This window comes from Coregonus clupeaformis, chromosome 35, assembly GCF_020615455.1.
Source record: "Coregonus clupeaformis isolate EN_2021a chromosome 35, ASM2061545v1, whole genome shotgun sequence".
NCBI lineage: Eukaryota > Metazoa > Chordata > Actinopteri > Salmoniformes > Salmonidae > Coregonus > Coregonus clupeaformis.
This window is the reverse complement of record NC_059226.1, coordinates 6,479,426-6,551,514: the sequence shown is the minus strand read 5'-3', so window position 1 is coordinate 6,551,514 and position 72,089 is coordinate 6,479,426. Positions and strand designations below refer to the sequence as shown.

Sequence of the window (72,089 nt, the reverse complement as noted above, 5' to 3'; positions counted from 1 at the left end):
TACATACACTCAATTAGTGTTTGGTAGCATTGCATTTAAATTGTTTAACTTGGGTCAAACGTTTCGGGTAGCCTTCCACAAACAATAAGTTGGGTGAATTTTGGCCCATTCCTCCTGACAGAGCTGGTGTAACTGAGTCAGGTTTGTAGGCCTCCTTGCTTGCACACGCTTTTTCAGTTCTGCCCACACATTTTCTATAGGATTGAGGTCAGGGCTTTGTGATGACCACTCCAATACCTTTACTTTGTTGTCCTTAAGCCATTTTGCCACAACTTTGGAAGTATGCTTGGGGTCATTGTCCATTTGGAAGACCTTTGCGACCAAGCTTTAACTTCCTGACGTCTTGAGATGTTGCTTCAATATATCCACATTATTTTCCTTCCTCATGATGCCATCTATTTTGTGAAGTGCACCAGTCCTTCCTGCAGCAAAGCACCCCCACAGCATGATGCTGCCACCCCCGTGCTTCATGGTTGGGATGGTGTTCTTCGGCTTGCAAGCTGCCCCCTTTTTCCTCCAAACATAACAATGGTCATTATGGCTAAACAGTTCTGTTTTTGTTTCATCAGACCAGCGGACATTTCTGAGGTATTGGCTGATTTTTATTTTTTTTCCCATGATGTCAAGCAAAGAGGCACTGAGTTTGAAGGTAGGCCTTGAAATGCATCCACAGGTACACCTCCAATTGACTCAAACTCAATTAGCCTATCAGAAGCTTCTAAAGCCATGACATCATTTTCTGGAATTTTCCAAGCTGTTTAAAGGCACAGTCAACTTAGTGTATGTAAACTTATGACCCACTGAAATTGTGATACAGTGAATTATAAGTGAAATAATCTGTCTGTAAACAATTGTTGGAAAAATTACTTGTGTCATGCACAAAGTAGATGTCCTTACCGACTTGCCAAAACTATAGTTTGTTAACAAGAAATGTGTGGAGTGGTAGAAAAACGAGTTTTAATGACTACAACCTAAGTGTATGTATGGGGCCCCGTGTAGCTCAGTTGGTAGAGCATGGCGCTTGCAACGGCAGGGTTGTGGGTTCGATTCCCACAGGGTCCAGTATGAAAAAATAAAATAATGTATGCACTCACTAACTGTAAGTCGCTCTGGATAAGAGTGTCTGCTAAATGACTAAAATGTAAATGTAATGTAAACTTCCGACTTCAACTGTATCATTAGGAACTTGTGGATTATATTGATAACTTTGGAAGTACGGTAAATGGCGACTGGATAATTTGGAGTATTATTGATTACATTGCAGGTCCGGTTTAGGTGAGTTTATGTAGAGGATTGTCATATCCTTCAGTGTTGCACCCGGTGGTCCGTAGTATTTATTCCATTAGATTCCCTGATATAATATAATGATAATAATAACAAACACGTAGCCTACTCAATGGATAAGGTGCAAGCTAGAGACCTTTTTAAGTTGAGGGAATCTCGTATTCGTGAGTTGGTTCAAAAGCTGATCAAGAAAGATAAGTGTGAAATTATTGATTACTGGCAAACAATTGGCATGCAGAAAAAGGAGGCGAAGAAAAAACAAATTCTAGAGGTTAGTGTGAATTTGCTTAGCAAACACCAAAACAGGGAATTGAAGGGAAATATACGCATTTTGGAATTATTTTCTGACGAGATGCGTTTTAAAAAAGATTATTGGGAAAAGAAACATGAGCAAAATGTTGAAAATGTTGCCTCCTTAGAGTGAGAAGTGACGCTTTTGAAGCAGCAATGTAAAGTGCTAGAAAAAGATTGTCAAAACACTGGAGCACCGGGCCCACAGCTCTGCTTTGAGGCTGACCATTCAGGTACTGGTGACGTTTCAGACACTGATAGTGGTGTTGGCTTTTCAGGCGACTGTGGAGAGCGTAGCCACACTCCAAAACGCACGTTCTGCTGCCCACATATTCGAACTCCCAGTCGCTGTCGCACTCCTCATAGACTGGCGAGTCCATTTAGAGCAGTAGCAGCTCATGTTTCAGTCATTAGGACATTGACAAACAATGAATGCAGGTGCAGAGTCTGTCATTTTGCGCAGGTTAACATGCAGTGAGGCCACCTCTCACTTAAATGATATTGGACCATTTCCAGTGAAATCTCCATTCACACCATGGTGGGAACGGGTGAAGACCCAGAACAATGTGTATAGTCTTGAAATGCGAGATGTATGGCAAGTACTTGCTCTCAATTCCAATTGAAATTGCCCACAGAGTCACGGATGACTTTAATGATGGCACAATTGTCAACCAGCTGTTTGACAATGAAACCAATGCAGACATCTTAGAGCAGCTCAAAGCAAACTTGGGTCATCTAGCATCGAAGTGTTGGAACCTTGGACTCGGGAATCCACCTTTCTTTATGCGTTTTAAACTAGACACAGAGCAAATGTTTCTGACTTGAATAGGACTCGTATGTAGCCTACCTGGTGGCAGCCGCATCCTTGCCTGTCTCCAGCAACCAGACAGGCCAAGCTACAGAACTCAGACATTTTTCCTATTCATTGAAACTCTAATTCGTGAAGCATTCCTTGTTTTTTAATATGAATACCAAATTTTAACTGACAACGCAATCATTGAACAGACCGCAGTGTTTTTGGAAGCGTAAGGGTTTATTATGCTGCGGTTGTCTTGGTTGCGCATAGGACAGGTTTCAACTTTAGCGATTACAAGGTATAGACATTCTCTCAATGGGTGGTGTGAGCGGGTATTTATAGAGCAAATTATCCTGCAAACCCTCTTTGATAAATATCCTGACTTATTTGAGAATATTTTAAATTCTAAATGCAGTTGCCTGGAGCTCGGACACTCTGACTATCTGTAGGCTAATTCTAACATAACCGGGTAGGCTGCGACAACGTTGTCTCAAACATATGTTTATAACGTTTAACCCTTTTAATCTTGTGTGGTAATCAGTTGTGTTCGATTTCTGATTGTGATTTATATTCCTATGTGTATTGTGCATATGGCTAAGTCCATCTGATATGTGAAGATATGTGTGAGTTATGAGTTTTGTCCCACCCCTCTGCTAGCCAGTGGTTAGCTAGGTGGCTGTTTATTGATAGGCTACACAGGATGGTCTAAGGTAATTGATAGGAGTTTCCTATGTTTACATTTATTTGATTGTTGTTATAATCATGATTGGCGCTTTTCCCTTACACAGCAAATATGACAGGTCTGACTGATTCGATTTCAGATGTTAACTTTTTATGATTCAACTTATGGATGTTGATAATCTTTCTAGCATGTTAGCTTATCACTGACACTATGGAAAGCTGATTCCTTGGATGAATTTCTTAGCTTCGGCTCGACGTCCCTTTTATGTGCACGATAAAAGGGAATCACGTTGGCCTGGCTGGTTTTCCATACCAAACTCAGCTCTCAATATGAAACAGTAGATTTTAATGCATTTTTAATGGGAGATTATGATTCTCCCACTTTTGAACTGACATTGATAGAAGTCCTTGGCCAAGGCAACTCCTTCACTTTGTCCCATATAGGCTTATGTTTGTCTACGTTATGTTCCATGTATGTTATATGTTCCAAGTCTTACTTGTTGAATGTTTCTGTCCTGTCTTGAGAATAACACAAGGTTTTGCTCCAGAATTATGCTTACAAGCTTACTAACACACAGCTAACATGTCTTATTTTAGGTTATGCTGAAACAATTCCAACCCTTGTGCGGTGACCACATTCAATTGAACTGTTCTCACTTTGTTGTCACACAATGCTAGACAAAATGGCTTATGTGTTTGTGCAAGGGATCAGATTAATGTTGATGTGGCATATATGGTTAAATCTTCCTGTTGACTACACCCAACTCTATGGATGTGTGTGTGTTCAAGGGGGGCAGAGACAGAACAGTGACTTAGTCACACAGTTTAAACCATGTTTAAAGATGCAGTTAAGTCTCTACTTCCTGATTGGGTCTAAAACATTTCAACACATTTACTTTGCAGACCCTCAGCTGGTTTAGAAACCAATTCGAAATTGCAATTGCTTTTATGACCTGTCAGCGGAGAACATGGAGATAATTTAGCAACCAAATACATTCGTCTTTTCAATTCTAATATTGATTGATGCTAATTTTTACTACACATAGACATATGTCTCACTACCTTTAATGTTGTTGTTGAACTGTTTTACAGAACATTGCTTTTTTATTTTAACGTGCTATTATTATGTTCTGTTTCTATTAATCTAAATTCAATCATTTATCTTGGGGTGATTTGTTTTCATGAATATGTTTTTCATATTTTCAAGGCAAACTTCTTCCCAGAGAGGAGAGGCTTTTTCAATTGAACTTTCTGTCTTTCACAAAGAAAAGTACAATTTGACACTTATGATAGTGTAACTTTAATTATGCATTGAATGGCATTTCATTCCATTTTATATCCATCTGATTCATACTTGATAGACTTTGAGGATACCATTGACCTGACCAACCAATCTGACAAACATACAAAGCCAAACAGTGACTAGTAACTCTTGACTGTAATAATGTTTCATCAAATGTTGAGAACTGATTGAATTGATGTAATCTTTCTGTCCTCAACAAAGAATGGCATTTCATTTAGCTTGGTTGAAGGAATGTGTATCTAGGGACATTTACAGTACACGTCAAAAGCACATTGTCAACGATCCCCCGGAAGACACTCCTGATGTCATGGGCCCAAGGACTAGAAGTTGGGTCCCATAAGTTGTACTGAAGACTCAAGAAGGAACTCTCATGTGGTGCGGGCCGTTTCTTCCTATATTAGACACAGGCTGGCCATGTACAGCTTCTGTCCAGGGGGGATTTGTAGGCACGACCCTAATGTATGTGCTCTCTGACACCTGGAGCCAAAATGTATCTCTCTGTTACAGTATCCAGAGGACTGACTATTGTGACAGAATAATTATATAGCAACCATGTTTGATATCTATCTGAAACTTGTTCACTGAGGATAACTGTGATGCTATCTATATGGATGTATTATCTGTGTGGTTCCTTGTATCTGTACAGGGTGAACTCTGAATTACTCTATTATGCAAAGGAGTTTTATTGTCTTCTCAGGAATTCTGTCTTATTTACATTGGTCTCATCCCCCACACAAGCCTTTAAATGCTGTGACACCCTGTGGAGATTGGGCCTGGGAGTGTTTAGGTTACTGTAAACTTGGTATCGTTTGATTGGTCAATGGTGGTTGGTTTTGGGTTGAAAGGTTACACCTTCAGATTTTATAAATGGAATTAAATGCCTTTGTTCTCTAACTTATCCTGTTTCCAGTCCATGGAGGAAGGTTGTATGATCGATTCTCATTTCCTAGGCTTCTAGGCCTCTGGCCTAGTAGGCATCTCTTTGTTCATGCTTAGTCTTCTAAATTAACCTTAGGATCTATATGCCTAGAAGTATGTGTTGTAATGCTTGTTAATGCTTGTAACTTAAGGTTTATGCCTTGTATAATGTTATCATTCATTGTAAAATGTTAATTCAATATTGGCCTTTGATATAGACAATTCTCAGACCAATTATTGCTAGTCAACGTCAACTCATTGCCTAATGCTTGCTTGTATATTTTAATTATCTTTATGGAGTCAGATAAACATTTTAATAGGCTAATTGCTTAGTCTTATTATGAGTCGCATGTGATGTATATATAATATACTGTATATACACATGTCAAACATTACTGCCCACTACATAAATCACGGTATAGATTTCATTCTAAATATATTTAATTAATTGTGATTCTGCACTGAAAGCTAAGTTACAAAAACTATGACAATACTGTACTGTTCTCATTATATGTCACGCTCTGGCTCCGGGACTGTGTAGTTTGAGCCAGGGTGTATTCATTTGGTTGTGTTGGGTATAGGGTGTGTTCATTTGGTTGTGTTTGGTTTTGGTTGCAGTGTCTTGTCTCGTCATGTGACTCCCAATCGGAGGTAACGAGTGTCAGCTGTCGGCTCGTTATCTCTGATTGGGAGCCATATTTAAACTGTCAGTGTTCACCTTAGGGTTGTGGGTTTTTGTTCCATGTTTCAGTCTGTGTACTGAGGACTTCACTATCCGTCATTGTTTATTGTTTTCTCGTTCGTGCACTTTAACTTTAATAAAGTCATGTTCGCTACAAACGCTGCGCTTTGGTCCACTCCTTCCGTAGACGGCCGTGACAGAAAAACCCACCACAAAAGGACCAAGCAGCGTATACAGGAACACCCGCAGGAGAGAACGCTGGTGGATGTCCTCCTCGGCTGGGGACATATTACGCAGGAGGAGGCCGTCCGGTACCGGAGGGCGATGAAGGGGGAGAACCTGGCAGGAGAGGAGCAACGGCGTCAGCAGGGCCATCGTCGGATGGAAGAGAGGCAACCCCAAAAAAAAATTGGGGGGGGGCACATGGCTTGGGCGGCTGGGCAGCAGGCGGCTGCTACAGGACGTTTTGGAGAGGTGGTCACCGGGTGTTGGGAGGCAGAAGGCAGGTTGGCGAGGCCTGGAGGTAGAGCGGAACCAACTTCCCGTACTCAGGCATGGCAGCATGAGACGGGGCAGGTTCCGCGGTATGCGGAGCAGCGTACTGTGCCACGAGTGGTCCGGCACAGTCCTGTACGTCCTGTGCAAGCACCCGCACGTGTCGTGCGAAGGGGGATGCAGCCAGGACGGAGTGTGCCGGCTCTACGCTCGAGGTCTCCAGTGCCTCTCCGCGGTCCCGGATATCCTGCTCCCGTATCGCGTGCTGTCATGTCGGTACGGGTTCACAGCCCTGTACGTCCTGTGCGGATGCCTCACGCAGAGTGTGTGAAGGTAGGCATCCAGCCAGGACGGGTGGTGGCCGCTCTTCGCTCCAGGTCTCCTATCCGTCTCCACAGTCCGGTGAGGCCTGTCCCAGCTCCACGCACCAAACCTACGGTGTGCGTCGCCAGCCCAGCCCGGCCTGTTCCTGCTCCACGCACTAAACCTACGGTGTGCGTCGCCAGCCCAGCCCGGCCTGTTCCTGCTCCACGCACAAAGCCTACGGGGTGCGTCGCCAGCCCAGCCCGGCCTGTTCCTGCTCCACGCACAAAACCTACGGGGTGCGTCGCCAGCCCAGCCCGGCCTGTTCCTGCTCTACGCACAAAGCCTACGGGGTGCGTCGCCAGCCCAGCCCGGCCTGTTCCTGCTCCACGCACAAAACCTACGGTGTGCGTCGCCAGCCCAGCCCGGCCTGTTCCTGCTCTACGCACAAAGCCTACGGGGTGCGTCGCCAGCCCAGCCCGGCCTGTTCCTGCTCCACGCACAAAACCTACGGTGTGCGTCGTCAGCCCAGCCCGGCCTGTTCCTGCTCCACGCACAGAGCCTACGGTGTGCGTCGCCAGCCCAGCCCGGCCTGTTCCTGCTACTCGCACCAAGCCAAGGGTGCAAGTCGTCAGCCGGATCCAGCCTGTTCCTGCTACTCGCACCAAGCCAAGGGTGCGAGTCGTCAGCCTGGTCCAGCCCGTTCCTGCTACTCGCACCAAGCCAGGGGTACGAGTCGTCGGCCTGGTCCAGCCCGTTCCTGCTACTCGCACCAAGCCAAGGGTGCGAGTCGTCAGCCTGGTTCAGCTCGTCCCTGCTACTCGCACCAAGCCAAGGGTGCGAGCCGTCAGCCTGATCCAGCCCATTCCTGCTACTCGCACCAAGCCAGGGATGCGAGTCTTCATCCTGGTGAGGCCTGTTCCGGCTCCACGCACCAGGCAAAGGGTGCGTATCGTCTGCCAGTTCCGGTCCATTCCTACCTCACGCGCCAAGCCAGGGGTGCGCGTCGGAGGTCCTGATCCAGCAAGCTGGGTCAGATCGGACCGGGGGCACTACGGGGGGAGTGAAGTGGGGTGGTGGTCAAGCCCGGAGCCGGAGCCGCCTCCGAGGAGCAACACCCACCCAGCCCTCCCCTATTTTGGGGTGTAGGCGCGGTCGGAGTCCGCGCCTTTAGGGGGGGGTACTGTCACGCTCTGGCTCCGGGACTGTGTAGTTTGAGCCAGGGTGTATTCATTTGGTTGTGTTGGGTATAGGGTGTGTTCATTTGGTTGTGTTTGGTTTTGGTTGCAGTGTCTTGTCTCGTCATGTGACTCCCAATCGGAGGTAACGAGTGTCAGCTGTCGGCTCGTTATCTCTGATTGGGAGCCATATTTAAACTGTCAGTGTTCACCTTAGGGTTGTGGGTTTTTGTTCCATGTTTCAGTCTGTGTACTGAGGACTTCACTATCCGTCATTGTTTATTGTTTTCTCGTTCGTGCACTTTAACTTTAATAAAGTCATGTTCGCTACAAACGCTGCGCTTTGGTCCACTCCTTCCGTAGACGGCCGTGACATTATAAAAGCAGCTGATGGACTGATAACTCATTATTGAACTGATAAATGAAAGACATAGGCTATGTGTATTGCCTTATGGTGGATTTACATTAGTAAAATATGTCTAGTGAGAGCTATCTCTCTTCAACCTCAGATTTGCAACTTTTCTGTTTACACTAGCCTTGGATGTGGTGTGGCCAAAGCCACATTTCTGCTTCATGTGTGAGTGCAGCTATTAGCATACCGTAAATACCATAGTTTATGGACAAACAAAATAAGGATAGAAAATCAAACTATACAGGAGCTTCTCATCTAAACTATATTGCACATAATGTTACACACTTGATTAATGCAATTATTCACAAATGTGTGGATATTTGAAAAGCCTTTAATTTTCAATTTGGCTAACAGAGCAAAAATGCTGTCTTGCAGAGACATGTGGTGAGAGAGCCTCCGGAGGTAGTGTGGGAGACATCTCATAGCCCTGTCCTGCGGTCAATGACCAAAAGCGCCCTCTTTGGCCGCATTGGTGGAATGTTATTCACATTTTTCATAATTCCATCATTAATAAAGATTACTTCAAAAAACTTGATGAAAGTCGAAGTCGGAAGTTTACATACACTTAGGTTGGAGTCATTAAAACTTGTTTTTCAACCACTCCACAAATTTATTGTTAACAAACTATAGTTTTGGCCACTTTCATCTGTACAAACAATAGTACGCAAGTATAAACACCATGGGACCACGCTACCGCTCAGGAAGGAGACGCGTTCTGTCTCCTAGAGATGAACGTACTTTGGTGTGAAAAGTGCAAATCAATCCCAGACCAACAGCAAAGGACCTTGTGAAGATGCTGGAGGAAACAGGCACAAAAGTATCTATATCCACAGTAAAACAAGTCCTATATCGACATAACCTGAAAGGCCGCTCAGCAAGGAAGAAGCCACTGCTCCAAAACCGCCATAAAAAAGTCAGACTACGGTTTGTAACTGCACATGGGGACAAAGATCGTACTTTTTGCAGAAATGTCCTCTGGTCTGATTAAACAAAAATATAACTGTTTGCCCATAATGACCATCATTATGTTTGGAGGAAAAAGTGGGGAGGCTTGCAAGCCGAAGAACACCATCCCTAACCGTGAAGCACGGGGGTGGCAGCATCATGCTGTGGGGGTGCTTTGCTGCAGGAGGGACTGGTGCACTTCACAAAATAGATGGCATCATGAGGAAGGAAAATTATGTGGATATATTGAAGCAACATCTCAAGACATCAGTCAGGAAGTTAAAGCTTGGTCGCAAATGGGTCTTCCAAATGGACAATGACCCCAAGCATACTTCCAAAGTTGTGCCAAAATGGCTTAAGGACAACAAAGACAAGATATTGGAGTGGCCATCACAAAGCCCTGACCTCAATCCTATAGAACATTTGTGGGCAGAACTGAAAAAGTGTGTGCGAGCAAGGAGGCCTACAAACCTGAATCAGTTACACCAGCTCTGTCAGGAGGAATGGGCCAAAATTCACCCAACTTATTGTGGGAAGTTGTGGAAGGCTACCCGAAATGTTTGACCCAAGTTAAACCGTTTAAAGGCAATGCTACCAAATACTAATTGAGTGTATGTAAACTTCTGACCCACTGGGAATGTGATGAAAGAAATTAAAGCTGAAAGAAATAATTCTCTCTACTATTATTCTGACATTTCACATTCTTAAAATAAAGTGGTGATCCTAACTGACCTAAGACAGGGAATTTTTACTAGGATTAAATGTCAGGAATTGTGAAAAACTGAGTTCAAATGTATTTGGCTAAGGTGTATGTAAACTTCTGACTTCAACTGTATGTCAAACAGTTTTGTTATATTTCAGTCTTCTGTGATGTATATAAAGGGTCATATTTGGATGCAAACTCAAAATTGAATACATTTCAACTCTATGTCTGATATGGTGCAGGTGTATTCCTTTTTTTAAGCCCATAACCATGTGTTTGAGGTGTATACTTTTGTTTCAAAGTAGATTTGTTTATGTCTACCAAGAATCACTCTGTGTGACCCTGATTTAGCCCACTGCAGTAAAAGGTTAAAGAGAGATTTGAATCTAGATCTGTCTCTTCACACTAGGCAAGTATCTCTCCTGGACCTAGTTTGTGTCGTCAAAGTAGTACAGTGTAAAGAGGCCCTTAATGTGTATGGGTGGGGCATGGGTGGAGCGAGCCCATACCTCAGGTTGCAATTATAAGATTATGCAGGCCCCTTTCCTTCAATCCAGGAGAAATATAGACGAGTGAACGGAGAGTTGGAGACTAAAATTTTCTAACACTGTAGAAAAAGTATTATTATTAATTTATCCTGGTAGATTATTGACAACAGTGGCCAAGCGTGTGCCGTGATATACTGAATACAGTGTCAATGTCAATGTAGACAGTGGTTTAAGTTGCTTTGGAGAAAAGTGCCTGCTAAATGACAATATTTTCTATATAGTAGGCCACAGCTACAACAGACATATAAAGTCAGCAGAAAAAAATGTGTAGTTATTGTAGAAGGCAGAGAAAAAAGATAGGGCATACAGCTGTAAACACAGAGGTAATAAGACAAAACAACAGAGGGCATCTATGGGATAAAACAGCCGTGAACAATTATTCACATTGTTGATATGATTATACAGGGAGACAATTTCAGTTGTAAGTTGTGTTAGTTTGTTGCAGTCTAGTATTGATCATAACTAGAGCTATCGTATACTAATCATCATGATTAGTAAATTGGCCTTGGCTGCTCAATATTCCAGGAATATTTCAGAATAGTCAATGACAATCCCCATAAATATGTTGCTGCATTCAGCTTACTTAAAAAAAATACAAAGATCTTATAGGCCTAATTGTCAGATTGTTGTTATATCCTATGTATTGTTTAGACTCAAACCCCACTAAGCATACTACTACTAATAGCCCACAATTACCACATATCCACAACAACTTTTATCAGTCTTGCATCAATAATGACATCAATTTAGGAAAATAGTAGGCTACATGACAAATGCATAGCCTACTCAATGAAAGTCAACCTTCTCATGTGAAAGGTTTTGTGATACATGAGGGTAGACTTTTTAAGAGAACAATAGCCCATTGTAACCTATTTAGCCTACCTATTTTATCTTAATGTTTAACGTGCTATGGATAGGCCATTGGTATAGATTATAGACTATACATACTTGCAGGTTCCACATTGAACAACTGAATAACATGGTTAACTCTTTTAGCACTTTCTTTATTCTTAAAAATGCTTCAGAAATCGTAAACATTTGCATCATTTAGCAGACGCTCTTATCCAGAGCGACTTACAAATTGGTGCATTCAGCTTATGATAGCAAACGTGTAATGTTATAATAAACTAATGACAATTCATAAAATTATAGTTTCTATTTGACCTGTGCTTTCTTTGCAATTGTTTCACTAGAAGGTCTGCCATAAATGTAGCCTGCTCATCAGGGAGCGACCAAACTATCCGACCTGTCAACTGTCACTCACGGACCATCACTTCGGGGCATCATGCATGATCATTGAACATGCTCAATGCCTCCCCTTCCTATTATTGGCTAAAAACGTTTTCATTAAAAAAAGTATCATTGAGATAAAGCAGCTCAAACAGCGAAACTGGCACAAACCAATACATCAACTTTTATTTGTAAAAGTTTTGATAATAACGCTTCGACTTACAGTTTGGTCGTGAAACTCGTTGTCGGTGAAGGAAAAGAAGGTGCCACGCCGAGGGAAAAAATAGATAATGAGGATTTAGTTTTTTTTTTTGTCTCAATGAACTGCTGTTCAATGCGGCCAAACGGCATCTACTGCTATGATATTGGAGAATGGAGGCAAGTCATACACAACACACCACCGTGCGCACGAGAGAGAGAAAGAGAAAGAGAGAGCGAGAGAGGGCGAGAGAGAGAGAGAGAGAGAGAGAGAGAGAGAGAGAGAGAGAGAGAGAGAGAGAGAGAGAGCGCGCAAATATATATATATATATATATATATATATATATATATATATATATATATATATATATATATATATATTTTATCTCTGAATGATGCCATGTGACTACTTCACTATTCATATCAATTAGTAAAACCTATTTTGATTCAACAGGTGAAAGTGGAATTTGCTTTATTGACAGGTTAGTAGGGTGTGGATGGGAATGTGTAGGCTACAGTGAACCCCTTCAGAACCTTGAAGAATGCCAGCTCTTGTGCCTAGACCACCGATGTTCTTTGGTGGAGTGGGAGACAAAGATTGGTTTGTGCTTGACCAGTTTCTGGAAAGAGCTAATTGACTTTAATGATAACATAATTGTGTCAAATTGCCAACTCTCCAGGCTTAAGAGTTCCCCCACCAGTGTGAGGTCAAGCATCAGGTCCTGGTGAGAGAGGTCTCCTTCCCTATTAAAACAATAGTGTCCATTAGAGCAGAGATGTGGTAGAAGCGATAACCAACAGCAATAAGCAAGATATATTCAAAGGCCCAATGATAGGACATGACCACAAAATGATTTGTAATATTTCTGTTAATGACATTGACTTAAAACATTTTTTTCTATGTTAAAGCTGCAATATGTAACTTTTTGGGAGACCCGACTAAATTCACATAAAAATGTGTGTTATAGATCTGTCATTCTCAATGAAAGCAGGTCTAAGAAGCGGTAGATCTGTTCTATGTGCGCTATTTCTATGCTTCCCATTCTTAAGTTTAATTTTTTTATCTTTTACTTTCAGTTTTGTACAACAGCTTAAAAAAGCTGAAAATACAATATTTTTGGTTATTGAAAAGATATTTCACAGCGGTTTAGATGGTACAATGTTTCTCTACGCTATACTTGCCTGTTTTTGTCACATAAACTGAAATAAGGCAAACTATTAGATTTTTAGCAACCAGGAAATGACGGAGATATTTCTGCATAGTGCATCTTTAATGTTAAAAGTGTTAAAATATTAATGCATGTTTTTTGCATATTAACATGCACGTTTTTTGTCATTGAAATAACCACAATTATTGATACAAAGAATGATTTGTCAAACATTGAAGAACTTAGAAAAGGTCATGGTAATAATCACAAATCTTATATTACCCAAGAGCACATTTTAGTAATATCTACTTCAGCGCTCTGTTTTCAAGGTTTAAGGTTCCAAAAGGAAAATACTTTTTGTATTTTTATTTGCAAAACAATACCCTTCTGCAGAACAAACTGGCCTTTGGTGACAGTTTTAGACAGGGTGTAGCACATAGAAGTCTGCTTGTGACAGAGGGGTGTTTTCAATGAAAGCAAAGTTATTTTAGCTCCAGACATGTTTACATTTCTGACGTTTAGTCTCTAACTTTCCCTCTTTCCCTTTTCCCCCCTCCCTCTCTCATTTCAGAATCCTGCAAAGGCTCAATCCCCTCAGCACCCAGACATTCTTTCAGTGACAGAAAATGGAGAGGAGGATTTTTTAAAATAATATAAAGAAACACACACACATGGCCCCCAAGTTGGGTCAGGGGAGACGTAATGGGCACGAAGGGCCCCCTCCTCCCTCTCCTCCTCCCTCTCCACCGTTCTTCCCCTCGCCCCACCACTGTTTGAACACCCTCAATCATTCTGATCCCTACCTTCTCCAAAACACAGAGAGCAGTTATACTTATTGCTTGTGCCAAAAAACCTTTTGTAAAGTGTCCATATTTTTTTTGATGCTCTTTAATCATTTGCACCATTGTCAACATGGGAGACACCAGAGGAATCTAATGGTTAACTAAAGAGCACTTTCACTCCGAAAAGATCCACCCAACAGTAATGTACCGGTAGATGGATTGTTAAATTGTGAATTACATAGTATATTGTAATCTGATATTAGGGCATGACTGCACATTTGTTAAATACAGTACTTTCAATGACTTGTGATGCACTTGATTAAGCTTGACCGGAGTGCAAGGTAGTCAGAGGCGGAGTTTGCACGTTTGGGACTATTCTGTTGGTTCCATTGTGCTGGGCAAGCTAAATCAAGTGCACCTGACATATTAAAAAGTATTTTGCATGCATTTGTCCCAGGTGTGCTTGAAATACTGCTGTGACCTTCCTGCCAGTATCTCTTGTCCCAGTGAGTCAGTAAACAGAATCTTGGCAGACTGGGACACGATTTCCTTTCCTGTGACAGACAGACAGTCAAGCAGAGGACATTCCACTTTAGTCAAATCATGGAAACAAACATCAAACCATATGTACACAAAGAATGCAGACATAGAAGATCATTCTTCGCTCTGAACAAACAAAAGTTAAATATTGAAATCCTCCAGTAGGTAGCTTGAGGCACAGTGAGGCTGATGCAGAATTGACAACTACCAGATGGCATGAATGAACACTGACTCAAGCAATCTGAAGAAGTACCCAGATGGCTCAACAACACTGTCCTGTCTGAGATCATTTTGCTGTACCTGTGTAGAACAGTTAGTTCGCAGGCTAGCCTACCATAATGTATAACCTTGCCTGAGACTTGAAGAGAGAAGTTAGTCCCCCGAGCTAACATCTGCAATGACGACCTGTGTACAATGCCTTATTGCGTATACAAGCAGGACCCTTGAACTGACCTCTTTTGGGTTGAATGAAGACAAACAAATTATCTGTTGTCCTTCATCACCATATTTGCCTAGTCCCCACATTAAAATCTATGCTAAATGAAATATTCACAATGCATGAATGTTGCTGACATTGTTGCACTTTATGACATTTTTCAGTAGCTATGTCATCTGTAGTTACTTTGAGGTTGTAGAGCCTAATGGTCCAGTGGTTAGTGTTGAGTGATGGGGACCTTGGCTAGACTGTTCAGAGGGTTGAAGAGGGGGGTCTGTGTGACCCCACCATGGCCCCCAGGACAAGTCATTCTCGCCTCTCCTAGATGACACGTGTTGTGTGAGGGGAGCGAGAGAGCGCCAACACTTTCACATCTGGCCCTGCCACAATGTGTCTCACATCCCTCTCTCCCTCCAAATAGAGAGAGGGAGAGAGAGAGAAGAAGTGGTGGGGGGGGCAGAGAACCGAATCTCCCAGCTTCTTGACATTTTGTGTAAAGAGTCTGCTTTCGACCTGGAGATGGAAAGGAGGGATGAGGGAGGGAGGAGAAGAGGGGGAGGGGGTAGAGAAAAAGAGCAACGTCGAGTCTAGACAGAGGAGGTTAGGTTTGAAATCTGGAAGCCATTGACTCCAGCCCAGAGCTCGGGATTGCCTCTCTCTGCAGTGAGGGATCACATTTCACCGCCTAATTACAAATGAAAATGGTCACATCATTTCTTCACTTTGCTTTTTTATTCCCCTTCTCAACATACAAAACTGGGTGGGGGAGGCTGGCTGTCTGAATAAGATGTTGTTGTGCCCAGAGAATGTTTTGGAATATCTCAACTGAGCTGGAATATGCTGTATGAATGTATTGTGTACTCATATGGTTATCCCTGGATACATTTATTGTAAATGTTTAATGTACACTCTCAGCCCATTATCAGCCTGAAAACATCATCCTGGCACATTTTTGCAAAAAGGTAAAACGTCACAGTAGTTGATGTTTTTCTCAATACATTGCAATCAATGGGAAAAGATAAGCATCAACCAATCTAATCTTATGTCAATAAATTGCAGTCAATGGGAAAATATGAGTCACAGGGTTAATCTTTATCTCAGTACATTGGGTTCAATGGGAAAAGATGAGTGTCACAGGTTTGATGCTTATGTCAATACATAGCAGTCAATGCGAAAAATAAGCATAAGCAAATGTAATCTTATGTCAATAAATTACAGTCAATGGGAAAAGATTAGTGTCACAGTGTTGAAATGTATGTCAATAGGAAAAGATGAGTGTCACAGGGTTGATTTTTATCTCAATACATTGGGTTCAGTGGGAAAAGATGAGTGTCACAGGTTTGATGCTTATGTCAATACATAGCAGTCAATGCGAAAAATAAGCATAAACAAATGTAACCTTATGTTAATACTTTGCAATCAATGGGAAAAGATGAGTGTCACAGGGTTTATGCCTAAGTGAATACATTGCATTCAATGGGGGAAGATTAACATCACAATATGGACTCATAAAGGCATCACAGACATGACACCCTCCTCTCGCTCTCTCTCGCTCTCCCTCCTCTCACTCTATCTCTCTCTTTCCCCCCTCCCTCCTTTGCCCTCACAGACAGACAGGCAAGCAGGGAGTCAGGCAGACTGACAAACTCTAAACTCAAACCTAAACCTAACCCTAACCCTAGTTTCATGTTCACATCCCGGCTCAACCCCAACCCTAGCCATAACCCTAACACTCACTTCTTGTCCACATCCCGGCTCAACCCTAACTCCAAGAGCTGAGCCAAGATTTGCAGGGCTAGGGTTAGAGAGACAGACAGACAAGGGTTGAGCCAAGATGCGGGTTAGGGTAAGGTTTGAGGCTAGGTTTAGGGTTGAGCCGGGATGTGGACATGAAGCTAGAGTTAGGGTTAGGGTTAGGGTTGAGCTGGGAGTGGACATGAAGTTAGGGTTAGGGCCTCAACCCTAGACATAACCCTAACCTTAATCCAATTAACAATTAATACATTTGCCCCTCCCCCCATTACATGGCAGAAAGTTAAGCCTGACATCAGCGTTCAACAGACACACCCGATGAATGCAAGCCTACATCTGCCCATGTGAAATTAACTCTTCACAGTGAAAACTTGGTCCCACAGAGAATGAGGCTTTTCTTCCATAGAAAAGCATTACCTATAGCCCTTACATAACCATGACACCCCTGTTGACTGCATTTGAGTTAGCTAACCGTCCTTGCACACAACCAATCAAGACCTTATAGGGATGCCCTGTGTTGAGGTTCAGTTTCCTGTGGCAACAGTGTCTTAATTCATCCTCAACATAGTCCTTCATTCTCTCCCTGCAGTTACACAAAGACGCTGTCTTCCATCCTGTGTAGAATGGTAAATTCATAACGTAAAGACGTGAAACTCAGGGCATCATTAGGGGGTGTTCCCAGGAGGCCGTACATTGAATTCCAGCTTCCTGCGATTACAGGAAGTGACTTAATTGGGGGTCAAGGTTTAATCTTCCCAAATTGTACATATTTGTGACCCGGCAATCGACCTAAAAGTATTTCTGACCTCCATTGGACACAATGGTCTTGCAGTTCTAGAAACTAGGAGCCTTGTTATGAATTCTTGAAGGAAACCTGAAGAGGATATAGCTTTTTTTTTATTATTGACTTGAAACTCTGTCTTTCTCTCTGTCTACCTAACTGCCTGCCTGCCTGTCTGTGTCTGTCTGTCTGTCTGTGTCTGAGAGACAGACATGAGATAAACAAGAAAAATGTAAACACTGTGAAACTCATCTTTTCCAAATTGACTGCAATGTATTGAGAAAAACATTAGCTACTGTGACATTTGACCTTTTCTCAAAAACGTACCATGATGACCTTTTCCTATGACATCATGTTGAAAATTCTAGTGCACGTGTCAAACTCATTCTACGGAGGGCTGAGCGTCTGAGGATTTTCGCTTCACCCTTGTACTTGATTGATGAATTAAGGTCACTAATTAGTAAGGAACTCTCCTCTCCTGTCTAGGTCTTAAAAACCTGCAGACACTCGGCCCTCCGTGGAATGAGTTTGACACCACTGCTCTAGTGCCCTCATACTCAACTCTGGACCTCGAAGCCTGTTCCACTGCATTTTTTCATTGTTGCCCTCTAATCAGGGATTGATTTAGAGCTGGGACACCAGGTGGGTGCAATTAATTATCAGGGTGCACGTTTTGGTTTTTGCCCTAACACTACACAGCTGATTCAAATAATCAAAGCTTGATGATTAGTTGATTATTTGAATCAGCTGTGTAGTGCTAGGACAAAAACCAAAACGTGCACCCGTTGGGGTCCCGAGGACCGAGTTTGGGAAACCCTGTCGAAGGGTAAGAGTTGAATATCCCTGCCTAGTGTGTCAAATCATGTGAGCCCCTTTACAAGGACTCCTTAAACCATAATGTGGTATTTTTCAGATAGAAGACTTGTTCAGTAGTGTTATTTCAGCAAAATATTGAATAAATACGTGAGAATAAATATGTGAAACGGTGTGTACATTTCAACCGTAAAATGAAGCACAGTATTTGGACTGAACCCCTCAGCGCATTTGTCTATTTTCATTTGATTTCGCCAGCAGAGGGAAGTATACCCAAGCAAATCAACCCCAGCCAATCAAAACAAATGGCTGCATGTGATTTTCACAGAGCTCTCAACTGAGTGGAGATGTAGAAATCTATCACAGACCGATGATGTCAGTAATATCACAAGTTTAATATGGACAGATTTTAATGTTTTAAATGTATTTGGGACTCTACCTTTTACAATGCCCTTTGGGCTTACATTAGGTCCACAGATTGACCCATTATTTGGGCTCTGGTGAGGCTATGTGTTTCTGTGGACAAGTGAATCTTGAAGAGAACTAGGCTAGTGCTCATCAGGGGAGATATTCAGTAAGTAGAGGAACATCTGATTCCAACCTACTGTAGCTCATTTATGACCAGATGTGATACACAATGGTTTTAATGGTACACAGCGGCACCAATATTTCCAGGAGCCATTATGGTAACAGTGACTGCCTCTTAAGTGTAAAACGCCTCAGTAAAACTTCAAGAAAAGGGGAACCATTACTATACAATGAGTATCAGCTTCAACATCTGCCGTACTGCACGGAAAAGCCATCATGCATTCAGGACTGAAAAAGACACCAGGGAAAATACAAATATGCAAACTCCTTCTATTTCAGTACGCTGCACAGCCGTCTGCTGAGAGGCTCTCTGTCGAAGCAGCAGGTCGACTCTAGGAGATGATTTTACTGAGATTTTCTCACGTTGGGTTCTCTCCAGAAGGGCCTGACGATGGGCCAGGGGTCTGTCCGTCCAGGTGCCTGAGCACATTTCACTGCTGTGTGCGCACTGCACTCAGCTTTTATTTCTGTTGAACTTGGACGCTCCATCGTTCAGGCCTTTGCGAATACTTGATGAGTCATGCAAAAGCAAATGGTGAGGCCAGTTTTTTAAAAAGCAGTTAAAAAGACATAAACACTGAAAGAAACTAGCATCACTCTGGGTGTGATGTGTTAGTCATGTTATACCATGTCGGATTTGGTAGTATAAGCTTATCTGGGAAACACATAATTTCTTAGGAGGAGTAGTTTGAGAGGTCTTCAGTATAGGGCCATTCAATACATTTCCCTCTACTTAGACACTTTGTGTACCAATCAATGAAGATGAGTGAATGGTCGTGATGTTTGGTAGTGAGTCTGATAAACGTTTTACTTCCACTGTTTTCATAGTCTCTCCCAACATCCATAACCGAGCAGGTCAGAGGCCAGTGTTGACAATATAACTGTTTTCCACATGCTGCTCTTTCTTTCTTTTGATATAGCCACAATCAGTGGGAGGCTCCAGATCTGCAGTAGATTGGCAGCTAGGTATCAAGATCCTTTTTCAAAGCAGGTCTATGTCCTGTCAGCAGTCAGCACCCATCCCTGCTTCTCTCTCTCTCTCTCTCTCTCTCTCTCTCTCTCTCTCTCTCTCTCTCTCTCTCTCTCTCTCTCTCTCTCTCTCTCTCTCTCTCTCTCTCTCTCTCTCTCTCTCTCTCTCTCTCTCTCTCTCTCTCTCTCTCTCTCTCTCTCCCTCATCGCTTTCTCTCTCTCTCTCACCTCTCTCCCTCCCTCCCTTTTCACATTGAGCAATGAAACAGAAGGAAGGTTGTGAGTTGCTTAGCAACAGAGGATGCGATGAGTGCGATGAAAATACAAATCACATTTTGCAGACCCTGGCAACATGCCCTGCCACCCAACAATGGTTTCAATTGGCCAGATTTATATTTTCCTCGGTTGAACAATGTTACATTACAATGTGTGTTTTACATAAGTTCTCATCATCATCTGACCTCTCATGAACGTTTCAATACAGGGCTGCTCTCCATGGAAATGAAGCAATAGTCATTGAGAACGTCATCCTCATACAGTATGTATGAATCAACAAGTTGATTTCAATAGCAGAATAGGGGGAAATGGAGCATGGCATCCTTGAGTGAGGGTTTATGTAAAATTGGGGCTTTGTCTACAATATCATGGTAAAAATTATAATGGTTAGTACTGTGCTCCACATCTTTTTTGGATCAGCACTTAATTCCAAGGCTATGTGCCAGCAGTTTGAAAATGTATCATTTTATTCTGACCTTTCCTGGTGTTTTATGTAAGTGTGATTTTTAAAGGAGGTCACTGCAGGCTTACAGATCTCATCATAGGAAGAAATACCTCATACTCACTAAGACACAAGTGCCAGCACTTTATTTCAGCCCTCTGTTATAAGTCCATTGAACGATTCACCATTCAGGCTATCCAAGTCTGGCCCTCTACTATTCTACACTAAAACTAAAACTAAACTAAATAGTACCAGAGGGGTTCTTTGGCTTGTAACCATAGCGTAACCCTTTTTGGTGCTATATAGAACCCTTTTTTGAAGGTTCAATAAAGAACCATTCTCATACGGTTCTAAACGGATCCTGTAGGGTGCTACAAAGAACCCTTTCCTAAGGTTCTATAAAGAACAATTAAACAAGGTTCTATATAGCACCAAAAAAGGGTTCCGCTATGGTTACAACCCTTTCTGGGGCTACATAGAACCCTTATGGAGAATGGTTCTACAAATAACCTTTCTCAATATGAAAGGTTCTTTGCAGATCCTTTTGAAAAACCATACAGGTATTTTTATTCTAGTCAGCCATATTATATTGTAACAATTCCATAGGTGTTATTGTTGTGTTAATTGACAAGATGAATCAAGTTACACTACATGACCAAAAGTATGTGAACACCTGCTCGTCGAAAATCTCATTCCAAAATCATGAGCATTAATATGGAGTCGGTCCCCCCTTTGATGCTATAACAGCCTCCACTCTTCTGGGAAGGATTTCCACTAGATGTTGGAACATTACTGCGGGGACTTGCTTCCATTCAGCCACAAGAGCATTAGTGAGGTCGGGCACTGATGTTGGGCGATTAGGCCTGGCTCGCAGTCGGCGTTCCAATTCATTCCAAAGGTGTTCGATGGGGTTGAGGGCAGGGCTTTGTGCAGGCCAATCAAGTTATTTCACACCGATCTCGACAAACCATTTCTGTATGGACCTCACTTTGTGTACAGGGGCATTGTCATGCTGAAACAGGAAAGGGCCTTCCTCAAACTGTTGCCACAAAATTGGAAGCACAGAATCGTCTAGAATGTCATTGTATGCTGTAGCGTTAAGATTTCCCTTCACTGGAAGTAAGGGGCCTAGTGCAAACCATGAAAAACAGCCCCAGACCATTATTCCTCCTCCACTAAACTTTACAGTTGGCACTATGCATTGGGGCGGGTAGCGTTCTCCTGGCATCCGCCAAACCCAGATTCGTCCGTCGGACTGCCAGAAGTGTGGTTCATCACTCCAGAGAATGCGTTTCCACAGCTCCTGAGTCCAATGGTGGCAAGCTTTGCACCACTCCAGCTGACGCTTTGCATTTCGCATGGTGATCTTAGGCTGCTCAGCCATGGAAACCCATTTCATGAAGCTCCCGACGAACAGTTCTTGTGCTGATGTTGCTTCCAGAGGCAGTTTGGAACTCGGTAGTGAGTGTTGCAACCGAGGACAGACGATTTTTACAAGCTTCAGCACTCGGCGGTCCCATTCTGTGAGCTTGTGTGGCCTACCACTTCGCGGTTGAGCCGTTGTTGCTCCTAGATGTTTCCACTTCACAATAACAGCACTTACACTTGAGCGAGGCAGCTCTAGCAGGGTAGAAATTTGACGAACTGACTTGTTGGAAAGGTGGCATCCTATGACAGTGCCACATTGAAAGTCACTGAGCTCTTCAGTAAGGCCATTCTACTGCCAAAGTTTGTCTATGGAGATTGCATGGCTGTGTGCTCAATTTTATACACCTGTCAGCAACGGGTGTGGCTGAAATAGCCAAATCCACTAATTTGAAGGGGTGTCCACATACTTTAGTATATAATAGTGTACCTCTGGAACAGCTGGGGGTGCCTGAGGAGAGAATTGAGAAACACTGACTTTTTGTAAATCGTTCTCAATTGACACAAGGCTGTACGTGAGTCGTGACACTGTCACTGGCCATAGTCATGTATAATATGTAATGGCATAACACAACTTATTAGATCAACTGGAATGACACTCTCACTCACGGTTGCACAAAAAGAGCTGTGAGCAAACCATGACCCAAAATATTCTAATGAGCCACCTTTCCTACATTTTAATTATCACTTGAAGAGCTCAAAAGGTTATTTGAGTCATTATGGTTCCACATAGAACCATCACCTTTGAGGAACCCGTCTTTTTTTTAAATACCGAAGTTGCAAAGATGTACCCCATCCTCCAAATGATTTAAAATGAGTCAAAGCATTCCACACATAGAGATAAAGTATATGAGGTGTTTAGTGAGGTGGAATCATAGAGATAAAACGATTATATGTTGATGAAAATGGGCCATGCCCTGTCGATCCATGCTAGATACAGTAGATATTGTATGTGTAACAGACTGGCATGTAAAAATACACAGACAATGTGCCAACAGTCAATGTCATTTACACTGCATATTGTAGGGAGGTTTCAACTGCTATTTGGCCCTTTAATTATGTAGGCCTACTACATACAGTGCATTCGGAAGATATTCAGACGCCTTGACTTTTTCCACATTTTGTTAAGTTACAGCCTTATTTTAAAATTGATTACATCTTTTTTTTCCTCATCAATCTGCACACAATACCCCATAATGACAAAGCAAAAACAGGTTTTTAGACATTTTTGCAAATGTATGTATATATATATATATACAGTGGGGAAAAAAAGTATTTAGTCAGCCACCAATTGTGCAAGTTCTCCCACTTAAAAAGATGAGAGAGGCCTGTAATTTTCATCATAGGTACACGTAAACTATGACAGACAAATTGAGAAAAAAAATCCAGAAAATCACATTGTAGGATTTTTTATGAATTTATTTGCAAATTATGGTGGAAAATAAGTATTTGGTCACCTACAAACAAGCAAGATTTCTGTCTCTCACAGACCTGTAACTTCTTCTTTAAGAGGCTCCTCTGTCCTCCACTCGTTACCTGTATTAATGGCACCTATTTGAACTTGTTATCAGTATAAAAGACACCTGTCCACAACCTCAAACAGTCACACTCCAAACTCCACTATGGCCAAGACCAAAGAGCTGTCAAAGGACACCAGAAACAAAATTGTAGACCTGCACCAGGCTGGGAAGACTGAATCTGCAATAGGTAAGCAGCTTGGTTTGAAGAAATCAACTGTGGGAGCAATTATTAGGAAATGGAAGACATACAAGACCACTGATAATCTCCCTCGATCTGGGGCTCCACGCAAGATCTCACCCCGTGGGGTCAAAATGATCACAAGAACGGTGAGCAAAAATCCCAGAACCACACGGGGGGACCTAGTGAATGACCTGCAGAGAGCTGGGACCAAAGTAACAAAGCCTACCATCAGTAACACACTACGCCGCCAGGGACTCAAATCCTGCAGTGCCAGACGTGTTCCCCTGCTTAAGCCAGTACATGTCCAGGCCCGTCTGAAGTTTGCTAGAGTGCATTTGGATGATCCAGAAGAGGATTGGGAGAATGTCATATGGTCAGATGAAACCAAAATAGAACTTTTTGGTAAAAACTCAACTCGTCGTGTTTGGAGGACAAAGAATGCTGAGTTGCATCCAAAGAACACCATACCTACTGTGAAGCATGGGGGTGGAAACATCATGCTTTGGGGCTGTTTTTCTGCAAAGGGACCAGGACGACTGATCCGTGTAAAGCAAAGAATGAATGGAGCCATGTATCGTGAGATTTTGAGTGAAAACCTCCTTCCATCAGCAAGGGCATTGAAGATGAAACGTGGCTGGGTCTTTCAGCATGACAATGATCCCAAACACACCACCCGGGCAACGAAGGAGTGGCTTCGTAAGAAGCATTTCAAGGTCCTGGAGTGGCCTAGCCAGTCTCCAGATCTCAACCCCATAGAAAATCTTTGGAGGGAGTTGAAAGTCCGTGTTGCCCAGCGACAGCCCCAAAACATCACTGCTCTAGAGGAGATCTGCATGGAGGAATGGGCCAAAATACAAGCAACAGTGTGTGAAAACCTTGTGAAGACTTACAGAAAATGTTTGACCTGTGTCATTGCCAACAAAGGGTATATAACAAAGTATTGAGAAACTTTTGTTATTGACCAAATACTTATTTTCCACCATAATTTGCAAATAAATTCATTAAAAATCCTACAATGTGATTTTCTGGAGAAAAAAAATCTCATTTTGTCTGTCATAGTTGACGTGTACCTATGATGAAAATTACAGGCCTCTCTCATCTTTTTAAGTGGGAGAACTTGCACAATTGTTGGCTGACTAAATACTTTTTTCCCCACTGTATATATATATATATATATATATATATATATATATATAAAGGAAATAGAACATTTACATAAGTATTCAGACCCTTTACTCAATACTTTGTTGAAGCACCTTTGGCAGTGATTACAGCCTCGAGTCTTTTTGGGTATGATGCTTCAAGCTTGGCACACCTGTATTTGGGGAGTTTCTCCTATTCTTCTCTGCAGATCCTCTCAAGCTCTGTCAGGTTGGATGGGGAGCATCGCTGCACAGCTATTTCCAGGTCTCTCAAAGATGTTCGGTCAGGTTCAAGTTCGGGCTCTGACTGGGCCACTCAAGGACATTCAGAGACTTGTCCAGCAGCCACTCCTGCGTTGTCTTGGCTGTGTGCATAGGGTCATTGTCCTGTTGGAAGGTGAACCTTCGCCCCAGTCTGAGGTCCTGAGTGCTCTGGAGCAGGTTTTCATCAAGGATCTCTCTGTACTTTTCTCCGTTCATCTTTCCCTTGATCCTGACTAGTCTCTCAGTCCCTGCTGCTGAAAAACATCCCCACAGCATGATGCTGCCACCACCATGCTTCACCATAGAGAATGTGCCAGGTTTCCTACAGACGTGACGCTTGGCACTCAGGCCAAAGAGTGCAATCTTAGTTTCATCAGCCCAGAGCATCTTGTTTCTCATGGTGTGAGAGTCCTTTAGGTGCCTTTTGGCAACTCCAAGCGGGCTGTCATGTGCCTTTTACTGAGGAGTGGCTTCCATCTGGCTACACTACCATAAAGGCCTGATTGGTGGAGTGCTGCAGAGACGGTTGTCCTTCTAGAAGGTTCTCCCATCTCCACAGAGGAACTCTGGAGCTCTGTCAGAGTGACCATCAGGTTCTTCACCTCCCTGACCAAGGCCCTTCTACCCCGATTGCTCAGTTTGGCCAGGCGGCCAGCTCTAGGAAGAGTCTTGGTGGTTCCAATCTTCTTCCATTTAAGAATGATGGAGGCCACTGTGTTCTTGGGGACCTTCAATGCTGCAGAAATGTTTTGGTACCCTTCCCCAGATCTGTGCCTTGACACAATCCTGTATCGGAGCTCTACGGACAATTCCTTCGACCTCATGGCTTGGTTTTTGCTCTGACATGCACTGTCAACCGTGGGATCTTATATAGACAGGTCTGTGCCTTTCCAAGTCATGTCCTATCAATTGAATTTGTCACAGGTGGACTCCAATCAAGTTGTGGAAACAGGATGCACCTGAGCTCAATTTCGAGTCTCATAGCAAAGGGTCTGAATATGTAAATAAGGTATTTCTGTTTTTTTTTTGTAATACATTTGCAAAAAATCTAACAACCTGTTTTCACTTTGTCATTATGGGGTATTGTGTGTAGATTGATGAGGAACATTTTTATTTAATCCATTTTAGAATAAGGCTGTAACGTAACAAAATTTGGAAAAAGTACTTTCCGAATGCACTATAAAATATTGTTGTTGGTTAACTAATTGATTGATTGATATCGTTGAGGAAACTTTTCTCATTTGACCCCCCAAAGTATAAGATTCACAGGGCCATTCAATAACATTAGGCTATTATGACTGAGTTGAGTGTGATTTTGATCATCATCCCTGACAACAGTGCAGTTTCTAGCTTTTTGGGGGCCCTAAGCGAGATTTGGTGCCTTGTGTGCCCAGTCAAATAACATTTTTATTTGTCACATACACATTTTTAGCAGATGTTATTGCGGGTGTAGCGAAATGCTTGTGCTTCTAGCTCCGACAGTGCAGTAATATCTAACAAGTAATATCTAACAATTTCACAACATACACCCAATACACACAAATCTAAGTAAGGAATGGAATTAAGAATATATACATATATGGACGAGCAATGACAGAGCGGCATGGACTAAGATACAGTAGAATATTATAGAATACAGTATATAAACTCAGGACCCTGTCTTTCAAAGATAATTCGTTAAAATCCAAATAACTTCACAGATCTTCATTGTAAAGTGTTTAAACACTGTTTCCCATGCTTGTTCAATTAACCATAAACAATTAATGAACATGCACCTGTGGAAGGGTCGTTAAGACACTAACAGCCTACAGACGGTAGGCAATTAAGGTGTAGTGTCGAGAACTATGCTGAACAAAAAATCCGCTGACACTGTCCTCGATTATAATTATTTATTACATTGAAGATCTCAGCGCCAATTTACAGACTTCTGCAGACATCTGGAGAACAACGGCCCAATCTCTTAATATGTTGTTCTCCCCTCCTTTGTCCCAAACCATAGTATATATATCCTATGTAACCTGATATGGGTGTTTTCCCCTACAGACCAATCCCAGGACTCCACATAACAGACTTCCTCTGTTTTAGGGTGCCCCTATAGAAATGCTCTCCATATGCTTCCTCAAGCTGAGTCAACATCCTCTAAGACACCATTTGCAAACGTCAGCAAAATTGTAAATTGTCTAGATACTACAAAGGTCACAGTTATGAAAACTTAGGACACTAAAGAGGCCTTTCTGCTGACTCTGAAAAACACCAAAAGAAAGATGCCCAGGGTCCCTGCTCATCTGCGTGAACGTGCCTTAGGCATGCTGCAAGGAGGCATGAGGACTGCAATGTCCGTACTGTGAGATGCCTAAGACAGCGCTACAGGGAGACAGGACGGACAGCTGATCATCCTCGCAGTGGCAGACCATGTGTAACAACACCTGCACAGGATCGGTACATCCAAACAACACACCTGCGGGACAGATATTGGATGACAACAACAACTGCCCGAGTTGAGAGGCTGGACTGAGGGCTTGTAGGCCTGTTGTAAGGCAGGTCCTCACCAGACATCACCAGCAACAACGTCCCTATGGGCACAAACCCACAGTCGCTGGACCAGACAGGACTGACAAAAAGTGCTCTTCACTGACAAGCTGCGGTTTTGTCTCACCAGGGGTGATGGTCGGATTTGCGTTTATCATCGAAGGAATGAGCGTTACACCGAGGCCTGTACTCTGGAGCGGGATCGATTTGGAGGAGGAAGGTCCGTCATGATCTGGGGCGGTGTGTCACAGCATCATCGGACTGAGCTTGTTGTCATTGCAGGCAATCTCAACGCTGTGCGTTACAAGGAAGACATCCTCTTCCCTCATGTGGTACCCTTCCTGCAGGCTCATCCTGACATGACCCTCCAGCATGACAATGCCACCAGCCATACTGCTCGTTCTGTGCATGATTTCCTGCAAGACCAGCGAAGAGCCCGGATCTCAAACCCATTGAGCACGTCTGGGATCTGTTGGATCGGAGGGTGAGGGCTAGGGCCATTCCCCCCAGAAATGTCTGGGAACTTGCAGGTGCCTTGGTGGAAGAGTGGGGTAACATCTCACAGCAAGAACTGGCAAATCTGGTGCAGTCCATGAGGAGGACATGCACTGCAGTACTTAATGCAGCTGGTGGCCACACCAGATACTGACTGTTACTTTTGATTTTGATCCCCCCTTTGTTCAGGGACACAGTAATCAATTTATGTTAGTCACATCTATGTGGAACTTGTTCAGTTTATGTCTCAGTTGTTGAATCTTGTTATGTTCATTCAAATATTTACACGTTAAGTTTGCTGAAAATAAACGCAGTTGACAATGAGAGGACGTTTCTTTTTTTGCTGAGTTTTCAGCAGCCTCTAATGTGCTAGTGATGGCTATTTAACAGTCTGATGGCCTTGAGATATAAGCTTTTTTTCATTCTCTCGGTCCCAGTCAGTAATTCGGCCATGATTACTGCAAGGTTTAGATAGCTGGCTAGACTAACTTACCTAGCAATAAAATGTTAGCTGACATGGGCTAATTGGGTGATTGTTACATGCTTTGCAAGAACAACGATTTACTCCTGTTTACATGGACACATCTGAAATCAGGCTACATGATGGGACTTAAATAAATGCAAAAAAATCGCCTATCAAAATAAACATACTACAGCGACCATGTTTTTTTTGCAAAGACTATTTGATTCTGAGTTCAGACATATAAAGTTTGTATGTGAAAACTATTTCTAAGATGCATACTTTTTCCGAACTCACTTACATTTACATTTACATTTTAGTCATTTAGCAGACGCTCTTATCCAGAGCGACTTACAGGAGCAATTAGGGTTAAGTGCCTTGCTCAAGGGCACATTTACGTCATTTAGCAGACGCTCTTATCCAGAGCGACTCACCAATTGGTGCGTTCACCCTATAGCCAGTGGGATAACCACTTTACAATTTGGGGGGTAGAAGGATTACTTTATCCTATCCCAGGTATTCCTTAAAGAGGTGGGGTTTCAAATGTCTCCGGAAGGTGGTGAGTGACTCCGCTGTCCTGGCATCGTGAGGGAGCTTGTTCCACCATTGGGGTGCCAGAGCAGCGAACAGTTTTGACTGGGCTGAGCGGGAACTATGCTTCCGCAGAGGAAGGGAGCCAGCAGGCCAGAGGTGGATGAACGCAATGCCCTCGTTTGGGTGTAGGGACTGATCAGAGCCCGAAGGTACAGAGGTGCCGTTCCCCTCACTGCTCCATAGGCAAGCACCATGGTCTTGTAGCGGATGCGAGCTTCAACTGGAAGCCAGTGGAGTGTGCGGAGGAGGGGGGGTGACGTGAGAGAACTTGGGAAGGTTGAACACCAGACGGGCTGCGGCATTCTGGATGAGTTGTAGGGGTTTAATGGCACAGGCAGGGAGGCCAGCCAACAGCGAGTTGCAGTAGTCCAGACGGGAGATGACAAGTGCCTGGATTAGGACCTGTGCCGCTTCCTGTGTAAGGCAGGGTCGTACTCTCCGAATGTTGTAGAGCATGAACCTGCAGGAGCGGGTCACCGCCTTGATGTTGGCGGAGAACGACAGGGTGTTGTCCAGGGTCACGCCTAGGCTCTTCGCACTCTGGGAGGAGGACACAGCGGAGTTGTCAACCGTGATGGCGAGATCATGGAACGGGCAGTCCTTCCCCGGGAGGAAGAGCAGCTCCGTCTTGCCAGGGTTCAGCTTGAGGTGGTGATCCGTCATCCATACTGATATGTCTGCCAGACATGCAGAGATGCGATTCGCCACCTGGTTATCAGAAGGGGGAAAGGAGAAGATTAGTTGTGTATCGTCAGCGTAGCAATGATAGGAGAGGCCATGTGAGGATATGACAGAGCCAAGTGACTTGGTGTATAGGGAGAAAAGGAGAGGGCCTAGAACTGAGCCCTGGGGGACACCAGTGGTGAGAGCACGTGGTGCGGAGACAGCTTCTCGCCACGCCACTTGGTAGGAGCGACCGGTCAGGTAGGACGCAATCCAGGAGTGAGCCGCGCCGGAGATGCCCAGCTCGGAGAGGGTGGAGAGGAGGATCTGATGGTTCACAGTATCAAAGGCAGCAGACAGGTCTAGAAGGACAAGAGCAGAGGAGAGAGAGTTAGCTTTAGCAGTGCGGAGAGCTTCACTCGTGCATAAGAGGGAGGCACATGCGCAGATCAAATACACTGCTGTAACGCAGGTTAAGCTGTTTACATGTCCTAATAATTCAAAAGATTGCTCAGAAAACAAGGTGTTTTCGATTTTACGAACTTACGCCAATTAAGATAAGCAGAGTGAAGTGTTTACAATACAATTGCATACTCGGCCTACTGCCATAATCAGTTTAATATTTAATTATTATTGTGCATATAAACATACTCAGTGACTGACATAACAAGAGGAAAACTGCTGATGCACTACTACATTTTGAAATTGCACTTTGTGTATTCTACTATCCTAATCAACAGTAAGTTCAGACCCCGACTGACTTCCCCCAAAAAATAATATATACAGTATATCTATATACATTTTTGTTTGGTTTTGGGTTGGGGGCCCCCTAGCGACCATGGGGCCCTAAGCTGTCGCTTATGTCACTTACGCCTGATAATATTTCTCAGTAAGTGGGTCAGAGTTGCTTGTCTTCTGCACTTTGTCAACTCAAATAAATGTTTTATTATGACAGAACTCTATACTGTTTACATGCTGTAAAGCACTTTGAATCTGTTCCACTAAGGCTGCATTTAGACAGGCAGCCCAATTCTGATATTTTTTCCACTAATTGGTATTTTGACCAATCACATCAGATATTTTCACATCAGATCTTTTTCAGAACTGATCTGATCGCAAAAGACCAATTGGTGAGAAAGAAAATCACAATTGGGCTGCCTTTCTAAATGCCACATATGAGAATTGCATGATGAAACACTGACTGCGTTTACACTAGGAACCGGCATCACACGGTGAAACATCGGAAGCCACTCACTTTAAATGGAAGGAAAGCGAGAGAACCGGAGTGGGCAGGGGGAAGGACTAGAGTACCACAGTATGAGTTATAATACCCATAAAACCTAGCGGTCAAACAGGGAAATGGTTCCAATTGTTTTTCCACCATTTATTTTTCCCATAGAGGATTTTAGAAACACTTAAAATAAGGGCTGTGTTTCGTTTAGGCTTACTCTGGCGTGACGTTTTGATAACTGTGTAAATCTGTCTAGGACAAGGTGACTTTGATCACTATATTCGCCTGTATTTACCCCCCAAAAATGAAATGCTAATTAGCGGCTAATGTGGCTATCATAAAGAACTACAAATGCCATGATGATCTGGACGAGACTGCCAAATCGAGGCAAAGGTAAGAATCTCTGGATTAACTATCTAATGTTAGCTAAATGTAGTAATTAATAATTGGCAAAAAAAAATTCTATGAATAATTCTGTGAACTGTCTTGTGCAAGTTTCAAATTGACACAATACTTGTTAGCAAAGGTGTCAGCTAGAGATGATGTGCAGGAATTAGCATTTTCGAATCTGAGAGTAAATAAAGACGAATATATTGATAGAAGTCACTTTGTCGGAGAGAGATCTACATGGTTATCAAAACGTCACGCCAGGGTAAGCCTACACAAAACACAGCCCTTATTTTAAGTGTTTCTAAAATCCCCTATGGGAAAAATGAATGGTGGAAAAACTATTGAAACCATTTCCCCGTTTGACCGCTAGGTTTTATGGGTATTATGACACCTCCACTGTGGGGCTCTATTCAAATCCTGCGCAATATCGCGACGAGAGTGACCAATCAAGCTCACCTTAGCATCCAACCCCTACTGGATTGGCTGACAATGGCTGTTGATATGTAGCACTACCTAGCTGCTTGAGGTATACTGGATAGAAAATCCAATATGGCTGCCAACGCAATGCCATATATCGACATGTGTATGTGACGTCCGAACTCAGTAGCTCTACTCTTATTGGTCCTAATGATTTGTTTAATTTTTTTGCAAGTAGCTTGCAACACAGACGTCAAGACATCATGGATGAAATCAATGGATCATCAGAAATCGGTACAGATAGATAGCTAGATACTGTTTATAACTACGTAGCTAGTTGTATTTAAATAAAAAAGCAAATCTGAATGTGATGCACATGAGTTTCATTCACAAAACGATCAGCTGACGATTGTTTAGCTAACTAGCTAGCTACATATAGCTATCTATCTAGATAGGTGTTAATAAACAGGGCAAATAGTGTTAGAAGTGGTTTTATATTACATGTATCTACACGAATACCTAGCTACCTGCCTATTGCAGAGATAAGCAAATCAAATGACATTTTCTTTGTCACATGCGCTGAATACAACAGGTGTTGACCTGTTTAAAGGTCTTACTCACATCGGCTACGGAGAGCGTGATCACACAGTCGTCCGGAACAGCTGATGTTCTCATGCATGCTTCAGTTTTGCTTGCCTCGAAGCGAGCATAGAAGTAATTTAGCTCGTCTGGTAGGCTTGTGTCACTGGGTAGCTCGCGACTGTGCTTCCCTTTGTAGTCTGTAATAGTTTGCAAGCCCTGCCACATCCGACAAGCGTCGGAGCCGGTGTAGTACGATTCAATCTTAGTCCTGTATTGACGCTTTGCCTGTTTGATGGTTCATCGGAGTGCATAGCGGGCTAGAGTCCCGCTCCTTGAAAGCGGCAGCTCTACCCTTTAGCTCAGTGCGGATTTTGCCTATAATCCATGGCTTCTGGTTGGGGTAAGTACGTACGGTCACTGTGGGGACGACGTCTTCAATGCACTTATTGATGAAGCCAGTGACTGATGTGGTGTACTCCTCAATGCCATCGGAATAATCCCGGAACATATTCCAGTCTGTGCTAGCAAAACAGTCCTGTAGCTTAGCATCTGCGTCATCTGACCACTTCTTTATTGACCGAGTCACTGGTGCTTCCTGCTTAGTTTTTGCTTGTAAGCAGGAATCAGGAGGATAGAGTTTTGGTCAGATTTGCCAAATGGAGGGCGAGGGAGAGCTTTGTACGCGTCTCTGTGTGTGGAGTAAGGGTGGTCTAGAGTTTTTTTTTTCTCTGGTTGCACATTTAACATGCTGGTAGAAATGAGGTAAAACGGATTTAAGTTTCCCTGCATTAAAGTCCCCGGCCACTAGGAGCGCTGCATCTGGATGAGCGTTTTCCTGTTTGCTTATGGCCTTATACAGCTCATTGAGTGTGGTCTTAGTACCAGCATCAGTTTGTGGTGGTAAATAGACACTTACGAAAAATGTAGATGAAAACTCTCTTGGTAAATAGTGTGGTCTACATCTTATCATGAGATACTCTACCTCAGGCGAGCAAAACCTTGAGACTTCCTTAATATTAGATTTCGTGCACCAGCTGTTGTTTACAAATATACACAGACTGCCACCCCTTGTCTTACCGGAGGCAGCTGTTCTATCTTTCCAATGCAGCGTATATCCCGCCAGCTGTATGTTATCCATGTCGTCGTTCAGCCACGACTCAGTGAAACATAAGAAATTACAGTTTTTAATGTCCCATTGGTAGGATATCCATGATCTTAGTTTGTCTGTTTTGTTATCCAATGATTGTACGTTGGCTAATAGGACTGATGGTAGAGGCAGATTACGCACTCGCCCTCGAATCCTTACAAGGCACCCAGACAAGTCAAGATCAGAGCTCCAGCAAGCTCATTTTGAGACCTAGCTAGATAGCTAACAAAAAAAATAACTGTGTACCAATACCAATTTAAAATACAAAAACAACACACCACAACAGGACATTTTCTTAATCTCACGTTGCCTATCAGAGCTACCAGCATGTTGCTTACACCTATCCAATACTTCCAGATCTACACAACAAGTTTCTAAGGGCTACGGGTTTATTTGTGTTTCAGGGATTAGTGCCAATGGACCAAGACCCTGGGCTCTGAGTCCAGGCCCAGATCAACACTGCATTTATGAGGTTTAATGGCCAACACCACAATAACAAGAGACTCTATCTGTGCTATTAAGTATAGCATGACTGCCTATACTAGGAATCAGGCTTTCCTGACCTGTCATGGTATGTAGGGCATTGGTCACCAACCCTGTTCCTGGAGAGCCACGGGGTGTGCAGGCTTCTGTCCCAGCTAACACTATGAGGACTAATACACTGGAGGGTTTGTAAGTGTTGGGCTTGACCCCACTGCTTACCCCACGGCTCCACATGGGTGAATAGTGTCTACTGTCCTGTTGCAGGTAGGCATGCTATAGAATTACTCTACAACATAGCTACAGGTCTAAGAGCAGGTGTGGTAAGTAAACTAGGCCTACTTATTATAGGCAGGGTTGGATGATGACCACTTTGTACCTGCAGGGCAGTTCAGAAGTTAGCTTGGCTTTAAAGTAAAGTAGCCTTGCACGAGCCTTGGCTTGTGCGAGCTAGAACGGCTCATAGGAGCAGGAGCCTATCTCCGGTTTCTGTAGCGTGAGGCAGCTTGATGCACAAGTACACCCCCTCGACAGGACGCTGGTCTATCACAGGGCCTTGGCTTTAAGGGGAGGGCAATATCTGCACTTGCAACTTCATCGTAAGTTAAGACTATTTCCTCAGTGTGTGTTAGCATTAATAACTATTAAAACCTGAAATGTTTATTTGTAAATATGTTGCATGGTGTATCTGATATAATAATATTTCTCTCTCTATGTTTTCTAGTTCTCTCTCTATGTTCTCTAGCTCTAGTTCAGAAGCCAAGGAGAGAGGATGTGCAAGGAGAGGAGGGCCTTGGAGAGAAAGGCCGTGGAGAGAAAGATGTTAAGTACAATTTCACCAATCTGAAATGGTGGCAGCATCTCACACTATGCAATTAGATCTCCACTTCAAATTCAAAGCACACTGCACAATATGGCCTGATAGTAGCCTTCACACTGGCCGATTTCACAAGCCGATTGTTTACTCTCGAGCCTCTTCCTAATGTTGTTGACCCTATCATAATGTGATAGCAAGGGTTGCCTTGTCTGCCACATATGGCGTGTGGATGACACACAATCTAGAAAACTTATCAGGATGCTGTGGCTTGTGCCAAATTCATGGCTAAAATTACACAGTGTCTACAGTATTAGACATGACTAGTGCTTTGTCCTTATTTGTATTAGATATTACAAGTTCAAATTCATTTAATTCATTCACATGGCAGAATACAATTGAACTCTTAATTGGATGATAAAAAATAATTTTTAAAACAACAAAAGGAACATACATGCAACATACTGTACGTTTAGGGAACTATTGTTGTGGATGTTGTCATGAGTTGCCGTTCAATAATTGAGGCATGTAGGGGATGGATCAGTTCTTGCTCTGACAGGTCTGAGTTTGTGTGAGTGGTATGTTTTTCTTTCAGAGGTTGTGATGATTGGTTGTGGTAGGAAGTTCCTATTGTCAAACTGGAGGAGATGATGGGCATACTGGATGCAGAGTGTTGGGTTCTTCTCTCAATCAGTGGGCAGAGGTTGAGGGTTGAGTGTGCTGATGTGAAACTGCTGCTGTATCATGGTCCAAGGATATTCCAGCATGCTCGCTTCTGTATTCACTGCAATTGTCCAGTCATGGTTGAGGTGAGATAGTAGTGCCATGCTGTATTGTAGTACAGGCTTAAAGTTGGTGGTGTAGATGATGACTAGGCCGAGTTTGGGAATGGAACCCACCATCCTTTCGTTGCTTGCCTCATGGACATGTTCTACCAACTGAGCCACAGAGAAACCACAAAGAGTTTCTGGTTACCCTTTTCCACCTGCTGGTCGACCTCAGATCCTCCTGGATCCCAGCAGTTTAATATCAGATGTTGGTTGCAGAATATGTCCATTTAGATACAGGGGTTCCAAAGGGGGTGGGTTCTTTGTAAAGCAAACATGTAGGACTTGTTTGGGTTGAGCTGCATGGAGTGCTCATCCACCTAGGAGCACATCTTTTCTAGACCATGTTGAAGGCTGGAGAGCTGCCCCACCCTAATGCACTCTGCAATGTTCATGTCATCAATGTATTTCCACCTGTGATCGAACTTCTGAAGTGTGCTGTCGATGAGGGCCAGGAAGATATGGGGTCAAAGAAGTGTACCTTGAGTCACTCCACAGGCTAGATGTTGCCATGGTGAAAGGGTGCCTTAGTACCTCACCCTCTGCTTCCTTTTGGAGATGAAGCTACATACCCAGGGGATAAGGGACTCTGACTCCTACCTGAATCAGGCACTTTGTTACCACTCTTACAGTCAACTTTGTTGAAGGCTTTGGCAAAATCTGCTGTTATTATAGTGCATATACAGTATAAAGGCCTTACTTTCTTTTCTTTTTTTTCTTTCTTTTTTTTAGGGGGTAGATCAGCTTAATATTGCAGATAGATTGTAACTTCCATCAATGTAATTGTCTGCATCACTTCCAATTCCCATGTTTATATATATATATACATATATACATACATATACATATATACATACACATATATACACACATACACATACATACATATATATACATACATACACTTACATACATACTGTGATGTCACGAGAGGCTGTGTCCTGGAGGGACGTTACATCCCCCTGAGGTGGCTGCAAACCCAGACAGCTATGGCTCCATCTGCTGGTAGGGTCGGGAACTCCACCCCTCTATGGCCAATCTTCCCACGCAGCTGAAACAAATGAGGAGCTGATGAGCTGAAGGTTTGGGAAGGGAAGAGACACAGTCTCCAACCTGGGCTCTCTGGAGGACAAGAGTGCTGCACGTCCACTTCCATGAGGAATATAAGGATTTGGAGATACTTACCTTTGGGAAATACTCACCTTTGGATATATGCACCTGTGGAAATACGTGAGAGACATTTGGAAGGACTTTTTGCTGGGTTGGCCACTAGCTGCAACGTGGACTACAGTAAGGCTGGGGAAAAGTTATCTGAGCGAGTGAGAATTATGATTTTGGATGTGGAAGAGACATCCCTGAACTGTTAACCCTTAAAGAGCCACAAGAGAACAGAATTTTGTTATATTTTCGTTAATTTCCCAAGACCTATAATAAAATCCTTGTTTTGTTTGAACCTTGTCTCCTTGCACTACTTGAGCAATCCCGCTGAAAGCTGTGTAGCCTCTCGTGACGTCACAGATGGTGGAGAATACGGGCAAGCTCAAGCGTTAATAGTGCATGTCAGAGGAGGATACCGAAGGTTTGATCACCCAGTTTTCCAAGTTGGCCGTAGGCTCCCCGCCGACTGAGATGGAGGACATATTGAAAGCCCTTGTTGCTGGCCAGCAAGCTCAGATGCAAGCAACCGTGGCTCTCTTGGAGGAGCAAAAGAAAGCCAACCTTCTGAAGGCAGAGGAATTGCAGTTGCAGAGACAGATGGTTGTCCAAAATACCCGCCCCATAAAGGCAAGTGACTTTATATCTAAGATGGGAGCTACCGATGACATTGAGGCATACCTGCATACATTTGAGGCCACGGCCACTAGGGAAGCCTGGCCCAAGCAACAGTGGGTTGGTCTGTTAGCCCCCTTCCTAACCGGGGAATCGCTGAATGCTGTCCGGGACCTGGGCCCTGACCAGGTTACTGACTATGATGCCCTGAAGTCTGAGATCCTCAGCAGATATGGACTCACAAAGTTTGGTATGGCCCAGCGCTTTCACAGCTGGACCTTCCAACCAGACCAACCTCCTCGGGCGCAGATGCATGAACTTGTCCGAATCGCAAGGAAATGGCTGGATCCGCAGAGGAATACAGCAGCGGCGGTGGTGGAGGCCGTTGTGGTGGATCGTTACCTACGCGCCCTGCCTTATGAGGCAAAACGGTTCATCAGTCAACAGGCCTTGACCACGGCTGATCTGACCGTGGAAGCTGTGGAAAAGTACCAGGCCACAGCGGAGATGCTGAATGCTTCCCGAAAAGACCCCAGGAGTGCGGCCCCACCACAAATGGGAAGAACCCGTCCAAAGGACCCCAAGGTCTCGAACCCAGCCCCGTCAGGACTTATCCCGGCTCCAGGGGGAGCCAGAAACCAGGCGGGTCCAAGAAGAGTACACCAGGAGGGGGAAACTCGACAGTGTTACCGGTGTGGGGAGATGGGACATATCTCCTGGCAGTGTGGGAAACCAGCCGATGAACCTATGCCCACTGCGGAGTCCTCCAGCTCAGCACCCACACACCGTTTTGCCTCGCTCTTGGGAGTCGTAGATGGCGGCCCAGATCGACCCCCCACCTGCCCGGTAACTGTGAATCACCATGATGTGGAGGCCTTACTGGATTCTGGTAGCCGGGCCACCCTGGTGCGTAAGGATTTGGTGGGCCCAACGTGTCTGACCCCGGGGAAAGTCCTCCCAGTTTCCTGTGTCCATGGGGACACCAGAGAATACCCCATTACTGAACTTACAATGACCAGCACACGGGGAACCATACACACGACGGCGGGGGGTGGTTGATTCCCTCCCCGTCCCTGTCCTAATTGGACGAGACTGCCCAGCCTTTTACCCCCTCTGGAGAGAGTCTCAGGAGAGGATAACCCGAGTACCTCGGAAACGGAGAGGCAAGACTCATCCTGGGAAGGCTCCGGTGCAATCCTCCGAGTTACTCACTCCCGCCCGGGCTCTGATAGGGATGGCAGGTGGCCAGACCGACACAGAGACGGAGCTACAGAATCTGGACAAAGAACTGTCTGGTCTGAAGGGGACCGCTGAGAGGTATCGTTTGTTAAAGCAACAGTTAGACATGAAGACAGAAGAGTTAGATATCCTCCAGGCTAAACTCCAACAGAGCTCCTTCCATAAGCAACAGGAGGAGCTGGAGAGGCTGCGCAGGACCATCGAGGAGTGTGAGGAGACCCTGCGCAGTAGTAAGGAGGTCCAGAAGAAGGCAGAGGAGAAGTACAAGGTGTTGGAGAACAAGATGAAGAATGCGGAGGCAGAGAGAGAGAAGGAACTGAAAGCTGCTCAACAGAAGCTAAACTCTGCTAAAACCAAGGCTGATGCGTTCAGTAAGAAACTCAAGGAGAGACAACAGGAGGCTGAGTCCCTGGTCCTAGAGGTGGAGGAGTTGAAGAGAGAGCAGGCTGGCAAGCACCACGGCAATGCGGACGCCCTCTCCCGGCGTGATGCCTTCTTCGCTGCCTTTACCCCGACGAGGACGTCGGTCCCGAGGAGGGGGATGTGTGATGTCACGAGAGGCTGTGTCCTGGAGGGACGTTACATCCCCTGAGGTGGCTGCAAACCCAGACAGCTATGGCTCCATCTGCTGGTAGGGTCGGGAACTCCACCCCTCTATGGCCAATCTTCCCACGCAGCTGAAACAAATGAGGAGCTGATGAGCTGAAGGTTTGGGAAGGGAAGAGACACAGTCTCCAACCTGGGCTCTCTGGAGGACAAGAGTGCTGCACGTCCACTTCCATGAGGAATATAAGGATTTGGAGATACTTACCTTTGGGAAATACTCACCTTTGGATATATGCACCTGTGGAAATACGTGAGAGACATTTGGAAGGACTTTTTGCTGGGTTGGCCACTAGCTGCAACGTGGACTACAGTAAGGCTGGGGAAAAGTTATCTGAGCGAGTGAGAATTATGATTTTGGATGTGGAAGAGACATCCCTGAACTGTTAACCCTTAAAGAGCCACAAGAGAACAGAATTTTGTTATATTTTCGTTAATTTCCCAAGACCTATAATAAAATCCTTGTTTTGTTTGAACCTTGTCTCCTTGCACTACTTGAGCAATCCCGCTGAAAGCTGTGTAGCCTCTCGTGACGTCACAATACATACATACATACATACATACATACATACATACATACATACATACATACATACATACATACACATACATATCCTGAAAAAATATATATATATTCCCCTTTATTACTTTCCAACCCCACCACCCTTTCCCTAATTGGAGTAAACTAGTGAACAACAATGCTTAGGCCTCTACTTCCAGCTTATACTTACTAAATACATTTTATGGACACAGTCAGTTTTACAATAATTATATTTTGTTAGTTTTTTCTGAAGTCTAACAAAACAGCCCCCAAAATCTATTTATCATCAATTTCTCTCAGCCAATCATCAGTCATTTGTGTAAGTGCTGTGCTTGTTGAATGTCCTTCCCTATAAGCGTGCTGAAAGTCTGTTGTCAATTAGTTTACTGTAAAATAGCATTGTATCTGGTCAAACACCATTTTTTCCAGGAGTTTACTAAGGGTTGGTAACAGGCTGATTGGTCGGCTATTTGAGCCAGTAAAGGGGGCTTTACTATTCTTGGGTAGCGAATGACTTTTGCTTCACTCCAGGCATCTAGTAGGCTTAAATTGAAGATATGGCAAATAGGACTGGAAATATAATCCGCTATTATCCTCAGTAATTTTCCATCCAGGTTGTCAGATCCTGGTGGCTTGTCATTGTTGATAGACAACAACAATTATTTCACCTCTTCCACACTCACTTTACAGAATTCTAAATTACAATGCTTGTCTTTCATAATTTGGTCAGATATACTTGGATGTGTAGTGTCAGCATTTGTTGCTGGCATGTCATACCTAAGTTTGCTAATCTTGCCAATGAAAAAATCATTAAAGTAGTTGGCAATAGCAGTAGGTTTTGTGATGAATGAGCCATCTGATTCAATGAATGATGGAGCCGAGTTTGCCTTTTCCCCAAAATTTCATTTAAGGTGCTCCAAAGCTTTTTACTATCATTCTTTATATCATTTCTTTTTGTTTCATAGTATAGTTTTATTTTTTATTTTTATTTAGTTTAGTCACATGATTTCTCAATTTGCAGTACATTTGCCAATCGGTTGTGCTGCCAGACTTATTTGCCATACCTTTTGCCTCACCCTTCTCAACCATACCATTTTTCAATTCCTCATCAATCCAAAGGGATTTAACAGTTTTTACAGTCATTTTCTTAATGGGTGCATGCTTATTAGTAACTGGAATAAGCAATTTCATAAATGTGTCAAGTGCAGCGTCTGGTTGCTCCTCATTACACACCACAGACCAACAAATATTATTTACATGATCAACATAAGAATCACTACAAAACGTATTGTATGACCTCCTATACACTATATTAGGCCCAGCCTTTGAAACTTTGTTTTTCCTAGATATGGCTACTATATTGTGATCACTACATCCAATGGTTTTGGATACTGCTTTAAAGCAAATTTCTGCAGCATTAGTAAAGATGTGATCAATACAGGTTGATGATTTCATTCCTGTGCTGTTTGTAACCACCCTGGTAGGTTGACTGACAACCTGAACCAGGTTGCACGCACTGGTTACAGTTAGAATTTTTTTCTTGAGTGGGCAGCTTGATGAAAGCCAGTCAGTATTTAAATCACCCAGAAAATATACTTCTCTGTTGATATCACATACATTATCAAGCATTTCACACATATTATCCAGATACTGACTGTTAGCACTTGGTGGTCTATAGCAGCTTCCCACCAGAATGGGCTTTAGGTGAGGCAGATGTAGCCATATTACTTCAACAGCATTTATCATGAGATCCTCTCTAAGCTTTACAGGAATGTGGTTCTGAATATAGACCGCAACACAGCCCCCATTGGCATTTCTGTCTTTTCGGTAGATGTTATAACCATGTATCGCTACCACTGTATTATCAAAGCTATTATCTAGGTGAGTTTCAGTGATAGTCAGAATATGAATGTCATCTGTTACAAGCAAGTTATTGACTTCATGAACCTTGTTTCTTAGGCTACGTACATATGTTAATATGGACTATTTTAAGCACTTTTCTGGGTTGCTTGATTGTTTTTAATGCTTTACTGGGAAGTGTATCAGAAGTAGACTTGCTCATGTTATTTATATTGGAGCTGATAGTGCACAGTGAGCTGCACACAGTGGACTTCCTACTAGGGCACACCGCCTCAGTGCTAAAATAATAATAAATAAAAATAATTGGTCATTTAGCAGACGCTCTTATCCAGAGCGACTTACAGGAGCAAATAGGGTTAAGTGCCTTGCTCAAGGGCACATCGACAGATTTTTCACCTAGTCGGCTCGGGGATTAGAACCAGCGACCTTTCGGTTACTGGCACAATGCTCTTAACCACTAAGCTACCTGCCACCCTGAACTGTGGTTCATAGGCACATGATTACTGCATATAATAGCTGTAGGATCAACAGAGGTATTCAGGGAAGCTAGGGGGACATAAATTAAGTTACGCCCCTGGGATAATGGACATTTGATGCAGCATTATGACAACTCAGTGTCACAATGGTAGGGATTAACTGAGCTGGTGTTGGGTCATTGATAAGTCATTGTCTCAATGCAGCCTTGAAATGCGTGGACAGAGTCCAGGAGCCAATATCATTTGGATGGACTCTGTCATTCCTGTGGAGTATCTTCTGTTTCCAGAAGTTGTCAAAGTTATCTTTAAAAGTGATTCCAACAGAGCTACAGTAATCTTTTAGCCAGATGTGTACGCCAGTAGCCTGCTGAATCTTACACACCCGAGGCCCAATGATGGTACCGTACCTGAAATGATTGGCCGCTTTTTGGAATCTTTCAGTGCTAGAATCATTTCTTTAAAATCAATTTTCAGAAGTTCCGAGCTAGCCCTCCTGATGTCGTTTGACCCCACATGGACTATGACAGCATCAGCCCCTGGCATCTGTCGTAGAACGGTCGGAAGCAGCCTGGTAATGTCCTGTACTCGTGCTCCTGGGTAGCACAGGGTTTTTGCTCTGGGAACCGAGATGTTTCTCACCATAGAGCTGCCGATGATGACAGCTGGTGAAATAGCCAAGGAGGTCCGGCTGTTCTTTCGCCTCAAGCGGTTTAGAAGACCCCTCGAGGACCAAAGGGCGGTGGGGCCCGATGGACCCGAGCCGGCTGTATTATCCATCGTGGATGATGAATGGGCCGGTCTCTCAGGCAGCCTCACGGTCTGATGAGGGTGGGAGCTCTGAGGATCTGAACCCGAGGTAGAAGCCACCGGAGAGGGAGACAGAACAGAGGACGAAGGCGCAGGTACCTCCGGAGCCGATCTTGAATCGGAAGCCCCTAAGGAGGAAGGCACCAGAACCTCTGGATCCAGGGCGGCAAAGCCGTTTCTGGTCTATGTCCGGTCCGGTCTTAACATCGCCAAGGAGGCCCCCATTGCCAGAGGACGCTTTCTTCGACTTCCACAGCGAGTGACATATCTCCATGGCAGGTTGCAGTGGCGACCTGTCATTCAGGGCTGTTTTGAGCCCCACCTGTTTAGCCACCTATTGTGCCTGTTTTGCATGTCATTTTGGCATTAATACGTGTCACATATAAAAAAATAAAAACACATTGAGTTAATAAAGCAGCATACAAACTTGGTCTCTTTTTTGGTTTCTTGAGTAAGGCAGCTCCAAAATGCAGGTGTTTCAGCCTAGCTCAGTGCTTTCTGTGGTGGTGGTGGGGCAGCCAGCAGAAAATGCGGAGTGTAGGGGTTGGTAATGTTCTCTAGTTGCGCCGTGATTGGCTCAGTGTTCTGTCACTCATGGGGACACTACATCACTGCAAAATCGAAATAGAAAATTCAAGCCCCTTGGGCGCTGCCATAGAGTTACATTAGAAGTGCCCATCCAAGAAGGCTCAAGGTCATTGGCCACAGATAAAATGACGTCAAATCATGTTATATCTACAGTAGATTTGATTGGACTGATCATGTCAACATCATACTTTCAAAATCTTAGCTAGCAAGCTAGCAGTCATCATCATGAATCAAGTCGACAATCTACTGGCAAATCCTTTTCAATCCTTGTCATGTGAAGAGAAATACTGAGGAGAAATTACAGATAAAATGTATCAGTGCTCATCGGCCATTGGACATAAACATTACACAACAAGTTGGAAATCGCAAATTCAACAATGAGTGGTTTGGAAGGAATCAGTGGCTAACTGCAAGCATTGCAAAGCAATCACTAGCCTGCTATTCAGTGGAGTGGGTGTGTGGTCCCAAGTCTGGGTTTAAGGGTCTCTTTTCCAAGCTTGAAAGGATAAACATTCAACATTGGCCATGCTGTCAGTCCAGCATGACTTCTGCCGCGCTCAAGACAACTGGGAACTCTGAAAAAAACGAGCTCCGACTGGTAACTATGTTTTGAACGGTCATCCAACTCGGATTTGCAAGTCGGTAACTCGGGCCTCTTTCTAGAGCTCCAACCTGAAGATTCAACCTTGTTTTTTTCCGTAGCTAAGAAAGTAATACTAAGTGTATGTTGTGTAGTAAGCTGTTAGTAGTCCATGTGCCTCACCCTAATAATTTGGTCCCTTTTCCCCTTATAATTTTGCCTACCCTTCTGACTTGTTGGTGCACATGTAGCCTATAGCCTATTTTAGAAAAATGTCATCATCAAATATTGTAAGAGCTTTCATTGTCTGGTTATATGCCCCCTTTATTTATCCTACGGTTCTGACTTGGTGTACAGGGAGAATACTGTAAGAACGGCCCAAGTTATATTGACTACGTCTGCCCTAGCTCGCTCATTAATGTCAGCCATATCAGCTATATCAGCTATATCAGCTATGTTTTTTTTTTAAAGGCAGTAAATGAGCTAAATGAACTGTTTCACTTCCAGACAAGGCTCCGCTGATAGCCAGGTGTAGCAGTGGTAAGGTGTTGGGACTGCTGTTAGGCCCTAAAAGTTTGTGAGCACCTTTTGTCACTGTTATAGTGCATGTTTAGTGTCTTGTTTAGTGTTGTGTAGTGGCTTTGCTGGCATGCATCTAAAAAAAATGTGGGGAAGTTTGCCCCACCAAGATTTACATGCTAAAATCGCCACTGGCTGATTGGTTGGGTCGAGAACAGGAACATCCCCCAAGTCATCCAGGAGCATCCTACTAGCTCGGTTCGAGGAGGGATCCCTGCAGAGTCAATTGGCTGTGGAGAGCCGACACGGCGGCGACACTTCCACCAGACTAGAGCAGCGTCCGGCTACTAAGGTAAAAGAAAAAGTAGGCGGGCGTGGATTCCCCAGTAGCTTCTGTAGGTTCGCTACTTGTTTGCTAAGAATAGCCACTTCGCCCCTGTAGTCCTCTGCAAGCAAACAGTTGCTCTGGGCGGTCCACATTGTCCCGGAATAAAGCAAAGTAAACACAGCTCCTGCAGCGTTGAAAATGTTCAATAGAGACCTCCATTTAAACTGCCGAGCCAGCTAGGCTAGCTGGGTTTCCGTGTCTCTCTCTTTACATGGAATCTGGCAGGATCCCGGGACAGATAGTAGCGTTCACAGCAACTGAGCCCAACTGAGCCGCGGGATCCAATATCAATAAGTATATAAAATGAGAGCCAGAAACAGCGTAGGTTCTATTTCTCACGCTGGCAGTCTATTGAAAAAAAAAGTCATTATGACCATTACAATTCCACAGTAGCCTGTCAAGTATAATATTATTTTGTTCTTTTACAGATATAGTGGAAATATAGGTCTGTAAAGAAAAATAATAAATTAAGGCTTACATATCATTTTACTGTATCTAACTAAGAATATGTTCAAATAGAATATAGCCTATATTTGTGATTTTATAATTGTATTTAGATCACATCGATAAAAGGACAGGAAATCTTGTGGTTCACTGAGAGGTGTCATGTACTGTATGTTATCTATATAACTACATGGTGTAGGGAGAGTGAGGAGAGCTATGGCCAACTGGCCATTCACCTCTTGTGAATGCCACTTGGATTAATTTCCCTACAAAAGGGATTGAACCCACATGGAGGCATGCAGGTATTTTAATAACAATCATTAGATGAACATTTCACATGGAAAGTCAAGTCAACATAACATAGTAATATTTTGCCCAAATAGCATGCTTTTTAACCAAATAAGTGCTGTAATAAAATATTTTCTTTCCATGTGAAATTACTTTATTTTGTAGTTGTTCGAACTGCAATGTTAGATCTGTTCATGTTATTTTGGTAATCCAGGCATTGTTCATGATAAACAGGGTCTTTGAAGTCAAAATGTTACCCTTTTTGGTAATGTAGAAAGGAATAGCATTCACATATTTCTACAAATTCTACAAATTAAGGCATGATTTAGGTTTTAGGGTGTAATAATGGAGAATATACTACAACATTTGCATTACATTTTGCCTTCATTTCAGCTACCTCTGTTTGTTGCCCCTGGGCTTGTCGAGTTGTTCTTGTTCCATAATCTTTTCTGCAAAATGTTATGATTTTGCGTTTTACCCCAAACCATCTCGACAGGTGCAGAATGCCTACAATCTTTCTCGACTTGCGAGAGGAAGAGCGACCTGATAAGGGTGTTCCGCAACCAGAAAACGCTTATCTGCTTTGATTGCCTCATCCAAGCTCAACAATCTCTATAACGTTTATCAACACTATTCGGCATCAAAAAATGTAACCCGTCTGGAGCTGGAGTTACAGACAGGTTCAAAATTACACAGCGGATAAAGATGAGCAAAAAAGACTGTATAAAATAAATAATACATATACTGAGCTATATTGTATGCTCGAAAATATGAGAAAATCATATAATTTTAGATTGCTTAGAGAAATATATTTTGTTTAACAGGCACCCCTGTTTTCAATACCTTTCAATACCTCACCCAGTGACGATAATGGCACTGAGTCTTTTCCTAAAATGTTTTATGAGAACATCCATCCATACAGAATCTTTCCAGATCCTTGATATTCTTCGTCTGCGCTTAGGGACTGCCCTCTGCACTTCAAACCACAGGTTTTCAATGGGGTTCAAGTTCGAAGACTGAAATGGCAAAATGTTGATTTTGTGGTCAATTACTAATTTCTTTATGTATTTTGATGTCCTGGTGCTGTGTGACGTTCATGATGCCGTTGAGCACCATCGTTATCAAGCGTGCCAATAATTTTGGAACTGACTGTACGCTGTGGTGGTGGGGCAGTATGCGTCATGTGTCTCCATCACCCTGTGGGCTGAACACTCAATGCTGTTGAGGCCCTATGCTCCACTAGGAGCTAAAATAAAAGTAAGTAATATGTCACCACCAACCAATATATGACTTAAAAAATCTCAAGTTTATTGAAATTACAGCTTGAAAACTCAGTGTATTTTTTCCCTTAATGGGCCACGTACGCACTCAGGTTGTACAACTGATATACAAAGCATTTGACACAACGGTTGTGTAAATATTTTGTGCCAAACAACTGTTGTGTTAAATGCGTTGTACAACCTGAGCGTGTATGTGGACAATATGTGTTTGTTTTTCATGTTGAAGTTGCCCTCCATCCAGCCCTCCTCAAGAGTAGGAGTGAGGAGAATGATATCAAATTGTGTGTGTGTGTGTGTGTTTGTGTATTTACAGGTACAGTACCAGTCAAAAGTTTGTGTTCTAAGCTGTCATCAAGGCAAAGGGTGGCTATTTGAAGAATCTCAAATATAAAATATATTTTGATTTGTTTAACATATTTTTGGTTACTACATGATTCCATATGTGTTATTTCATAGTTTTGATGTCTTCACTATTATTCTACAATGTCTTAAATAGTAAAAATAAAGAAAAATCCTTGAATGAGTAGGTGTGTCCAAACTTTTGACTGGTAGTGTATGTTATTTCAATATGATCCAATCTGAAGTCAGATGTGTCTTCCACATTTAAAAAAAGAAATGTAATTGATAGGACCATGGGAAAGGTGGGTCCCCATAAACCATGTTATAAACTGATTGACCTCATAAACCATATAAACAAGTATGTGTGTGTGCGTGCATGCGTGCTTTATGTGTGTGTGTGAGAACAGTTCATATACTATATGAAAAAGTACCTGATTAAATAAAACCAATTTTATGAAACCCTTGACTAGGACTGTTGAATCCCTGATAGTCAAAGTAGAATGAGAAAAATATATTGTTCCTTCATAGACCGATTGTTTTGTGAGGTTCAACCAAACTTTAGTTGGTTTCTCCATATTTTCAGAAAGGGAGACATTGGTGAATCTGAATAGATAAATCCTGACAAAATACGAACTCTATATTCTGTAGTCTACATCCTCGGGTTAACTAAGGACCTCCTCCAGTATTACTGCCATCACCACAGCAGCTAGATACAGTGCCTTGCAAAAGTATTCATCCCCATTGGCGTTTTTCCTATTTTGTTGCATTACAACCTGTAATTTAAATAGATTTTTATTTGGATTTCATGTAATGGACATACACAAAATAGTCCAAATTGGTGAAGTGAAATGAAAAAAAGTACTTGTTTCAAAAATATCTAAAAAATAAATAACGGAAAAGTGGTGCGTGCATACAGTGGGGAAAAAAGTATTTAGTCAGCCACCAATTGTGCAAGTTCTCCCACTTAAAAAGATGAGAGAGGCCTGTAATTTTCATCATAGGTACACGTCAACTATGACAGACAAAATGAGAAAAAGAAAATCACATTGTAGGATTTTTTATGAATTTATTTGCAAATTATGGTGGAAAATAAGTATTTGGTTTCTCAATACGTTGTTATATACCCTTTGTTGGCAATGACACAGGTCAAACGTTTTCTGTAAGTCTTCACAAGGTTTTCACACACTGTTGCTGGTATTTTGGCCCATTCCTCCATGCAGATCTCCTCTAGAGCAGTGATGTTTTGGGGCTGTCGCTGGGCAACACAGACTTTCAACTCCCTCCAAAGATTTTCTATGGGGTTGAAATCTGGAGACTGGCTAGGCCACTCCAGGACCTTGAAATGCTTCTTACGAAGCCACTCCTTTGTTGCCCGGGCGGTGTGTTTGGGATCATTGTCATGCTGAAAGACCCAGCCACGTTTCATCTTCAATGCCCTTGCTGATGGAAGGAGGTTTTCACTCAAAATCTCACGATACATGGCCCCATTCATTCTTTCCTTTACACGGATCAGTCGTCCTGGTCCCTTTGCAGAAAAACAGCCCCAAAGCATGATGTTTCCACCTCCATGCTTCACAGTAGGTATGGTGTTCTTTGGATGCAACTCAGCATTCTTTGTCCTCCAAAACGACGAGTTGAGTTTTTACCAAAAAGTTCTATTTTGGTTTCATCTGACCATATGACATTCTCCCAATCCTCTTCTGGATCATCCAAATGCACTCTAGCAAACTTCAGACGGGCGTCTGCACTGCAGGATTTGAGTCCCTGGCGGCGTAGTGTGTTACTGATGGTAGGCTTTGTTACTTTGGTCCCAGCTGTCTGCAGGTCATTCACTAGGTCCCCCCGTGTGGTTCTGTGATTTTTGCTCACCGTTCTTGTGATCATTTTGACCCCACGGGGTGAGATCTTGCGTGGAGCCCCAGATCGAGGGAAATTATCAGTGGTCTTGTATGTCTTCCATTTCCTAATAATTGCTCCCACAGTTGATTTCTTCAAACCAAGCTGCTTACCTATTGCAGATTCAGTCTTCCCAGCCTGGTGCAGGTCTACAATTTTGTTTCTGGTGTCCTTTGACAGCTCTTTGGTCTTGGCCATAGTGGAGTTTGGAGTGTGACTGTTTGAGGTTATGGACAGGTGTCTTTTATACTGATAACAAGTTCAAACAGGTGCCATTAATACAGGTAACGAGTGGAGGACAGAGGAGCCTCTTAAAGAAGAAGTTACAGGTCTGTGAGAGACAGAAATCTTGCTTGTTTGTAGGTGACCAAATACTTATTTTCCACCATAATTTGCAAATAAATTCATTAAAATCCTACAATGTGATTTTCTGGATTTTTTTTCTCAATTTGTCTGTCATAGTTGATGTGTACCTATGATGAAAATTACAGGCCTCTCTCATATTTTTAAGTGGGAGAACTTGCACAATTGGTCGCTGACTAAATACTTTTTTTCCCCACTGTATGTATTCACCCCCTTTGCTATGAAGCCCCTAAATAAGATCTGGTGCAACCAATTACCTTCAGAAGTCACATAATTAGTTAAATAAAGTCCACCTGTGTGCAATCTAAGTGCCACATGATCTCAGTATATATACACATGTTCTGAAAGGCCCCAGAGTCTGCAACACCACTAAGCAAGGGGCACCACCAAGCAAGCGGCACCATGAAGACCAAGGAGCTCTCCAAACAGGTCAGGGACAAAGTTGTGGAGAAGTACAGATCAGGGTTGGGTTATAAAAAAATATTTGAAACTTTAAACATCCCACGGAGCACCATTAAATCCATTATTAAAAAATGGAAAGAATATGGCACCACAACAAACCTGCCAAGAGAGGGCCGCTCACCAAAACTCACGAACCAGGCAAGGGGGGCATTAATCAGAGAGGTAACAAAGAGACCAAAGATAACCCTGAAGGAGCTGCAAAGCTCCACAGCGGAGATTGGAGTATCTGTCCATAGGACCACTTTAAGCCATACACTCCACAGAGCTGGGCTTTATTGAAGAGTCGCCAGAAAAAAGCCATTGCTTAAAGAAAACAATAAGCAAACACGTTTGGTGTTCGCCAAAAGGCATGTGGGAAACTCCCCAAACATATGGAAGAAGGTACTCTGGTCAGATGAGACTAAAATTGAGCTTTTTGGCCATCAAGGAAAATGCTATGTCTGGTGCAAACCCAACACCTCTCATCACCCCGAGAACACCATCGGCAGGGACTGGGAAACTGGTCAGAATTGAAGGAATGATGGATGGCGCTAAATACAGGGAAATTCTTGAGGGAAACCTGTTTCAGTCTTCCAGAGATTTGAGACTGGGACGGTGGTTCACCTTCCAGCAGGACAATGACCCTAAGCATACTGCTAAAGCAACACTTGAGTGGTTTAAGGGGAAACATTTAAATGTCTTGGAATGGCCTAGTCAAAGCCCAGACCTCAATTCAATTGAGAATCTGTGGTATGACTTAAAGATTGCTGTACACCAGCGGAACCAATCCAACTTGAAGGAGCTGGAGCAGTTTTGCCTTGAAGAATGGGCAAAAATCCCAGTGGCTAGATGTGCCAAGCTTATAGAGACATACCCCAAGAGACTTGCAGCTGTAATTGCTGCAAAAGGTGGCTCTGCAAAGTATTGACTTTGGGGGGGTGAATAGTTATGCACTCTCAAGTTTTCTGTTTTTTTGTCTTATTTCTTGTTTGTTTCACAATTTAAAAATTTTTTTATCTTCAAAGTGGTAGGCATGTTGTGTAAATAAAATGATACAACCCCCCCAAAAATCCATTTTAATTCCAGGTGTTCCAGGCAACAAAATAGGAAAAATGCCAAGGGGGGTGAACACTTTCGTAAGCCACTGTAACTGCCAATGCAAGACTCCATGTGTCAAATAAGTCAAGTTGGGAAGCACTATGTCAAATTCTCCAAACAGGTTTCATCCATCATGTGACACCTATCCATATTCTCATTACATAAAGGGCTGTGAAAACAATGAACACAATATATTTTGGGATGTAAACCCTAAATATGAATCACTGTTGAGCCGTACTGTTCTGATCTAATGACATAGATGTAGGGTCTTCTATGCCTTTTACAGTCAGTTAACCATTACTAAACTAATTATAAACCCTTTATAAACCCATTGTAAAGGGACCCTTATTGTAAAATGCCATTTTGCACCATAAAGCTCAAGTTACATTAAGTTAGTTGATAGCAGAAGAGTGCAGTAAGACTAACCCACCCTCCATTTGCTCTTGGCGCTGACAAACTCATTGATGTTCTTATCCAGAGCTGTGTCTCCAGCAATCCTGAGGGAGGGAGAGAGACACGAGGGCCAGGTTCTGTGTGTGTGCATGTGTGTGTGTGTGTGTGTGTGTGTGTGTGTGTGTGTGTGTGTGTGTGTGTGTGTGTGTGTGTGTGTGTGTGTGTGTGTGTGTGTGTGTGTGTGCGTTTGCTCACCAGAGAGGTAGAGGCAGCAGGTGGCTGTGTGTGTGTGTTTGTGACTGCATGCTGATGTGTGTGTGACTGCGTTCACCCGTGTGTGTCTATATTACTACTAACCAGAGACGTTGAGGCCACTGGATGACTATAGGGTTACCACCACACGGTCCTGTAGATATTAATGTACTGTGTGTGTGTGTGTGTGTGTGTACTACACCCCACCAGAGACATGGAAGCAGCAGGATGACTGTAAGGATACCATCACACAGTCCATTAGATGTTGGTGTACTGAATGAACAGCACCACCAGCAGGTAGAGGAAGAGCAGGAACTCAAACAGCAGGCTGCTGTCCAATGGGAGGTCAGGGATCCAGGAGTGCCAGACAGGTTCCGGCGTGATGAGGGCTGAGAGGGGCGGGGCTGAGAGACCCACACAGTTACTGCTCCTAGACGGAGGGGGACATACAGGTAGTGGGGTTAGTGTGTGTGTATGTGGTGCAGTGTGAGTTGGCTACAGGAATAAGCCTAGAGAGAGAGAGAGAGAGAGAGAGAGAGCGTGAGAGAGAGAGAGAGTGTGCAGAAGAACATGTTGTGGCGAGAACAGAACAGTGGAAGATATCTCTCCTCCTATCTGTGTTGCCATACCTTCTTACCCCTCAGGGGAAATATTTCAGACAAGGTAAATAATCTCTACTCCCCCTCAGTCACATCAATGATTTACCTGACTAACCTAACTTCTACTATGTTAGAGAAGATGGGAGATAATATTAAAAGGCAGGTATCTTACATCATCGGTTAGAGCGTTGGGCCTGTAACCGAAAGATGCTGGTTTGAATCCCAGAGCCGAAAAGGTAAAACATTTGCTGATGTGCCCTTAACTAATTGCTCCTGTAAGTTGCTCTGGATAAGAGCATCTGCTAAATGACTAAAATGTAAATCACAGTCAGGATGGGAAAGAAGAAGATATGACTGTCTTATGGTAGTTGGAGACTGATAGTCAACTTCAAAATGTTTCTCAAAAGGGGGTCGGATCAAATATGCCTATACATTTAATTTCCAATGAATGAGCCTTGTGTAAATAAGTAACGTGTGTTTGTGTGAATGTATGGACAATGGAGGAGGTATATATAATATAAAACCACTTCTAACACTCTTTACCCTGTTTAACACCTTAAATATGCACCATTACCCATCTTTCTAGCTATTTGTAGCTAGCTATGTCTAACCAAGCTAGCTGATCGTTTTGTGAACAGAACTCGTGAGCAGAACTCGTGAGCAGAACTCGTGAGCATCGCATTCAGATTAGCTTTTTTATTAAAAATTAAATATATATATATATATATATATATATATATATATATATATTTTTGTTGCAAACTGACTAAGTAGATATCTATCTAGCTATCCATCTATACCCATTTCTGATGATCCGTTGATCTCATCCATTTACATTTACGTCATTTAGCAGACGCTCTTATCCAGAGCGACTTACAAATTGGTGCATTCACCTTATAGCCAGTGGGATAACCACTTTACAATATGTTTTTATTTTTTTATTTTTGGGGGGGTGGGGTAAGGGGGGGGGGTAGAAGGATTACTTTATCCTATCCCAGGTATTCCTTAAAGAGGTGGGGTTTCAAGTGTCTCCGGAAGGTGGTGAGTGACTCCACTGTCCTGGCGTCGTGAGGGAGCTTGTTCCACCATTGGGGTGCCAGAGCAGCGAACAGTTTTGACTGGGCTGAGCAGGAACTGTGCTTCCGCAGAGGTAGGGGGGCCAGCAGGCCAGAGGTGGATGAACGCAATGCCCTCGTTTGGGTGTAGGGACTGATCAGAGCCTGAAGGTACGGAGGTGCCATTCCCCTCACAGCTCCGTAGGCAAGCACCAAGATCTTGTAGCAGATGCGAGCTTCAACTGGAAGCCAGTGGAGTGTGCGGAGGAGCGGGGTGACGTGAGAGAACTTGGGAAGGTTGAACACCAGACGGGCTGCGGCATTCTGGATGAGTTGTAGGGGTTTAATGGCACAGGCAGGGAGCCCAGCCAACAACGAGTTGCAGTAATCCAGACAGGAGATGACAAGTGCCTGGATTAGGACCTGTGCCGCTTCCTGTGTAAGGCAGGGTCGTACTCTCCGAATGTTGTTGAGCATGAACCTACAGGATCGGGTCACCGCCTTGATGTTAGCGGAGAACGACAGGGTGTTGTCCAGGGTCACGCCAAGGCTTTTTGCACTCTGGGAGGAGGACACAACGGAATTGTCAACCGTGATGGCGAGATCATGGAACGGGCAGTCCTTCCCCGGGAGGAAGAGCAGCTCCGTCTTGCCGAGGTTCAGCTTGAGGTGGTGATCCGTCATCCACACTGATATGTCTGCCAGACATGCAGAGATGCGATTCGCCACCTGGTTATCAAAAGGGGGAAAGGAGAAGATTAATTGTGTGTCGTCTGCGTAGCAATGATAGGAGAGGTCATGTGAGGATATGACAGAGCCAAGTGACTTGGTGTATAGCGAGAATAGGAGAGGGCCTAGAACTGAGCCCTGGGGGACACCAGTGGTGAGAGCACGTGGTGCGGAGACAGATTCTCGCCACACCACTTGGTAGGAGCGACCTGTCAGGTAGGACGCAATCCAAGAGTGAGCCGCGCCGGAGATGCCCAACTCGGAGAGGGTGGAGAGGAGGATCTGATGGTTCACAGTATCAAAGGCAGCAGACAGGTCTAGAAGGAAAAGAGCAGAGGAGAGAGAGTTAGCTTTAGCAGTGCGGAGAGCCTCCGTGACACAGAGAAGAGCAGTCTCGGTTGAATGACCAGTCTTGAAACCTGACTGGTTTGGATCAAGAAGGTAATTCTGAGAGAGATGGCAAGAGAGTTGGCTAAAGACGGCATGCTCAAGAGTTTTGGAGAGAAAAGAAAGAAGGGATACTGGTCTGTAGTTGTTGACATCGGAGGGATCGAGTGTAGGTTTTTTGAGAAGGGGTGCAACTCTCGCTCTCTTGAAGATGGAAGGGACGTAGCCAGCGGTCAAGGATGAGTTGATGAGCGAGGTGAGGTAAGGGAGAAGGTCTCCGGAAATGGTCTGGAGAAGAGAGGAGGGGATAGGGTCGCAAGCTAAATGCAAAAAAAAACATCAACAAATTGTTAAGACCAATGAGGGTAGAGCTACTGAGTTCGGTTGTCACATACACATGTCCATATATGGCACTGCATTGGCAGCCATATTGGATTTTCTATCCGGTGATGTCCCTGGAACCGGGAACACGTTATACCTCAGCTTCTTGCTAGCTTGTTTGCTAGCTTGTTAGCACCCACATGAGGGTGAGGCTAGCGTGGCTACGTGAGTGCCATTTGTATAGCGTAAACGGCCAGTGACAGAGGATTTATCCAATGTTTCAGTGCAGGATGCCGCTTCCTACTAAACGGGCCGTTGAGGGTCACGGGCTGCCAATTGCAGTGGCGTGTATTCATGGATGCGAAAGGAAGCCAGACTTCCCCAAATAATTGACCAATAAAAAAAGAAAACATAAAATAATTTATGTTTCATCTCTCTTTCATAATTTTCCTTCAATTCGCAAGAGGCTGAATGTATCACACCAGAGAAAGCATCCACACGAGCGAAACAGCACCCCTCTGTCTCTGGATGTGTAGCTACATTTACATTTACATTTTAGTCATTTAGCAGACGCTCTTATCCAGAGCGACTTACAGTTAGTGAATACATTATTTTTTTTATACTGGCCCCCCATGGGAAACGAACCCACAACCCTGGCGTTGCAAACGCCATGCTCTATCAACTGAGCTACATCCCTGCCGGCCATTCCCTCCCCTACCCTGGACGACGCTGGGCCAATTGTGTGCCGCCCATGAGTCTCCCGGTCGCGGCCGGCTGCGACAGAGCCTGGATTCGAACCAGGATCTCTAGTGGCACAGTTAGCACTGCGATGCAGTGCCTTAGACCACTGCGCCACTCAGGAGCTCATCTATCTTATACTGTTGCCTCCCTTGATTTTATTTTATTTTATTAGAGTGTGTAAAGCTGTCATCAAGGCAAAGGGTGGCTATTTTGATTTGTTTAACACTTTGTTGGGTACTACATGATTCCATATGTGTTATTTCATAGTTTTGATGTCTTCACTATTATTATACAATGTAGAAAATAGTAAAAATAAAGAAAAACCCTTGAATGAGTCAGTGTTCTAAAACTTTTGACCTGTAGTGTAGTTTGTAATATGGCTTTTTCCTCCTGGCTTGGCATGAGGGATTTTACCCACGCACCGCTACTGGCCAATGGTTTACTGCTCGCTCCTCCCACTGACTGAGCAACATAGCGCGCTATGAAAACAGCAGAAAGAGCTGCGCTTCCTCATTGACTGGATACGCTCGTCACACAGACACACGAAGAAACAAGACTGCATTGTTTTGATTTTACATTGTTAGTGTATCTGGAAAGTAGGCTACAAATAATAAAAGACAGTATAGGCCTGCGAACATATAACATTGAATAGGATAATTTTTCCATATCGAAAAGGATTACAATTTGCTGTTTTAAGGAGCCGCCGATCAATTCAACAGGTAGGTAGGTTGGTCCCTTATTTGTCTCTCTTCTCTCGTTCTTTGATATATTCCCAGACAATATGTCAATGTGGGATTTGATTCAATACCGCGTTCCTGAATAGTTAGTTTTTGTTCTGCATTACATTTGCGAGAAAAAAAATGGTAGTGGAATTCGCAAAGATAAATCCATTCCATGGTTTATGTTGGGGTAATTATTAATTTATCACTGATATTAATCTTTACGAATTATTGAATATGGCTATGTCAATGGAAACACTATTGAATTTGCGGCCCTAATCTAATATGAAGGACCACCATTTCGGAGAACCATAAAATGTATGACCGATGAGAGAATTATGTGCTTTTCCTGTCTCAGCAATTTGTGATGTCATAGAAATGATGGTGTGTAAGTAATTCCCCAAACTAGCCAAATCGATATGCAATATGTTCAGGTTGCTTTGGATAAGTGTGTCAATGACCATTAGACTATTGAATTCAATGTGCAGGCTTTATGTACATTATGTATTATCATTTAATAGCCTAACACAATTTAAGCTCTATTAAGCCATTATGTGCTCGGTAAATAATAAGACATTGTAATATAATATGTATACATTGCAAATTCAGTTGTTACTATTTAGGAGAACAGTTAATCTATAGGCTGCATGGGAATTAAATGTATTACAACCATCAGAGAAATATATGATACTAATTTCCATCAAGTGTGATGTTATTACTGATGTGTATTAGTGTTGCTCATAAAGTTTATCTGTTGAATTGACCTGTAGATTCCTGATGTGTGACCTCAGCATGGACCAAGTGGCCCCCCTGTCCACTGGCTACCGCTCCAGCCTCAAGGTGAGACTTCACAAGGCTGTGCCACTAATACAGTAGATGAGTAGGACAATTGCATACATTGTAGTGCTGGAGATGGTTGTGTATAGTACATATATGACTACTGTATCACAACTGATAATGCAAGGTTGGATCAAAAGCCTGCACCCCCATTTGCTCTCCAGAACTGGAGTTGGACCACCCTTTACTCAAGGCTACTTAGTTAACAAAGCACGATTTCCAAAGATCAAATGTCAGCAGAGATTTATTTTCAAATCCTGCATGTGTCGCAGCACACTTGTGGCTGCTATTCTCCTTCTCCTTAACCATAAGAGAAGAGATGAAAGGAAAGAGGACTAAGCCAGACATGTTAAACGTGAGGATAATTGGGGAGCTGATAGAGGAGAGGCTCTGTCTTTCCACCTTCTCTACTGCCACTAATGTAATTCGTCCCCTTGGCAACTAGGAAGAAAAAAGGCTCTCAGGACCTTGAGGGCCCTGTTTGTGCCAGCCTACCTTTTCAAAGGAACGAATAGACTAATCATGAAACACTTTATGGATCAAAGGAGATGGTGTTTGGTTCTCCACCTCGAGTGTGGGGAGTTAGCGGTCAATTTTTTAAAATAAAATATCATAAGTGCCTTACAGTATTAGACTTACAGGCGCACCTATGGCACTTTAGCGTACATCTCTATTATCAATGTCCTAGTGATTTGTTAAGGTTTCATGTGCGGCTTGGTAGTATAACGTCATTAGAAGTCTCATCTGCATCTGTAAAGGGCTAATGCAGAGATGGGTACAGTGCAGATTCAAACAGTGAGCTTGTCTCAAAAGGGCTCCATCTTAGCTAATCAAATTGTGAAGAAGAGTCTGGTTTCCCTAACCTGATTTGAAGAGGGGGGATGAGAGAGAGGGAAAAGGTAGAGATAGATAGAGGGAGGGAGGGGGAGGAGGAGGGGGTAAAGTTTTTTTTCTCACAAAGCAGCCGCCCACGCTGTTTGTGTGAACCCTTAGAGCTGAACTGCTCAGAGCTGAACTGATGCCAGCTGCCTCAAGGGGAGTTTCTAGGTCTGCTATGCTACGGAACAGGAAGACCATATATGGTCGTCCTCTCCCAGTGGTTCATGGCCTGGCTGGGAGAATGAGAAAGGCCTGATGTGTTTGACTGATGATGACAGATGTTCTACTGAAAGGGAGTGCCCACATAAAGTATTTTTCTCTCTTTGCTTTTGCCTGCCCTGTTATCTTTTGCCTTTATCTCACATTATAAGACTGTCTGAAGAAGTTAATGAAGTTTTTCCTAAGTGATTCACAGTATCTGTGGGTGATCAGCTGTTGGTCATCAGGACAGGGCTATACTTGTCTCACCTAATTTATCCAATTATGTAGACATACAGTAGTATGGGGCTTTCTCAAATTATCAGGCCAAAGAAAACAATTTGTGTATTTATTTATTTTACTAACAGTGTGTTGTTTTCCTATGTGTTTGTCCTCTACAGCGGCAGGCAGCATTTGACCTGTTTGAAGATCCCATGTCTCTGTTCTCTGGATACTTCCTCCCCTCAGACGATGAGCAGTCTCTTCAGGAGGTGCCCTCTGCCCTCAACTGTTTCTCACACGGTATGCCACCACCACACCCTACCAACGAGTGCCACATCACTTTAGCCCTCTACTTTACACCAGTCACTTTCATAACACCTATACCAACTAATCACCCAAGCCCAAAGTCAGACCAAACTCTTCACAACTCTATTAGTCAGTTATTTGCCAGACATGATGTCACAAAGTTAACAATGTAGATCAACTGATTGCTGGCATATGAACGATTTTAATTAATTATTAACAGATTAACAGGTGTTGATTTGTGGTTAACATAGTTTGTGGTTAACAATTATCCAGAACCCAAAAGTGAAACTCCCATCCAGGTCCATGGCAGTTAGCCCATCTAAACTGCCTGAACCCTATATAAATATATATTTTTTACATTTATATTTGGGCATTTAGCAGACACTCTTATCCAGAGCGACATACAGTTAGTACATTCATCTTAAGATAGCTAGGTGGGCCAACCACATATCACAGTCATAGTAAGTATATTTTTCCTCAATAAAGTAGCAAAGTCAAGTGCGAGTGTTAGTTCATGAAAGGCATTTATTATTTTTAGGGGGTTGGGGTGAGGAGGGGTGCAAGGGGGGGGGGTGCTGTCGGAACATTAAACAATATTATGACACTGTTAAAACAATGTTATTACATAAGAAAGGTCTAGAAAGGTTGATTCATAGAGTAAGCAAACATTTGTTTTTTCTCTCCAGACATGGGCTCCTGCTCTGTTCCCCTGTTGACCCCGTGCAGTAAGGCAGTGATGAGTCAGGCCCTGAAGGACAGCTTCAGTGGCTTCTCCAAGGTCCAACGCTGCTATGGCATCTCCAACAGTGAGTCCCCTTCTACACCTGCTCATTCTATCACTTATTGTCCTCTCTTTTTCTTCATTTCTAGTCTATTTCTATTTTTTCTACAAGGATGACATTAAGTTCACTTTTTGCTCGTTTCCTTGCTGTATGTCCTACTAATTTTCTACCCAATTTGGATTGGAGGTCAAAGTCATTTTGGGCTCATTTTCGAAGGCTTTGTACTCAGCCCAGCTTCAACAATAGATTAGCTCCTGCTTTCTACTCTGTAACACCATGTTTTGTATGAAATTGTCCCACCTGTTGCATGTTGAACTCTTTAATCATTAAAAAGTAAGCCTAGTTAAGTCAAATCAAGTCGAAGACCGGTGTATTTAGGTGAGGTGTCCATGGAATTGTGCTTGAACTTTTCAGTAATTTTTTGTCACTTTTTTACTTTCTCTCGTTCACAGACCTTCGTAAGTGGACCAAGCAGCATGTGATGAAGTGGCTCCACTGGGCGGCCAGTGAGTTCAGCCTGGCCAACGTCCACTTCTTTAAGTTTGACATGAACGGCCAGGAGCTGTATGACCTGGGTAAGGAGAGCTTCCTGGACCTGGCCCCAGACTTCGTGGGCGACATCCTGTGGGAGCACCTGGACCAGATGATGAAAGGTAACAATGGCGTTGGAACGTTTTAGTCAGATGGTGTTCGTGTGGAAGGCAGATGGCGGAAAGAGTAGGTGGAGCCATTTCCATTTTTCTGACACCTATCAAAATGTTATATTAGGGTAGTTATATTCCTGTAGAATTACTGTACCCTTTGGCTGAAAGATACACGCAAAAACAAATAACTGATGGTTCCTGACTTTTGTCCTCCATTGTTTTCTTCCAGAGTGTCAAGAGAGAGAAGAACCCATAAGCCTCAGCAGTGTTGTGCCCTCAGGAACCAACTGGATGAGCTCTAGCGGTTAGTGTCCATTAGAAAAACAAACTAACCATCAGAGGCTTCAAATCTAATTAAACATCAGATAGACAAAACAGTGTGGCTTCAGCTTCATTTGAACAACAGAAGCCTGAAGCTGTCCAGAGATGTCTCTGAGGTGGGTGTGATGAGATGAGCTAAGTGGGCATTTGTTTGTTCTTCTCTTCTTTCTGCAGGCTTCAGTCTGGAGGAGACCCAGTGCGCCCTGCAGGTGCCTGACAACAGCGACAGTCTGCTGAGAGAGCTGTTTAAGACCTCAGACAAGACCGCCCTGCTGACTCCAGATCAGGAGTTCTCCATGTTCTCCAAGCCCCAGCTGAGCACGGTCAACGTCAGCTACGTCAGCAGCAACCCAGGTGCAGGGCAGCTCTCCAAAGCCTGTGAGTAGGCCAACCCACTGTTGTCTAGAAGCTATTAATCAATGTTAATTAGTGTTCATTTTCGATCAATGTCACATTAGAGAAAAAAACAAGGCAACACATAAGCGATTCCCAAACGATTTTTGAATTCAGTGATAGTTCCTAAACCTGATCCAGTTTCAGGTGAACTAACCATTCCTCTTTTTTGTTTATCAACAGTCTTGTCCCAAGACCAGAGTTTGTGTTCATTGGAGAGTGTGGACAGCTTCGAGGGGCCAGAGTCCATGCTGCACTCCTGGGGCAGCCAATCCTCCCTGGCGGACAACCAGAGGGTGCCGTCCCACGACAGCTTTGAGGACGAGTACAATAGCAGCACACTGAGTCTGGGGAAGCAGGGCCTGTCCTTCAAGGACTACATCCAGGAGAGGAACGAGCCTGTGGAATTGGGAAAGCCTGTCATAGCTGCTGCCGTGCTGGCTGGCTTCACTGGTGAGTTCATGAACCCGGTGACACAATCAAACCCATTCATCTTGTATGGAATACTATCCATCTCTCTGTCAACCCCAATTTCAACCCCAGTTCAAAACAGTACACTGCAGTTGAGTATACACAAACAATGCCTCTTGATCGCCTTCTGACTCCTCTGCCTCTTTTTTCCTCTCAACAGGAAGTGGTCCTATCCAGCTGTGGCAGTTCCTGCTGGAGCTCCTGACTGATAAGAGTTGTCAGGCCATCATCAGCTGGACCGGAGACGGCTGGGAGTTCAAACTCACCGACACAGATGAGGTGAGTGTCAATTGGCCTCATACAATATGTGTATATCAGGTTGTGGAGGAGATGGCCACAAGGGTTTACAGGACCAGAAAAGTATTCATCACAAGAGCTATCAAAGGACATCAATATGAAGTAAATGGTTCTGTTTTCCATTGGTGTTTATCATTCTCGCTCTCCCCCAGGTTGCTAGACGCTGGGGCCGCAGGAAGAACAAGCCCAAGATGAATTACGAGAAGCTGAGCCGTGGCCTGCGATACTACTACGACAAGAACATCATCCACAAGACCTCGGGCAAGCGCTACGTCTACCGCTTCGTCTGCGACCTGCAGAACCTTCTGGGCTACTCTGCCGAAGAGCTCCACATCATGCTGGGGGTCCAGCCTGACACTGAGGATTGAATCAACTGCCGTTTTATCGAAAGGGAAGGGGTTGGAGATGGAGTCAATGGGGCTTCACTACCCCAACCTAGCAAAAGTTGCTAATGGTACAGGCCACCTGAAGGTCATTTCTGGTCATTAAACAGGTGGCACTGAGTGATGTGCACTGACAGTCACTACACTGGTGGGCAGGCAGTGAGCATCTCTAATTTGGAGCGGTAGCTCCTGTCTTGGCTCTTGTGCCATTAATGTGCATCGTTGTGCAAGCTTTGGTTGAGAGGGGTGCCAGAATTTAAATCAAGCGTTCCCTCTGGGTGAAAGTGTTGTTGTGCAAATTGTAATGGATAAGCTCTGTATCCATCTGCAAAGTGGAAAGCATTTGATTGCACAGATGATAATGGCGATCAATGTAACATATCAGATTTTTTCATTCAAGCCTGATACTCAGCAAGTGTGGTGTTTACAGAGTCTGAACAGTGGACATTTTGACATACTGTGAATGATCTTGGGGTTACTAAATGAGAACGCTTTTGAGGTGGCAGCTCCAGTGCCTTAAGGCTAGGCACCACACCCTCATAGGGTAATTTTCACAATCAACTTTTACCAGTTGAATGTAGATACAAATGTAATCCTTTTTTGTATTACAATTATTCTGAAATATTTTATTCAAATATACAAACGAGGCAATATCTCAATATCTCATATTTCCATATCATGCAAATCAATTTTTCTGGACACTGGATAAAGTACATTTAAATATTTTGGTTTCATTTTGTTAAGACACTCCAGGACCGGACTTGTCCAGAGCAGATTGTAGATAAATACTTTTTAAATCTTTCTATCTGTAAGATATTAGACATCCATTTGGCGCATTTTCGAAAATACAAAATTGACAACATATCAACAATTCCTTCTGGGCAGGTCTGGAGAATATATCTAAGGATAACCAAACAAAATGTTGTAAATGCAGATGCTTCTGAAGCTGACGTGTGGGAAGAATGACTTAGGGGAAATGGCAGTTAAAGACAAGTACACTGAATTTAGACTACCAAATGCCTATTTCAATGCAATCACTATCTCTTCAAAGTAAGTTACTAGCTAAATATAGTCCAGTTTGTAACATTCTCTATGAAATGGGATTTTAAATTATGTGTAATTTAATGTAGTGAGCTTTGAAATTATTGCTGTATGTCCATTTTAAAGTGGTTAAAATTCATTAAAATGTTGATGATGGTAGTATGTTAAACTAAAGAAGATATACATTTTCATCAAGATTTTTACATTTTATGTTTACTTTTTGAAAATATTAATGGACCAAAATAGCAACAAATATCAAAATTGATAGCTAGATGCAAATATGTCATTTCAGCCTGTTGTGCCTGGCCTTAAATAGGAGTTTTGATGGAGAATGGATTCTTGATTTTGTGGAATAGCTAAGATTGCCTTTACTGCTGACCAGCTTGCAGCTCAACTGGAATACCAGTCATTGTGGCTACTGCATTTTTCCTCTATTGAAAAGGACAATTGTTATTCTATGAATATGAATATAAGTTTGAATGTAATGGTGTAGCAGCTATCGTAATTATGTTTTGTAGCAGGTCTATCAAGGGATCTATTTGTGCCTCGATTATTGTTTATTTCTTTTTCTGTGGCCAAAGCAACATGTGTCGAAAGCGACATGTACAGTGCCTTCAGAAAGTATTCACACCCCTTGACTTTTTCGACATTTTGTTGTTACAGCCTGAATGTAAAATATATTAAATTGATATTTGTTTGTCACTGGCCTACACAAAATCTTTTTTCAAAAGATTTACAAATTAATAAAAATGTATAAGCTGAAATGTCTTCAGTCAATAAGTATTCAACCCCTTTGTTATGACAAGCCTAAATATGTTCAGGAGTAAAAATGTGCTTAACAAGTCACATAATAAGTTGCATGGACTCACTCTGTGTGCAATAATAGTGTTTAACATGATTTTTGAATGACTACCTCTACCTATTGGTAGCTCGGTACAAATGTAAAAAAGCAGACAATGAATATCCCTTTGAGCATGGTGAAGTTATGAATTACACGTTGGATGGTGTATCAATACACCGAGACACTACAACGATACAGGCATCCTTCCTAACTCAGTTGCCGGAGAGGAAGGAAACTGATTAGGGATTTCCAAATGAGGCCAATGGTGACTTTAAAACAGTTACAGAGTTTAATGGCTGTGGTATGAGAAAACTGAGGATGGATCAACAACATTGTAGTTACTCCACAATACTAACGTAATTGACAGAGTGAAAAAAAGGAAGCCTATACAGAATACAAATATTCCAAAACATGCATCCTGTTTGCAACATGGCACTAACGTAATACTGCAAAAAATGTGACAAAGCAATTAACTTTTTGTCCTGAATACAAAGTGTTATGTTTGGGGCAAATCCAATACAACACATTACTGAGTACCACTCTCCATATTTTCAAGAATAGTGGTGGCTGCATCATGTTATGGGTATGCTTGTAATCGTTAAGGACTGGGGAGTTTTTCAGGATAAAAAAGAAACGGATTGAAGCTAACCACAGGCAAAATCCTAGAGGACAACCTGGTTCAGTCTGCTTTCACCAGATACTGGGAGATTAATTCACCTTTCAGCAGGACCTAAAACACAAGGCCAAATCTACACTGGAGTTGCTTAACAAGAAGACAGTGAATGTTCCTGAGTGGCCGATTTACAGTTTTGACTTAAATCTGCTTGAAAATCTATGGCAAAACCTGAAATTGGTTGTCTAGCAATGATCAACAAACAATTTGACAGAGCTTGAAGAATTTTGAAAAAAAATAATGGGAAAATGTTGCACAATCCAGGTGTGGAAAGCTCTTACAGACTTACCCAGAAAGACTCACAGCTTGAATCGCAGCCAAAGGTGATTCTAACATGTATTGACTCAGGGGGTTGAATACTTCTCTAATCATGATTTATTTATTTTTTTACTTTGACATTGCAGTGTATGTTGTGTAGATAGTACAAATAAAAAAAAGACAACTAAAATCAATTTTCATCCCCCTTTGTAACACAACAAAATGTGGAAAGGGTGTGAATACTTTCTGAAGGCACTGTATATGGTTTATTCTAAACTATATTTGCATTTTGTTTTTGTTTTTATATTTAACATTGGAATACTGTACTTGTTGGTAATACAATGAATATTCACTGTATATTCACTGTAGATAATAAGGCAGCCTTTTTCAAGTTGTTGTACTGATGACAGACACACAAAGATGGAGTACATTTTGGCATGGGTGCGATCTTATTTCTCAAACACAAGGGTTGTGTATATTTTCGACCTCTTCTTCTATTAATTTATATTGTATAACACAATGAAAATTAAGATCGTTTTAAGAATTCTGTTGTTGAAATGTTAACAATATAGAACATTTTGAATTGACATGTGAAGCAACAGGGTTATCGTATAACAAAAATGTTCTAATAGAATTTCGGTCTTGTTACAACATCTGAGCTCTGACTATATCATTGGCAGTGTGACATGCTGTGCTGTTTGCTGTAACTTAAGCTGTGCATGTCATCGGCATGCCATATACCCGTGTAACTTATGAATCATAATTACTTTACTTAAATTACATTGTCTCCCTTTCTGTGGTTTTCAAATGAAAAATGGCTTTATGACATTTTAATAAAAGCTTTATTTTTATATGACGTTTTGTCTCTTTTATTGACAGTTGATATCTAATTATATTGGCCAAGTTTTGAAAGAACACTTAGTTAAGTACCAAAATGTATGGGATTTGATTCAAAAAAATACTTTCTTAAGTCTCATAGGATAACAATCTGTCACACCAAGAATTAAGTGAAGTTTAGTGAACATGCCAAAGTACAAAGTTTTGTCTTTGTTTCTCTGTGTTAAGTCTAGTGTCATTACACAGAAGAATGCATACTAACATTGCTCAAGTGCAAAAGTTTCAAGTTTCAAGTTTGTATGTACAGGATACACATGGTAAACACTGTCCAACGTCAATGCTTACTTGCAGTTCAAGAGACAACCATTACCAGTTTGATTATTTGTCTGAAACATTAAGAACATGATTGTTTAATCTGATTTGAGAAATAATGTAATTAATTTGAATGTGATATTCAAAGATTAAAATGCAATTACTCAAAGTATTTCAAGAAATAGTAGGTAGCTAGTACACTCCTTGGTTGAGGAAGGGGCAGTTCCCATGATCACTATTCGAAATGTGAAATAATCATGTGAAGCTCTAGTTACATTAATTAAAAAATCAAACACTCTACCACCTTCCCTGACATCTTCACACATCCCTCACCCCCCATCCTGTAAGTGAGAGAACATGCAAGTGAGACATGGTGCCTCTTTCCTTGCGAGAGCATGTAGGGAGACCTCTCACATATCTGATATCATGTCTAGACAGCCCCCAGTTCCCAGCTCTGTACACAACCAGTTTAACACTCTACACACACAGCCCAGCTAGCCTCCTACAGCTGTGTCAACATGGCCTACACTGGGCCCTTTCCTAGTCCAGGGTATTCACCTACATGACTCAACGGCTAACTGTCAACATCTGCCTTCGCAATAAAGCGTGTGTGTGAGAGTGAGTGTGTGTGTGTGTCAACATCGGCCACAGTACAGCCTCTGCAATAAAGTGTGTTTGTGTGTGTGTGTGTGTGTGTGTGTGTGTGTGTGTGTGTGTGTGTGTGTGTGTGTGTGGGGCATATATGGGCATGGTTTACTGTCAATGCTATAGGAACATTGAGTTCTGTGTGTATTTAATAACCTCTATTGCTCAACTTTAGAATACACAAACCACAAGTTGGTGTGATCTCATGAACACTACAGGCATGTCCCTAAATGCAAATGCCATTGCCTAATACATACATAGTTGATCCAGCTCCAAATTGACTGTACACTACGTTTTGCGCCCACTTACAATGGCCTTGACACACTTCTCACACAAACACAAACTCAGAAATAAAGTTATATTTAAAGGCCATTTCAGAAACCATACATTGGAAACAATCGTGAAGGACAGTAAATAAATGTACATTGGCTTGAATTATCATACTTCTTATGATTTTGGTTTTGTTAACAGAATACATGCCATAAGAATTACAACACTATTTTTCTCAAAATTTTCCCAAACCCTCGCGCCTATTATGGTCTTACAAATAATATTGGTAGAAGATAGCTGACTAATACTGATAAGAAAAAATAAACACATAGCAGTAACCTAACCTGTGGGCGTATAGCCAGTCTGGAGGTGGCTCCCATGTGACAGGTGCAAACAAGACCCAACTCAAGTGCATCCACACCCTACCTTAACCAAACACGGTGCAGCTATTGTGTTGATCCTGCGAACAAAGAGAGCACATCTCTCTGCATTGTGTGCCAGTAAAAGGCACTATTCTTTTGAGGCCGAACAGAGAGCACATCTCTCTGCATTGTGTGCCAGTAAAAGGCACTATTCTTTTGAGGCCGAACAGAGAGCACATCTCTCTGCATTGTGTGCCAGTAAAAGGCACTATTATTTTGAGGCCGAACAGAGAGCACATCTCTCTGCATTGTGTGCCAGTAAAAGGCACTATTCTTTTGAGGCCGAACAGAGAGCACATCTCTCTGCATTGTGTGCCAGTAAAAGGCACTACTCTTTTGAGGCCGATTCCGACTTAAGAAATGTACACCTTTCCTACGTACTTCTCAGTAGTTGGTTTTCAGACTTACCTTATGCAGTAGTGATGTGCAGTTCGCAAAGGATTAGTTCTTTTTGAACAACTCTTTTAACTGACTCGAGAGTCATGATTCGTGTCGTTCATTTGACCTGCTGGCCGCAATGGCAGCAGGTTTAATATGCGCTTCTCCGGCTCCGGAGACGTGCTCCCAGTGCTCTGACCGAACAACAAAATAGATTATGCTGAAGGCACAGGCAGCAATAACAGCATAGAGAAGAAAAATACATGTTTAGAACTGGTATTTGATCGCATGGTGCAAGAATAAATGCAATTAATGTATTATTGAATGGTATGATGGACAGCTTTATAGAACCAAAACATACACACAGTCTCAACGAACTCGAACTCGAGAACGAATCGTTTGGGGTGCTGCAGTTTGCAAACAATATTGTGCTTATCACGGCAGTCAATCAATGCATTCCGCCAAGAGTCGTTCACAATCTCGTCCGGTTGCAGCCACAACTAGACCTTGTTTAAAATGTATCAATAAATAATCGTATTTGTATTCCTAGCAATCAACAAATGTACATTGTTTAAAGCACACTTTTACAAGTCTCAGTCACAAATGACAGCTCCAATAAACCCCTTATGGTGAACGACGTGAACAAGAGGCTAGTAGAATCATGACTCTTTAGAGTTTTCAGTTCATCATTCACTGGTAGGGGGTCCTGTGTGCTCTGGGAATTACTGACTCAAAGGAACGAAATTAGTCGAAAGATTTGTTAGTTTTACTGAACTAGTCGAAAAGATCAAGAGCCGAACTTCCCATAACTGTTGTGTAGGTGCATAACGGGCTTTACAGGCATGGTTCCCTTGCACATGCTGAATACATTTAATTCAACCCCTAAATACCCTCCCATTTTCTCATGGAATTTTCATTTAGTAGGTATTTAAAAAAAACATTTAATTGTTTTCACCCCCTTTACTCCCCAATTGGTAGTTACGGTCTTGTCCCATCACTGCAACTCCCGTACAGACTCGGGAGAGGCGAAGGCCGAGAGCGGTGCGTCCTCCTGACACAATGCACGCTTAACCTGGAAGCCAGCCGGGCCAATTGTACACAGCCCGATAACAAACCAGGATCAGTAGTAACACAGCTTGACCGCTGCACCACTCAGGAGGCCCCATTCAATAGGGTTTTAAGTACATTTATCTTAAGCTATCCCTTTAAATACGTGTACCTTTTATTAGAATTTTGTCATCAGACTCACTAGAATACATCGAGAGAACGGGTTCAGAATATAAGGATCAATGAAAGAAAGCCACCTACATTTACATTTAAGTCATTTAGCAGACGCTCATATCCAGAGCGACTTACAAATTGGTGCATTCAACTTATGATAGCTAGTGGGACAACCACCCAATCTTTATTTTATTTTTATATATATATATATATTTTTTTTATATATATATATATATTTTTTTTTTAATGGGGGGGGGGGTGGAAGGATTACTGTTATACTATTCCAGGTATTCCTTAAAGAGGTTTCTGTGTAAGGTAGGGTCATACTCTGCGAATGTTGTACAGCATGAACCTGCAGGATCGGGTCACCGCTTTGATGTTAGCGGAGTACGACAGGGTGTTGTCCAGGGACGCCAAGGTTCTTTGCACTCTGGGGGGAGGACACAATGGAGTTGTCAACCGTGATGGCGAGATCATGGAGCGGGCAGTCCTTCCCCGGGAGGAAGAGCAGCTCCGTCTTGCCGAGGTTCAGCTTGAGGTGGTGATCTGACATCCACACTGATATGTCTGCCAGACATGCAGAGATTCAATTCGCCACCTGGTTATCAAGGGGGAAAGGAGAAAATGAATTGTGTGTTGTCTGCGTAGCAATGATAGGAGAGACCATGTGAGGATATGACAGAGCCAAGTGACTTGGTGTATAGAGAGAATAGGAGAGGGCCTAGAACTGAGCCCTGGGGGACACCAGTGGTGAGAGCACGTGGTGCGGAGACAGATTCTCGCCTCGCCACCTGGTAGGAGCGACCTGTCAGGTAGGACGCAATCCAAGATTGAGGCGCGCCGGAGATGCCCAACTCGGAGAGGGTGGAGAGGAGGATCTGATGGTTCACAGTATCAAAGGCAGCAGATAGGTCTAGAAGGATAAGACATTTACATTTACATTTTAGTCATTTAGCAGACGCTCTTATCCAGAGCGACTTACAGTTAGAGCAGAGGAGAGAGAGTTAGCTTTAGCAGTGTGGAGAGCCTCCGTGACACAGATAAGATCAGTCTCAGTTGAATGACCAGTCTTGAAACCTGACTGGTTTGGATCAAGAAGGTCATTCTGAGAGAGATATCTAAATATATAGTATGCATATTTTTCTCTGTTTCAGCACCAACTGGTAGATTTAAAAATACTCTGATTTTATAGATTATTTAGGCATATTTTAAGGTTAGGAAAGTATGTATGAATCGTAAGAAAAAAATTGTTTTCAGAGCCTTTATGCACTAAATATATTGCCTAAAAAATACAGTGGTTTGATTCATTCTGAAAGTTGTCATATTTAAGTTTAATCCATGAAATATTGGAAGGTGGAAAAAAGTGTACAATAGGCCTAAGGTTGAACAATAGTCCTATAAATCTACCCTAATCCTCACTAATAATGGAACTGTATGACAACGTTCCAGTCGTCGTGAACCTCCAGGTTTAACTTGCCTCATGTGGTCTGTGTTCCATAATGATTCAAATAGGTTACATATACCAAATTATTGCACAACGTTAGATTAATATGATCCAATAATGCTAGCGACCCTCAGGAACAACTACACGGACGTGACAGACGAAAGAAAGGTACACAGAATGGAATGGAATTATGCAAAACAAGCTACAAATTGAAGAAAACTAACACTAAAGTGACAGTTATAAATGTATGTGGGTATTAGCTACTGATGGTGGCTCATAATAGTGGCTAATATTTAACATTCTACAAATTGTAAAATAAAAAAGCCTGGCCATATAATTAAAACATTCTAAAGCACATACATCAACTCGGCAGGTTCAGCCCTACAGAAGCCTATAGCTTGGGGCTCCAAATTTCATACACTCAAATAATGAGGGCACACAATACAAATTCTGAATAACGGCACAGCTATTTATAGCCTACTTCACTGTGGAAAAGGGGCCACAATACATGTCATGTTGATATGATTTTCAGTTTGTACCCATATGACTGGTTTCACATTTGTCTCCAGAGTTAAAAAATAAGAAACATTTGCTAAATAAATAAAAGAAATAGCAACACAAAATAACAATAACGAGGCTATATACAAGGAGTACCGGTACCGACAAGGAGTACCAGTACCCGCAAAACACCAGTCTCAACGTCAACAGTGAAGAGGCGACTCCGGGATGCTGACCTAGGCAGAGTTGCAAAGAAAAAGTCCAGTGTCTGTGTTCTTTTGCCCATCTTAATCTTTTCTTTTTATTGGCCAGTCTGAGATATGGCTTTTTCTTTGCAACCCTGCCTAGGTCAGCATCACTGTTGAGACTGGTGTTTTGCGGGTACTATTTAATGAAGCTGCCAGTTGAGGACCTGTGAGGCGTCTGTTTCTCAAACTAGACACTCTAATGTATTTGTCCTCTTGCTCAGTTGTGCACCGGGGCCTCCCACTCCTCTTTTTATTCTGGTTAGAGCCAGTTTGCGCTGTTCTGTGAAGGGAGTTGTACACAGCGTCGTACGAGAGCTTCAGTTTCTTGGCAATTTCTTGCATGGAATAGCCTTCATTTCTCAGAACAAGAATAGACTGACGAGTTTCAGAAGAAAGGTCTTTGTTTCTGGCCATTTTGATTCTGTAATCGAACCCACAATTGCTGACGCTCCAGACACTCAACTAGTCTCAACAAGGCCAGTTTTATTGCTTCTTTAATCAGCACAACAGTTTTAGGCTGTGCTAACATAATTGCAAAAGGGTTTTCTAATGATCAATTAACCTTTTAAAATGATAAACTTGGATTAGCAAACACAACGTGCCATTGGAACACAGGACTGATGTTTGCTGATAATGGGCCTCTGTACGCCTATGTAGATATTCCATTAAAAATCTGCCGTTTCCAACTACAATAGCCATTTACAACTTTAACAATGTCTACACTGTATTTCTGATCAATTTTATGTTATTTTAATGGACAAAAATATTGCTTTTCGTTCAAAAACAAGGACATTTCTAAGTGACCCCAAACTTTTGAACGGTAGTGTACATGTAGGCAGGGGTAAAAGTGACTAGGCAATCAGGATAGATAATAAACAGAGTAGCAGCAGCGTATG

The 72,089-nt window shown here is 42.9% G+C and overlaps 2 protein-coding genes across 3 annotated transcripts in view; one reads left to right on the top strand and one right to left on the bottom strand.

Moving 5' to 3' along the window:
* The window catches only part of LOC121550502 (transcriptional regulator Erg), a 114,407-nt gene extending 102,250 nt beyond the window's left edge, over positions 1-12,157 (bottom strand). Inside the window, exon 1 of the mRNA XM_041862779.1 lies at positions 11,993-12,157. The gene's annotated coding sequence lies outside the window, so the exon portion shown is untranslated. The remainder of the gene's footprint in view (positions 1-11,992) is intronic.
* A 44,013-nt stretch (positions 12,158-56,170) lies between these two features.
* Positions 56,171-62,828, top strand: LOC121550225 (protein C-ets-2-like). Of its 2 annotated transcripts, none has more exons than XM_041862389.1 (10): positions 56,171-56,372; positions 57,143-57,212; positions 58,688-58,808; positions 59,501-59,620; positions 60,049-60,249; positions 60,470-60,544; positions 60,736-60,939; positions 61,138-61,407; positions 61,586-61,704; positions 61,875-62,828. In XM_041862389.1, the coding sequence occupies exons 2-10, from the start codon at positions 57,150-57,152 to the stop codon at positions 62,088-62,090; spliced, it is 1,389 nt and encodes a 462-aa protein (XP_041718323.1). In that variant the 5' UTR covers positions 56,171-56,372; positions 57,143-57,149; the 3' UTR covers positions 62,091-62,828. The 2 variants fall into 2 exon arrangements, with proteins under 2 accessions (XP_041718323.1, XP_041718324.1); XM_041862390.1 differs by having other exon boundaries at positions 56,171-56,376.
* Positions 62,829-72,089: the final 9,261 nt, after the last annotated feature.

Bases quoted from the DNA above. Each gene is read 5' to 3' on its own strand.
- LOC121550225 (XM_041862389.1), top strand. From the start codon at position 57,150: ATGTGTGACCTCAGCATGGACCAAGTGGCCCCCCTGTCCACTGGCTAC. The intron at 60,545-60,735 runs GTTAGTGTCCAT...TTCTTTCTGCAG, and splicing joins CAACTGGATGAGCTCTAGCG to GCTTCAGTCTGGAGGAGACC. The intron at 61,705-61,874 runs GTGAGTGTCAAT...GCTCTCCCCCAG, and splicing joins AACTCACCGACACAGATGAG to GTTGCTAGACGCTGGGGCCG.